Raw genomic sequence first — 72089 nt, 5'->3', positions numbered from 1 at the left:
CCATAGTTCATATGGAGTCTTATCCATAGATTTTGACGGTATACGGTTCAGTATGTGAGTCACGGTCTCTAGGGCATAACCTTAGAATGATGCAGGTAGATCACTAAAACTCATCATAGACATGACCATATCAAATAAGGCCACATTCCTCCTTTCTGACACACTATTGTGTTAGGGCGTATAAGGAGGAGTTAGTTGTGATACTATCCCACACTCCTTCAAGTATTCATAAAACCCAGAGCTCAAGTATTCACCTCCTGAATCCGACCAAAAAGCTTTAATACTCTTGCCCAACATATTATGTACTTCATTCTTGAATTCTTCGAATTTATCAAAGGCTTCAGATTTATGTCTCATAAGATAAACATAACCATATCTACTAAAGTCATCAGTAAATGTGATGAAGTACGAATATCCACCTCTGGCTTCAATTATTAGTGGGCCATATACATCACTATGGATGATGCCTAACAATTCAATAGCCCTTTCACTTTGTCCTATGAAAGGCAACTTGGTCATCTTGCTTAAAGGCATGACTCACTTACCTCAAATGACTAGAAGTCAAAAGGGTCCAAAACTACATCTTTGTGAAGTTTTACAACGCAGGTCTGATTGATATGACCTAGTCTACAATGGCAAACGTATGTTTGGGTTTGTTCACTATGCTTAGCTTTCTTTGTTTTAACATTGAGAATATCCTTATTGTTTAAATCAAGAACATATAATATGTTATATAACATTGCAGTTCCAAATAGAATACCATTCAAACTAAAGAACAACTATCGATTAGAAATTTATAAATGATATCCCGCATCATCCAAAGCGGATACTTAAATAATATTTCTAGAAATTAAAGGTACAAAATAACAATTATTTATTTCCAATAATAAGCACATAGGCAAAGTCAAACAATAAGACTTTACAGCTAATGCAACCACATGTGCTCCATTTCCAACTCATAGGTCCACCTCTCTCTTAGCAAGCAATCTACTCTACCTTAGCCCCTACACATCAATACAAATGTGAGTACCACATCCTGTTTCAATGACCCAAGATGTTGAAGGAAATAAGTTAATCTCAATCATGTACATACCTGAAGCTGAAGTGTTTGACTTCTTCTTGCTTGCGAGGAAAACCTTACAGTGTTTCCTCTAGTAGCCAGGCTGCCATAATAGAAGCATACTATCTTCCCAACTTTTTCAATGCCACCCTCAGGCTTAAATCAAAAAAATGTCAACCTCACGCAAGGAACAAACATAGTGGCAATCTATTATAACAAACTCAAATCTCTTTGGGATGAATTGGATTCTTTGGTGAGCTTACCTATTCCAGATAACATCTCTGCAAAGGCATTTCTAGAACACCTTAATAAACAGAAGTTATTATAATTCTTGATAGGTTTAAATGACTCATATTCTATAGTTAGGAGTCAATTTTTGCTCATGAATCCTTTACCGAGTGTCAAACAAGCATATTTAGTAGTAAATCATGATGAAAGTTAGAAAATTTTGGTTGGTATGAACACTAATTCAAAGCTCACAACTACGCCTTATGCTCAGAACAATGGCAAGAGTTAGAATCAAGGACAAAGGTATAACGGTAAGAAGCCCTATATTGAGTGTGATTACTGCCATTTGCCTGGCCATAAACGAGAAAGTTGCTATAAATTGAATGGTTATCTTGCAGATTACCAGTTCACAAAAGGTAAGACAAGCTCAAAAGCAAAAGTTTATGTTACTCAAGTGCAAACACAAAATTCAGCTCTAGAGTTTTCGGATGCTAGAAATGTTAGTGCCTCAGTTGGTCCTATTCTGACATCCGACCAATATAGTCAAATTCTTCAGTTGTTGGGAAAAGAAAACATTACTCCACTAGTTGCTAATCTAGTAGGTACTCTTAATGGTATTGTTAATGCTTTCTTTTCTTACTTAGATAATGATGCTTGGATCATAGAAACATGAGCTACTAACCATTTGACTTGTAATTATTCTATTCTGCAATCTCCCATTATCATAGAGCCTTCTTTACAATCCCTTGTAAGGTTACCCAATGGCACCAAAACACACATTAAACATGTAGATTCTGTTGATTTGGATAGTGGTTTTCATCTCTCCAAAGTCTTACATATCCCTGATTTCAAACACAATTTACTCTCAATTTCAAAGTTCACTGTATCCAATAATTGTGCTATCACCTTTCATCCTTATTTTTGTCTCATTCAAGATCTTTGCAGTGGCAAGTTGAAGGGGATTGGTAAGCATAGCCAAGGCCTATACCTTCTTGATCCAATTTCAAAACATTCATCAATGTTAAATAAAGCTAAAGTTGTTTGCAATGTTTCAAATAATTTGTGTTCAAAATATGTTGTACCTTCTGATTTACAATTGAATAAAAATGTTGTTTCTCCTAGTTCTCTAGTGTCCACAACTTTACCTAATAATCTTGAATTGTGGCAACAAAGAATAGGTCATGTTCCTTATACAATTCGCAACATATGCATCATAAATTGAATGTGTCTCATCCTCCTCATTGTCTATTTGTCCATTAGCTAAGCAAACTAGAATTCCTTTTCATCATATTAGTTCACCATCTAACTACATTTTTGACCTATTACACATGGATGTTTGGGGTCCATATCGGACACCAACTCATGGTAATGCCAAGTACTTTCTTACCATAGTTGATTATTGTTCTAGAGTTATTTGGATATTCCTTATGCGGTATAAATCTGATTCCTTTGTCACCATCAAACATTTTCTTCAAATGGTGCAAACTCAATACCATTTCACCCCAAAAAGTATCAAGGCAGATAATGGTCTTGAATTTTTTTTTAAAAGATTGTCATGAGCTATTTAGTAGCAAAGGTATTGTAAATCAGAGTTCTTGTGCCTATTCCCCTCAACAAAATGGTATTGTTGAGAGGAAGCATAGGCACATTCTTGAGGTAGCTAGGGCTTTGAAATTTCAAGCTAACTTACCAAATAATCTTTGGGGTTATTATGTACCAACGACTGTATATCTGATTAATAGATTTCTTTCCTTTATTCTTAAAGGATTATCTTCTTTTGAAAAAAAAAAAAATGGTAAATCTCCCTTATTTGATCATATAAAGGTATTTGGGTGTTTGGCTTATGCTACTATTCTTACCTCCAAGGAAAAGTTGTCACCAAGGTCTACTCCTTGTGTATTCTTAGGTTATTCCTTGACTCAAAAAGGCTATTTGCTTTATAACCTTTACTCTGACTATGTTTCAGTCACTAGGGATGTTATTTTTTATGAACATGTATTCCTCTTTACTTGGACCAAAGCTTCACAGCATCTTTTTCCCTTTGACCATGACTTTCTTGATCTTAGTTTGATCCTTCCTCTGTAATTCCCCTCTCTGACGATGCATTACCTCATGTCCACTCTATAGAACCTATAGCATCTCCTTCTCCTTCATTGGTTGACCAGCCTATTGTAGCCCCCACTATACCTTCACATCAACAACATGTTTCTCCTCCTAGTAGAAAATCCAACAGGACTACACGACCTCCCATTTGGACCTCTGTAACACCCACATGAAGGTACATAACTCTATTTATGCCCTAATACCCTTAGTTGTAACACCCACTCCAAGGTGAATGTTCGAAAGTTGGCATGAAGCAAATTTTCCATATTTCACCGCGGCAATGAACACACAGCCAAATTCGTGTTTTTTAAATTTCAGACTTCGCCACGACAATGAACTCTCTGTGATTACTGAGAAAATTCTTTAAAATTTTATTAGGGGTCATTTCACTCATAATTAGATGAAAGAGTGGGGAATGAATTGAAGTAGAATAACATGGAGAAGATAATAGAAATGAGGGCATTTATGTAATTGATTAAAGGACATAGATGGAATTTCCTAGAAAGTGCAAGGCTAAAATGGGAATATATTCTCCATATATATATATATATATATATATATATATATTAAGGGTTAAAGAGATGAAACCCTAGTCATTCTACTCCTTGTACACGCCACCCTTACCCAAGTGCTCTACAATTTTCTTCAACAAATTTCAAAGGAAGTTCATAGGATTTGGCTCAATTTTGGTAGATTTTCAATCCTAAGCATCCATAGGTAAGATTCTAGCACCAAGATGTGAGATTAAATTTTAAAGTTTTGAATTCTTATGGTTTTATATGCTTAGGGTTTAAGAGAAAGAGAGTTCTAACAAAGAGAGATTATAGTATTAGTGTTGCTCAAATCTAAGGTAAGTAAATCCAACTCTAGTTTTGAGTTGATCAATAATTATGCAGAGAAATTTTTATATGTTTGTATGTATTTGTATGGTGAGAATTATTGATTGAATCGATGTTGAATGATGTTTAAAATCCAACCATGAGAAGTGATTTATTAGTATGTGATGAATTGGTGGAATTTTGGATGAAGTATGGAAGGATTGATGTTGAATTGTGGAGTGTGGAGTTTTGGCCAAGTTTGATGTTGGCTTTAGGGAGTTTTTGCTCCAATTTTGGTGGCTTGGGAGAGATGTGAAGTGTAGCCAACTTAGTGTTTGCATGTGCATGTAAATTGTTTGATGAAATTTCAAAGTGAAGTGCATGCATGAGTATGTTAGCTTGTTACCTTGTTATGGCCTTGTTGATGATAGATTTATATGCCATAATGCATTTTTGAACTTGAGCATTTGAATTTAGAAAGAATAGCCAAGAATAAGCTTGGATATATATATATGAGAACATTTAAGAAAACATTAGCAAAAAGTAAGAGAAAGAAAGAAAAGAAATTACTTATAGAATCAATTATTAAAGAACACATTTGAAGAATTTATATAATCTGAATTTTTCTTTAAAAGAAATATAAAATGTTATATTAGAAGGTTGTTGCAATGGGGAACTCGTGAGTGATAGAGAAGCAGAATAGTCCCACATGCACGCCGCCATCAGTGAGCAGCCTCGGAATAGAAAAGCAAAGTTTGTACAGTCTGTTAAAAGTGCATGTGGATGAGGACTGTACCTAGAAAGAATTTCAGAATACACTCACATGGCCAGGGTTCCAAATCTATGCCTCAATCAAGTCCGATCGGCAGATCAGAATAGAATAAAGAAAAAGAAACATAGACAAAAACAAAAACAAAAAAGAAAGAGAAAACAGAATAAGAAAAGAAAAACAAAACAAGAAAAGAAAAACAAAACAAGAAATAGAAAACAGAAAAGAAGAATTTATTTCTTAGAAGAAGTTTAAAGAATTTGTGCATATGCATTATGTTACTTCCACAAACCAGAATTTCTTGTGTGTTCAATGATATTCCAGTTTGTATTAATTGTGCTTGCATGTCAACAAGTATCAATTTAGAATATTACAAAAGAATAAAGAATAATAGAAAAGTTTAAGTGAGAAAGAAGAGTCAGAATACGAGTAACGAAGGAGGAACAGTAGTGTAGTTGGTTTACTTACTGGGCAATTAGTGATCACTGCGTTAACTTTGCTGTTTTACAGGTACTAGATGAGATATGGTCGGGTGAGACGTCAATTAGTGGAGGAGTTTGGCACCACTGTTTGAGAATATTTTGCACTTATTTTTGTAAATTAGTTGTTTAATGTAAAATTATGTATATAAATTAAAGTTGGTATTTTGGACCCTATATTACATACTTATATACATATATGTTTTCTATGAGATATTTAGTGAGTTTTACCTAATTTCTCCCAAAGTATTACTAGTTAGAGGATATATTACAACCTCTGACTTTGTTTGTCCATCTATCTCCAATTCAGTCTCAGCTAATACTACTTCATATCCTATTTCCAATTTTGTTACCTATGATCACATTTCCCCTTCTTACAAAGCTTACTGGTCACATCTCAACCTGGTGGAACCTACTTCTTTTTCTTTCACTTCTAAAGATCCAAATTGGGTAGCTACAATACAAAAAGAGACCTAGGCCTTAGAGCAAAATCAAACCTGGTCCTTAGTTCCTTTACCCCCTAGTAAGACTCCAATAGGTTGTAAATAGGTGTATAAGCTGAAGTATAATGCTGATGGTTCCTTAAAGAGGTATGAGGCTCGATTAGCGGCTAAAGGATACACTCAACAAGCTGGGATACATTATGTAGAAACCTTTTCCCCTATCATCAAAATGGTCACTTTCCGAACCATTTTATCCATAGCCTCTATGCATGCTTGGCCCTTTTATCAAATGGATGTTGATAATACTTTTCTACAAGGGGATTTACAAAAGAAGATTTACATGTCTTTGCCTCAGGGCTTTGTCAAGCAAAGGGGTAGAATATGGTTTGTAAGCTTTACAAATCCTTTTATGGGTTAAAGCGGGCTTCTACAGTCTGGAATTAAAAACTTACACAAGCCCTTCTTGTTAGAGGTTTTTGCCAATCTAAGTCAGACTACTCTTTGTTCATTAAGAAGGTTGATTCTCATATTGTGATGCTATTAGTGTCTGTAGATGACATAGTCATCACAGGGAACAATATTGATTTGATTCACCAAACTAAGCAAATTCTTCATTCTAACTTTAAACTGAAGGATCTGGGGCTACTAAGGTATTTTTTGGGTTTTGAAGTTGCTAGATCTTCTAAAGGGATCAGTTTATGTTAAAGAAAATATGCGCTTGAGTTGATATCAGAATCTGGTATGTCTAGTTCTAAACCATCTATAGTGCCTATGGATTCCACTTTAAAGCTTACATCTATTGCCTATGATGACCTCTTTCCTACTGAAAATGACCAACCTCTCCCTGATCCAAGTGTTTATCAAAGATTAGTGGGAAAACTGCTGTATTTATGCATGACTCAACCAGATTTAAGTTTCTTTGTCAATCTGTTAAGCCAATTCAGTGTAAATCCAAGCAGTCACACATGAATGCAACTAGCTCTTAAAGTAGTCAAGTACATAAAATCAGCTCCAAGATTGGGTTTATTCTTCCCAATAGATAATCATATGGACTTATTAGCTCATTGTGATTTTGATTAGGCATCTTGTCTGATGACAATGAAATCAGTTATTGGATATTGTGTTTTCCTCGGTAAGTCCTTAACATCCTAGAAATCTAAAAGGCAAGCAACCATTTCTAAATCATCTTCAGAGGCAGAGTACAGGGCAACGACTTCCACCGTATGTAAACTTTTGTGGCTGGTGCAACTCCTCGCTGAACTCAGCCTCACTAAGCTACTTCCTATTCCTCTCCACTATGACAACCAAGCTACAAATCACATTGCATCTAATCCCATGTTTCATGAGAGGACAAAACACATTGATATAGACAGTCACATTGTGAGGGAACAGCTCAAACTTGGCCTTATCAAGACTGCTTATATTTCTTCTTCAGAGCAGCTAGGCGATTTATTGACTAAAGCTCTTGGCAGCAATCTACACTCCAAATTATTACACAAGTTGGGTGCTCTAGACCTTTATCACCCTCCAACTTCAGGGGGGTGTTAACAGTAGTTAGTTTACTATTAATTTGTATATATTGTAATTATGTAACATTTATAAATGAGTTAGTTTACTGTTTTAGTTAGAGCTTGAGTTAGTTGTTAACTTGAGTTAGTTGATGGCTAGTTACTGTAATATAAAACAAAGAGACTAGTTAGTTAGAGCTTGAGTTAGTTGTTAACTTGAGTTAGTTGATGGTTAGTTACTGTAATATAAAATAGAGAGATTAGTTGCTTAATAACAGAATGAATTTTTTTCCAAATTTCTCTCTTTACATCATTCTTCAATTCTCTTCAACACAAAGAACAAAATGAAAAAAGTTTGTATATCTTTTCATATATTTTATAAAATAAATATCATTTCTAAAATTTGTTTGTCAAATTAAATTACTGTCAATTGTTTTGTGTTTCAATACTTATGTGTTAAAAAAAAGTCATATCAATATATATAGGCTAACTTATAATTCACCGACATGGCCATCCACTTAAATTGTGGATGCTCAGATGGAAAATCGAACCTGAGACCATGTGTCTATCCACACCATCCTCAATTCATTCTAACCATCTAGACTACCCACAGATAGGTCATATCAAAATATTGAAGTTAGGAAAAAAAGATATATATCAAAAATATGTATTTTGATGCATTATTTTAAGGGTCGAAACATAAAAGTGAAATTATAACAAAAGTTATAATATTTTACTATAAAAACTAGATAAATCTTTGAATATATTATTAGTAGAAATTTTATTATAGTTTAATTTGGAGATGCTGTTATTTGTGTTGGCTTAGTAACGTGTTCATTAGTAAATTTTCTTGGTTTTGTTTTACATTCGTTAAAGTGTTATAAATTTATTCCATATCGTCAAATAGAATCATAAATATATTAATTATAAATAGCATTATAAATAAATACTCATATTTTTGTATAACTTATACCCAATATATTATTTATTATAAGTTTATTTATGATTGTATTACTAAGTTTAATTAACGTCTTAACCCTCCTAGAATGAGTTTCTAGCTATGCCCCTACAAAGATCTCGGTTATCATTTTCTCTAAAGGGTACAGGTCTTCGAGATGGTATCTCATAGAACTTGAAAGGATTACTGATTGCAAGAAAAAGTATAGTCAGATTGTAATTCTGGTCTTTTATCACGTAGATCCATCAAATAAAGAAAATAAAGGAAATCATTCTAACATGAGAAAACCTATAAAAGTAGAATATAATTTATTAGGTTATAAATAACTTTTCCTATATTAAAACCTTAATTTATTTAGTTTGTATCATATGTGTTTTATTTATTTATAATCTACAATTTCGTTTAGTTCATTTTTTGCTTAATTATTGGTTTGGATTATTAAATTTGTATATGATGTGTCTTGTTCATAATCTAAAATCTCATTTAGCTTGTTTTTAGGCTTAACTACTGAATTGGGTAAATTTTTTAATTTATCATGTTATTGTATATAATTATTTGAGGGGGTAATTTGAATTGTATAAAGTATTGAAGGGCTAAAAGATCTTGCAACTTTTTTTTTTTTTTTAATTTAAGGGATGGCATTCCAATAGAAAAAAAAAATGTTTCCTCCTAACAATTGCATTCCTTTTATAGAAGAAAAAAAAAAGGTAAAATAGGGAAAACCTAAGAAATCCCTCTAACAATGTACATAAATAATACAAAATCCATTAATAAATGTATAACAAATGAAAAAAAAATTACAACATTATTCCTAAGAAAATACCAAAAAAAAATGCAAAACTCTTTAAAAAAAAAAACAGTGGATGAATGTCATCGAACAACTCGTCGTCGTGACGGCAAAACAAAAAGAAAATTAACATCCTACAAATGCTACAGGAAGCCATTCAAAAGAATCACTTAATAGAAAAGATTAATTTAAAAGAAAAAAGAATTGCAGAAACTACTCACTAAATACTAGAAATCTTGAAAATTTGAGAGGGTGCTGCAAAGGAAAAAAAAGCTACCAAAAAAGGGAAAAAGACATATAAAAACAAAAGAGACCGAGTTTTAAATTAGATACGATGTCGTTTGATAGCAAATTACTGATAATTCTTTTTTCCATAAACTGTATTTTCAATTCTTTTTATCAGTTGATCATTGATCTTCATCGGTTGACAAATCTCGTTGAGTATCATAAATTTTGTAAGTGATTATCAATTATATTTGAATCCAAAATTTGGTGCCATTGAACATTAAATTTTTATTTTTTAATAAGAAAATATTCTAGTTCATGTCATGATAGTTCTTTATTATAATCCAACCTTATAATTTAAAATTTAGGGCAATAGAGTAGTTTAATACTCTATTCCATAATTTTTTTCATATCCTAGGATGGAAAACAAGCAGTTACTTGATCACTTATTAATAAGTATGTTATCTTTGTTTCTTTTTCATTGGAGTTTATCTCTAGGAATTAAAGTTATGTTATCTTTGTTTTATTTATTTACTTTTTCCTTTTTAGGTGCGAATCATCACTTGCAAATGATACTGTCGAACTTTTAATTTGTATTTTCAATAACTATTTTAAGTATTCTTATCTTTATTACTTAGTACTGTTTTAATTTTTTTTTTCTTTTTTTTTTTTTTTTTTTGGAACAATGCTGGTTTGTTTATTCTGGGCATTTACTGAGGTTTTTGGCCTTTTGCCAGCTTTTACCTAAAGCTGGCAGTGGGCCATGCCCATGCATAGCACGACAAGGCCTGCGATAATGCGGGTCATGTCTTGGCTTTAAAAAAGGCTTGTGGGGTATAATCCACTAAAAAAAGTATTAAAAAAAAAAAAAGATAGTCGTTAATAATTTAGAATTTAGTAAAGATAAAGATGCATGATATTTTTTTTATCAATCATTTACTTTAAATATTTGTAAATTATAATCAAAATTAAGATAATTGTATTATGTTTTTATATTTATATTTTTAATAAAGATGTAATTGTTAATGTTAATTCTTAATCCTAATTTCTAAGTTTGTATTTATAACTTATAATTATAAGTACTAAAAAATATTGAAATTCAATTAATATTTCAACATCTTATTATTTTATTATATTTTCTAATGATTATATTTTCTTTTAATTAAAACAAATACAAAATATCACTAAATAATATAATCTATATGTTTTATAATAATTATTAATAATAAATATATTAAAAAAAATCTGTAGGCACTCAGGTTGACCACGTGCTAGGCCTGCGGCACGACACGCTATAAACAGGCCGTGCCGTGGGCCTTCAGATTTGATGGGCCAACACGACACGTTAAGGCATAAATTTCTATGAACCTTGGCACGACACAGCCTACAATACGATAGACCTTGAATTTTTAGGCACGACATGATCCATTGCCAGTTCTACTTTTACCTATTAGAACTCATCCTAATCTATAAATACATACTGATACATCGATCTTCTGAGAAAATAGATGAAAACGAAAACAATAAAGAATAAGGCAATGCATCTTCCGAGAAAAAAAAGATGAAAGTAGAAATAAAGTACAACCATTGTCACATAGTCACCGAAAGAGAGAACAAATTGAACTTCAATTTCAACATTGAAAAAGCTAAGCACCAACTGGATGCCATAGTTATTCCCCCATGATAAGAAATTCTTATGAGTTTTGTCTTTACATGTTCTTATAGGAATAATGTGGTGATGAATGCTTGTGAAGCAAATTAATTAGTCATATGATTTAGAACAACAAACAGTCTTAAAATTTCAAAATTCTTTATTAAAATTTTTGAACACACAAGATTTGTTTGTCAATGTTTACACATAATTTATGAGCCAAAATCCTTCAAATTCCAAGATTCATTAGTTTTGTATATAATACATTAATCCAAAAATCACCACTTATTTCAAAATTTAATTAAAGTGACATCAGGGATTAAGAAAGTCGTGAACATGATGTGATTGCAATACCTACTACACTAAATTAAGTTATCAAGAACATGATCAGCCAACTAGTCAATATTATAAAATAACACTCCGTACAAAGTGTGTATAAAAATAAACAATAAAAAAAAATTCATACAAAATGACATGGCATAATTTTTTGAGTTATGCTACATATACAAAATATTTATACAAACTAATCTCTAGAAAGTGATTTAACAATCTTGTATATTCGACGTGTAATCTCCTTTAGTGATTTAATTTGTTCTTAATTTAAAATAATTCAATCATCTTAAAACACATCAGTATGTACGAGAGAAATTATATAAAAACTTCCTACATGAAGTATTATTCAATTTTTTTATTGTCAATTCAGTCAACCTTATTTTATTAGCAATTTGTTAAGTTGATTTCTTATATTAATTTATCCATTCATTTGGTGACACTTCACTTTGTATGAAGTCTTTATATATACACTTTATATTTGTAGAATTATTCAATAAAATAAGAACATTATGACAAATTGAAATTTTAAAGAATGATCAATTGAATGGGTGGTAAGTATCAATTGGATGGATTTGTGTCAATTGTTTTAAAGTAAGAGATTAAAGCCGACTGACACGTGATTTAGAGTTTTTAAAATTTTAGGTAGGGCATGCATCTTCCGAGAAAAGAGTTGAAAACAATAAAATAGAAGAAGGGAAGGTACCTTCCTGGAAAAAAAATATGAAAGTAGAAATCCACAAGAAGCAATGCAAAGACTTGGAAATTACGGAAGAGTGAACCCTAATTTGGTCCCCGAGGTATGTTCTAAGTAAATAAAGTTCGGTAGAATGTGATAGTAACATTTAGGTCCTTATCGTTATTGAGTATTAGCTTTTTGAAACCCTTTTATAAATATCTAAAATACCCTTAATCTGTTAATTTTTATTTTCCTATAATTAATGGAATTGTTCCAAATTTTTACCAGAATATTCTCAGTTAGCAGCTGTTTATTTATTTATTTTTTATATAATTCTATTAATTTTTTATTTCATTTACATAAGAAAAGATTAGGGGTATTTTAGACTTTAAAAAAAAATAAAAAGTTGTTACCTTAAAAGGACCTATATGCTAATGTCAGATTCTACTGGACCTTGAAGATTTAACTCGATAGTGGAATATAAATTCATTTACTCAATTATGTGATGTGTGTTTTTAGCCCTTTTATGTTTTATTAATGTGAAATACCTCTAGTCACTAGAAGTTAATGGCTTCCTCTTCTTTTTCTTCTTCCACTAAAGTACAAAATATTAGACCGGCCTCCCTTTCGTTCCCATCGTGCCACGTGTAAATGGTGAATGGACACGGACCAATGGAGGTGTGCATGGGTCCTACAATGATTGCTGAGCGACCATGTGATTGTTTATAGAGTGGTGACGTGGACCATCAGTGGTTAGGTGCGCTGGCTTCATTATCATGCACTAATCGAATTATTAAATAAGACTTGATTGGAATTTTAGTCTTCATTTAGTGGGTGATCAAAAATAGTAGATGGAATCACAAATCGGATGATGATGTGGCAAATTTAGCGGTCTGATTCGGAGGAGGGCCCATGAAGTGGACAAAAAGTCACTGCGACTTGATGACCTCTGTCTCAGCATGATGCTAGTCCACCTAATCAACATGCATAAATTTACAATTCATCATATAATTGTATTTTTTTATTTCTATCCCACTATGTTTTTCCCTAGTAAAATCAATCAAATGCGCAAAATTGCGGAAATTCAAAAAAACAAAACAAAAGATGTTGCATGACCTACATATTCAATTAAGTTGTCACTTTCATTGTCAACGTAGGTTGCTCAAAATCTGTAAATTGAGCCAACATTCATTTGTAATATACACAGTTAAGGGTGTGTTTATTTTATTATTTTGAATTATATTTTTAAAAAAATCAAGTTGTGTTATTGTTACGAGTATAAGATTTGAAAATATGTTTGGTAAGATTTTTTTAATCCCTACATTTGTTAATTTAATTAAACACCCTCTACAATAAAAGTTTTAAAATTAACAAAAACACTCTCACGTACCCATTAAATGTCCGCCGTGGTGGTTGGCTGTCGGAAATATGTGAGTGGATGCGGATGTTTTTGTTAATTTATAAAATTTTATTGTTGGGGATATTTTGTTAAATTGACAAACTTAGGAGGTTAAAAAAATCTAAATATTTTTTAGTTGAATAGAATATAATTAGATTTTGAGAATGGTGAAACAAACATCTATTTTGAATAGGATAGGATAGGAATAGAAAAACAAACACAGCCTTTCTTGAAAAGACTTGGGGAGGTCACTGTTACATTTTGAAAACTTTTGGGTGTAAAGGGAAGAGGGTAAGTTATTATTTGATCATTATTTATTACCTCAAAATTATGTGTTACAAATGTGAACTCTCATTGCGGAATTTCTTGCGTGTGAATTAATGAATCTGTGTAACACAGTCACACCAAATGTAACTGGCTCATTAGTTGCTTGTTAGGGATGTAATTATAAGTCTGGTCAAAAAAAGAAAAAAAAAAAAAAAAAAAAAAGGGCAAGGCACCTTCTAGGAAAGAAGATAAAGTTAAAATGCAACTTGATGCAAAGACTCAATTATATAACGTCTTAGTCAATGGCTTCTTTTTATTTTTTTAATGAGGCACCTTCCAGGAAAGAAGATAAAAGTTAAAATACAGAGAACTTGATGCAAGTACTCAATTATTTGATGTCTTATCAATGTCTTTTTGCTCTTGTTCCACTATTGCTAGTTTGGTTTTTGCAGGGTGCCAATTTAGAATTTTTTTTTTTTTTTTTTTTTAATCAGAGCCGAATATGAATTAAAAGCCAATTTACTTGTTAGAACTCATCCTAATCTACAAATACATATTGTTTCACTGTACGTACCATGCATTCAACCTAGTGTCAATTGTTACTTGCATCTTCCGAGAAAGTAGATGAATACAATAAAATAGAAAATGGAAAGAAGATGAATGTAGAAATCCACGACAATTGATTCAAAGACTTAGAGATCGTGGAAGAGTGAAATCCATTTGGTCCCCGAGGTATGGTCTAAATATTTAAGGTCCAAAAAAACAAGATAGTAACATTTAGATCCTATCAAGTGTCAATATTTTGAAATTTTTTTATAAATGTCTAAATACCCTTAATCTGTTTTTTTTTTTTTTTTTTTTTCTTGTAATTAATGGAATTGTTATAAATTTTTACCAGAATTCTCAGTTAGCAGCTGTTTATTTATTTATTTATTTTTTATAATTCTATTAATTTTTAATTTCATTTACATAAGAAAAGATTAGAGGTATTTTAGACTTTTAAAAAAATAATAAAAAGTTGTTACCTTACACTTACAAGGACCTGTGTGTTACTGTCAGATTCTATTGGACGTTACATATATAAGCTAAACCTCAAGGACCAAAAGTTAACTCCATAGCGGAATATGAAGTCTTCACTCTACTATGGGCTGTGTGTGTTTAGCCCTTTTATGATTTGTTAATGTGAAATACCTCTAATCACTAGAAGTTAATGGCTTCTTCTTCTTCTTCTTCTTCTTCTTCCACTACTCCTAAACTAAAGTACAAAGTTTTTCTTAGTTTCCGAGGTGAGGACACCCGGGAAAACTTTACCAGCCATCTGTATGCAGCATTGCGTCAGCAAAATATTCCTACTTTTATTGACGATGAACTTATCAGAGGATATCCAATTTCTCACTCTCTTTCGAATACAATCGAACAATCGAAGATCTCGGTTGTCATATTCTCAGAAAAATATGCTTCTTCGAGATGGTGTCTCAAAGAACTTGAAGATATTCTTGAGTGCAATTGTCAGATTGTAATTCCAGTGTTTTATCATGTAGCTCCATCTGACGTCAGGAATCAAACTGGCATTTTTGGGAGAGCATTTTCTCAGCTTGAAGAACGTTTTAAGGATGATTCAGAGAAGTTGCAGAGATGGAGGACTGCTTTAAGGAATGCTGCCAACCTATCTGGTTTTGATTCAAAAAACTATAGGTAATTGTTAATTTAACTTTCAGCTGTTTTTTTTTTTTTTTTTTTTTTCGAATTCACTACAGATAGGTATTTCAGAGAATGATCATTTGGAACAACGCAAATATTTACAACAAGGAGTAATAAAAAAAGTTAAATCAAATTGTTTCTTTTCTATGACCGTTACTTTATTTCCCCTCATCTCACTCCAACAACGAACATCGGTATATTTCTTATTGTTTTCTAAATTTTAATATTTGTGTTTTATATTCACTAAATGTTTGTATGAAATTAATTTAGATTTCTACAATAAGACATATATATACACACACTATGATTTTTATTCTGTTTCTCACTCCAACTTCTGCTTCATACTGTACTTTTTTGCCAATTGATAATTCTTCCAAGTCTCAAATAGATTTTTTCTTTGCTTTTACCTTTACTCTATATTAACACCATTTTATTTTTATTTTTTGTGTGTGTGGTTTTATGCACAAGAACTTTGTTTGCAATTAATTTTATTAATATGCTTTTTGAAAACATGCAGACTGTGATTTTGTTTTAAATAAAAAGATGATTTTTGACGAAGTACTGGAAAAAAAAAACTATCAACGTAGCTCTCTTAAAAAATAAGATATCAAGTTTATTAATAAAATGAAAGAAAACAACTGAATAACAACCAGAAATTCAAAGGAGGGGGTAGGGCGAGCAAGATTAAAAAAATAATATGTTTTAATTTTTTTATGATAATAAATATTGAAACTTTGATATCTATTGTTTTTATTTTTTATCAATATAATTATAACTTCCAGAATAAATGATAAAGCAAATAAATGAAATCATACTAACAAGGGAAAACCTATAAAAGTAGGATATGATTTATTAGGTAATAAATAATTTCTCCTATATCAAAACATTAATTTATTAAGTTTGTATAAATGTGTTTTAATTTATTTATAATCTAAAATTTCATTTGGGCTTACTTGTTGGACTGGATTATTAAATTTGTACATGATATGCGTAATTTATTATCTAAAATTTCATTTAGCTTGTTTTTAGGCTTAACTATTAAATTGCATATATGCTTGTTTATGTCATGTATGCATCTTTTTAAAACACAATTTATGTTGAAATTCAAAGATTTGAAAACATGTACACTGCGATTTGATAACTTCTTTGGCATCAAGGGTTTCCAATTTTTTTAACCTTAATTTTATCTTTCTTTCCTTTTAATTTATCTAATTTCAGTATTGTTTTATTTATTTACTTTTTACTTTTTAGGCAGGAATCATCACTTGTAAAGGATATTGTCGAAGATATTTTGGAGAAATTGAATGATGAGTGCTCAGAAATTGACCATAAGGACCTAGTTGGATTGGATTCAACAATTAATCAAATTGAAAATTTATTATGTACGTCTGGTGTTTGCAAGTTGGGAATTTGGGGCATTGGTGGCATAGGTAAAACAACTCTTGCTTGTGCGGTATTTAGAAAAATTTGTAAAAAGTTTGAAGCTTATTTCTTCGCAAGGAATATTAGAGAAGAATCAGAAAAAAGTGGGGGATTAAATGACTTGCGCCAATGGCTTAGCTCTGCAGTTTTAGGGAATAAACATCCCAATACTGGAATCACCTTGAAAAGAAAAAAGCTTGGCCGTGTTCTTATTGTGTTTGATGATGTGACGAAATTAGAACAAGTGGAATATTTAATGGAAGATTTTGACTACTTGGACTCAGATAGTCGAATAATCATAACAGCAAGGGATGAACACGTACTAGAACAATGTGGGGTGGATCGCATGCACATACTCGAGATGGAGGGATTATTTGGTGTTGACGCTTTTCAACTTTTTAGCCAATATGCCTTTGGAGAAAACAGTCCACCAGAAGATTATATTGAGCTATCATTTAAAGTGGTAGAATATGCTGAAGGTATTCCACTTGCTCTTAAAGTTTTAGGTTCCTTTCTATTTGGGAGGACAATACAAGATTGGGAAAGTGCTCTAAAACAGTTGAAAAGAATTCCTCATCCGGATATCCAAAATGCATTAAAAGTAAGCTATGATGGGCTAAATGATGAACAACAGCAAATATTTTTAGATATTGCATGTTTCTTTAAAGGGATTGAAAGAGATCTTATAGAAGAAATCTTGGATGCTTGTGGCTTCACCTCAGGTTTTAATATAAATGTTCTCATTGAAAGGTCTCTCATAACTACATCATTCAACACCATCACAATGCATGATTTACTTCAAGATATGGGACGAGAAATTGTTCGTCAAGAATCAGCTAATAATTATGGAGAGCGTAGCCGGTTGTGGGGTCACGAGGAAATCTATTCAGTATTGAAATATAAAACGGTGAGAGCCAAAGAGACTAATTTTTTTTTTCTATTTTATATATGAGATATAATAAAATACGAGCTTGCAGAATATTCCTTTTATTATCCTTGGGAATTAGTTCAACTGGTAAAGTGATTGAGTGGGAATCTGAGATGTCTTATATTTACGTATTTTGAAAAGAAGGTTAAAAAATAAATGTTTTATATGAGAATTAATTACTTGACAGTTTTTTTTTTTTTTTTTTTTAATTGAAACTATAGATAAAGGAATTGCTTGACAAATTATGTAATTAAGAAATTTCAAACTAATTTATCATCGATCTGTTCTTGATTTTATAGGGGACAAGAGCTATTCGAAGCATAAGCTTGGATAAGTCTAAAGCAAGAGAGATACATTTACATCCTAAAGCTTTCAAGAACATGTATAACCTAAGGTTCTTGGAAGCCTACGGCTTCACGAGTGGTAACAAGGTATATGGTTTTGAAGACCTTAAATCTGATTTCTCTGAGCTAAGGTACCTTAGTTGGTTTAAATATTCTGCCGAATCATTGCCACGAAATTTTAATCCAGAGAACCTTGTTGCACTCTACATGACTGATGGCAAAGTTAAACGACTTTGGACTGGTGTCAAGGTATTTGTTAATTTTTATATTACCATTTTGTGCTTTAGATTGTAAATATTTAAATATTATTTCTATTTTTTTAATTTATTCAATTTGTTCTTTTGTTACAGAATCTTAATTATTTGAAACATATTGACCTCAGTTACTCCGAGCATCTACTCGAAATGCCAAATCTCTCATTATGTCCAAATCTTGAGAGCTTGATTCTACGTGGTTGTACAAAATTGTATGTTGATTTCTCATCTATCCGTAATCTCAATAAGCTTGTCGTCTTGGATCTACAAGAATGTAAAATCTGTGAAAGTCTTCCAATCAACTCTGGTTGGAGATCTCTTCGAAAACTTATTCTCTCCAAGTGTTCGAATCTCAAAACAGTTCCATATATCCCCGATACGGTACAACAGTTATATTTAAATGGAACTGCAATAAAAGAATTGTCGTCATTACAGCATCTTTGCAGCTTAAAAATATTGAATCTTGAAAATTGTTCAAAGCTAGAGAGTTTCCCAGAGAGCATTGGTGAGTCAAAGAATCTTCGAAGAGTTATTCTCTCCAATTGTTCAAAGATCGAAGCAGTTCCATGCATCCCTAATAGTGTAGAAGAATTATACTTAGATGGAACTGCAATTGAAGAATTGCCGCCATTAAAGCATCTGTCTAGGCTAGTAATATTGAGTCTTAAAAATTGTTTAAGACTAGAGAATCTCCCAGAGAGCATTCGTGAGGTTAAATCTCTTCAATGTCTTTATCTTTCGGGTTCTGCAAAAATCAACAGGTTGCCTAAAGGCCTGGAAAATTTAAAAGCACTGCAGGAACTTGAAGTGGAGGGAATTGGTATAACAGATATACCGTCGTTGCCTATAACATGTTTGAAAAACCTTAAGGCATTATCTTTCGCAAGATGTAGTATTCAGAAGCCACCGAATTCCCTACTGTCAGAGTTACCGGCCTGCCACAAACTGAAGCGGCTAAATCTGGAAGACTGTTTTATCGAAATACTACCCAGCAATCTTAGCGACTTACGCTCACTGAGATTTTTGTATCTTGGGCGAAACCATTTTGAGAGTCTACCAGAGAGTATCAAAGACCTCTCTAAGTTGTATAAGCTTGACGTAAGCTATTGCCAGAGGCTGAAATCCTTACCGGAACTTCCAGATAAGTTACTACATATAGAAGCAAAGGGTTGCACATCACTGGAAGCATTATCAGGTTTACCAACTCAATGCCTAAGTATGGGGACAGACGAAGAGGAAATTAGCTTCATCAATTGTTGCAATCTGAAACTAGATTTGACTGATGCTTTGCGGAATATTGAGAGAAATGCAGATGTATGGTTTAGCTCTGAAGTAAGTCTCTCTGTCTCTCTCTCTCTCTCTCTCTCTCTCTCTCTCTCTCATATTATATATATACGAATTTCATTTACTTAGTTTAATAAATAAATTGCTATAGAATATTTAAACTTAAGGTTAGAAGTTGATAATTTTCTTGGCACAGGAAAACACAACATGGCTGTCAAGGGGTAACCTGCCAAAGGCTTTTATATGTTACCCTGGAAGCGAAATTCCAGATTGGTTTGACTTTCCAAGTCAGAGTGGTTATATAGAGCTTCCATCAGATTGGCTCACTGATGACTTAATTGGTTTTTCTTTTTGCGCTGTTGCATCATTCCGAGACTATGAAGAGGCTGAAGCTTTGCAAGTTCGTTGTTTTCTGGTTGTTAACGAGGAGATCGTTTCCACTGGCTGTTTGTTTAATAATTATGGGCATGAGGTTATTGATACAGATGATGTTATTGAAGCAGATCATGTATTTTTAGGATATAATTATGATATCATGGCCTTGGAATTGCTTACTCACAGTTCGAATAGCAAGGGCTACATGGAGTTCTTTGTTGTGCATGGAAGTAAGAATAGCAGAAGGAAAACTAAGTTGAAAAAGTGTGGAGTCAGATTGTTGTACGCTAAAGATAATTATACGAGAACAGATGGAAGAGTGGAAAGAGAGCAGAGATTTCCAAATATATATGGGTGCTTGAGGTGCCATCTCCATTGCTGCGTGAAACATGAAGATATGGACGAAAATATACCATTTGAAACTTTAGAAAGCTGGTCCCCACATTCAGGAATATACGAGCCACCAATAAGAAGGGAATAGTAAGTTTGGATTGAATTCACGAAAATATTTCGGTTTGGTTTCTAACTTTTTATTTAAAAAAAAAAAAAGATTATACAATGATCATAAGTCATAATGCACGGATGTTGCATTATTTATTCACATGTAGAAATAACATATGGCTATGTTATTTTTTTATTTTCTTTTTTATTGATGTAAATATTCATTGTATTTTACAGTTTAAACTATATCCAATGCAAATGGGTTGCACAAGCGGAACGGAAGCGCATGGACTGGGCTAAATGTAAATGAAACTTGGAGGTTGAAATCTTCTTACAGAAAAGGTGATGTAACTCCAAACCCATGAGCTTATTATACAAGGTTATTGGAGCAATTTGATTGATTCCCTTTTACTTTCCCATGTCCCTCCGGTGGTAAAATGATGGCTGATGCATGTGCAAACTCAGAACAGCAGGTTTCTTCTTGCTTTGGAAGGAAACCCTCCACTGGAAAAATCAAGGTTTTTTACTCGATTTCTGGGCATAAACGGAGGGAATTTTTTTTAAAACATATATGAAACTCATGAATTTATCAGCCAGCCTTCAGCAATTTATATTCATGCCCTATGCTCTGCATTCTCCATTCTGTTCAAGAATCACGAAGTAGCTTTTTTTGGTATGTTAGTCGTTGTGTTTTCAGACTGGCTTGATCTCGTGCGAACATGCGTGGACACATGCTGTTTTAATGTTTCTGGTGTTTGGTTTTCTGGACTGAACTGTGAAATGATGCTGATTGCACTTTAATAGTGTTTTAAGCCGCCATTATTCGAATGTTTTGTTTTGTTTGAAACACTAGTTTATTGCATTGTCAGATTTGTCTCCAGATAGTTGGACTTGTTATCAAAATTGCATTCAATAATATCAAAAATATTTCCAGATTTCTACATAATCTTTTACTGCCGGATGGTTCTTCTGTTGCGTTACTATCTACTTCTGCTGAAGTTTGGTTTTCTGGCAGTGAAATGATATTGATTACTCTTTTCACTGTTGTAAGCTGCCATTACTGGTTTTCTTATGATGTTGTGTTTGGTTAATTGGCTTGTTTCTTTTGTATGGCTATGGGGACTTTCAATCAAGATTGCATTCAAGAATATTACAACCATTCTCTGAAAGATGTATATAGATATTGCCAATATTTTATGATGACGAACATGCGTATCGAAATTCAAAAGTCAACAATTAGTGGTTGATCCGCATTTTAAAAACTACAAAATATACACACATAAGAATTTCTATATGAATATTTGGCATGATCAAAATCCATGGTAAGCCTGGATGATATATAAACATTCCTATTTTGCAGGGAGGGGTTAACTTTCAAAGAAAGAAAGATAATATATTATGATTAACCCAACTAGAAATATTGTGAAATAATATACATTTCATCATTTAACAGTGAGCTGAAATTTGTGGAAACATGCTTGATATTATTGAAAAATAAGCTTTCTGAAGAGATTGATATTCAAAGGTGTTGAAGAGTTACATGATTTTCCCAGGCTCTTAAAAGACTAATACTCTTATAACTTTGACATTGCATAGTCCAAAGCATCAACAAGAAAATCTGCATTTCCACAACAGAACAGTGTGATTAAACATTATGACAAAACAAATTTACAATAACAGATTCAACGGCTACTGGTAAGATCTATTTGATGAAAGGAAGCTACAGAAAAGTTACCAGCATCATCTTTGGATAAACGCATTGGTGGTTTGATTCTGAAAACATTTCCATGTAGTCCACCTTTCCCAACAAGAACACCTAGCTCTGCAATTGCAACGAGTCAATGTAAATTGAGAATCAAGAGCTTTTCTCTGAAGAAGATAGTTGGTTAATTGTACCTCTAAGTTTCTCAAACAAGACTGCAGTTTAGGCCTTTGCAGGCGTCTTCTCCTTCTTTTCAGTTACTAATTCCACTCCCACCATGAGTCCTCTCCCTCTCCAATGACTGAAAAAACATTACATCAATGTGAGAAAAGCTGCATAATAAAATTGCAATTCCAAAGCATAAAGCATTTAATCTGAGAAACTCTGTGCAGGACATTTGTTTACAAGATATAAAAAATGTGGTTAAATAGCCCAGCTCTCACCAAATTTGTAGTTCAATTTAATGTAAAGTCAAACACAGTCAATTGAAGGGAAAAAAAAAAAAAACACTCAGAATTCATTAGTTCAAGAGTAATTACTATCATGTCTCTCTTGTAGAGCTCTCAGGCGTCCAATCAGGTGAGAACCAACGACAGCATAATGTGCTTGACGCTTCTGTTTATCGATAACCCTGAGCACCACAAGCCCACCAACAGAACATACCAGGTTTCCACCAAAAGTGTTCAACTGAATCTTCAGAGCCATTACACTAGCTATCTCTGGGGTTGTCACAACAGCTCCTAATGGCAAACCATTGCCAATTCCCTGGAAAATCATATTATCGTAATGTAAATGAATTATCTAAATGAGTACCATAAGAAGGGAAAAAAAAAAAAAAAACACTAATTAGATTGGTGATAATATTGAAAAAGGCTAATTGTTTATGTACAGGGCAACATTAAGAACTCAAGGGATTATCATCAAAAACCTTTGCCATGGTTACTATGTCGGGAATGACCCCTTGTGTCTGAAAGCACCAGTAGTGGCCTCCAGTTCGACCAAATCCAGTTTGCACTTCATCAGCAATGCAGACACCACCAGCCTTGCCCACAAGGTCATAAACATGTTTTAAGTATCAAGGGGCCAATTCCACTGCTCCACCAACTCCCTCAATTTAGTCAAAACTTAGAAAAAGGGAAGTGCAATTTTTAAAGACCAATTCAGGGCTGTTGAAAGCACCAAATTTATACATATCTTTAGGGACAACTATCAATCAAAACCTGAATGGCAGCTATAAAACCAGCAACTTTTCCTGAACTTCCAAAATCAATGTGATCTTGTACGTCTTTGGCATAAAGGGCCGTGTTCGAGCCAAAGATTCCGCTGTATGGATCTGGATTTACAACATGAGGGATTTCACCCTGCAAAGTGCCAGGTCAGATTATGAACACAGGTTGAATTTCACTCTTAAACATATTATTTATTTTTTCTTTTCATTAAATAAACAAATAAAGAAAATAAACTAAGTATATATGATACAAATCAATTTACTCTTCACTAAAACTTTTCAGAAACTTGCTACAGTTATGGGTGTGTGTCAGAAGACAAGACTGAAGAAATAAGCATGCCACAGCCAATATTTGTAAAGTAAGCTGTAATTCACATCCCATGTTAACATTGTTGGATATTTACTAAACCAGCTTACCCTTGCGAAAAGTGTATGAGATAAGAAAGAAATGCTATTAATCCCTAATGTTCCTGAGATGATGAGTTTCACACTATGGTGTCGTTGCAAACATCTCCAAATATCAAAAGTTTATCAAACAAAAAACCATGTTAAATACATATCCTCTGAACATATAGAACGCCGACAAACCGGTGGTATGGGGTACTTCAATGTGTTTAGGGCAGTCAGTCCAATTGTATTGGACCTTCCAACATGATAAGCATTTCTTAGGGCAATCATGCCAAGATTACCACTGTAAAGTCTGGCCATCAACATTGCTAGTTCATTTGCTTCTGTCCCAGAATTGACGAAATACACAACCTGCATTTCAAATCTCAAAGTAATTAAAGACGTTTATTGTCATCATAATGTTGTTATTAAGTGGCCAAATTAATGTGTAATGCTATAAAATGAAAATCTCATCCAAAAAATATCACCATATAACAGAAAGAATGGATCAAATGCTAGATTCGAGAACAAACATTTAGATTTCCAGGCATTTTTTATGCTAATGCCTCAGCAAAGCCAGCTATAGCATGGTGTAAGTACACAGTCGTTGCATGCTGGAAAAGATTGTTTTGCTCTGTAATAGCATTCACGATATCAGGATGGCAATGCCCACAAGACACAGTAACTATTCCAGCAAAAGCATCTAGGCACCGCCTCCCGCTCTCATTAAACAAGTATTGCATTTTCCCTTCAACAATATTGAGCTGTACACCAAAACAAGGAAAAAATATCGGCTAATCACAACAAGGAACAGCAAAAGTAAAGAATAACCAATCATGCAATAAACTTGGCTTAGTGTTTGCGTACAACTTTGCTTTACAAACCAAACATTACAAAAATTTAAACAAGTTCATAAAAATTCATCACACTCTTGTCACATAGATATTCCATTTCTCTTCAACAATATTAGCAATAACTCAAAAACAATAACAACTAATTGGATTCTTTGATAAAAAGTGATAATCAAAGCAGAAATTAAGCAATTATGCAACTCTCTTAACTTCATATCGAGTATGCTTATAAAATCAACTAAAATTTTATGCATCAAGTTCATAAAATTTTATGACTCAAGTTCATACAAAGGCCCAAAACAAAAGAATATATAATTCATAAACAACATAACCAGCCATGAACTAAAAAAATCCATTTGACAAAAGTAAACCACTCTTTGTCCTTCAAATGCACCAAAAAAGAAAAAATAAAACCTCTCAAATAGAAGCACTTAAGCTCCATAACAACTAGTAATCACAAACAACATAACTTAGAAAGAGTTCAACTTTAAGATAAAGATCATATTTTTAGTACAAAAACACTAAAAAATGACTATGTTAAAACAAACGCATTTCCCAAAAACACAAAAACTTGCAGGCTTTTGATAGTAATAAAACATAGAAGGACCAAAAAGTGCTTTCTTTTCTCAAGAACTTGTCAGCAGAAGGACCCAAGTAATGCTTAGGCTGATAATCAAAGGGCGGCAACTGGGCGGCAAGGAAGAAGAAGAATAATCATCACTAGGAACCGCAGAGAGCGAACTGCAGAGACTCCTCCTACAGTTCCCATAAAGCACCGGCTTCCTGTTCAAGATTAGCCTCTGCAAAAACGCCATTGAAACCCCACTCTCCTTCCAAACTTTCCCTTCTTTTCTAGAAACGAAAAGACAAAAGCACCAAGTGAAAATGCAAAGCAAAAGGGTCCAAAGAATATAAACAAATTTGGTGAATTGGCGCTTGTCAAGTCATGAAGTTCCCTGAACACTAACAACTTGGGGAGTTGATTTGTTGTGGATTCATTTAACTTAATTAATGAGCGTTTGATTGTGCTTATGGATACGTATGATATATAATATAAAAATTAATATTAGGGGAAACTAAATAGTACTAAATTAAAGAGAAGAAAAATTACGGTTCCTCTTCTGATGTCCAGCCAGATAGATTAGCTGCCTCTGTCAAAGCATTCCTCCATCTCTGCACCTTATCTTTCCATTGTTCTTCTATGATTTGAAGCTTCTTTAGCTTCTCCTTGTTAAAGCTTTCTACAAGCTTAGCAAATCCCTCCCCAAAAGTTCCCGTTTGATTCCTCACGTGATGGATCTATGTGATAAAACGGGTATTACCACCTCAATTTGCGTTTTCTTGAACTCCAATATCTTCACAAGTTCTTCGAGAGACGACAAAATGTTCTCTTAAGTTCATCATCAGTGAAAACATTTATACCAAAACTGTTCAAAACTCCATGTAAAATGCCGGAATATGTGTTGCGGGTAGCGAAGGGGTGTTTGAATAAGCTCTAAAATCAAATCAAGCTGATTTATTTGTTTTAATTTTATTAGCTAACTTGGGATTAGAGCATCTCTAATTATTTTCTTATTTTGAAGGCATCTTTTATATAAATAAATAAACAATAGCTTTTAAATATAAAAAATATAATTTTTATTCAACTTCTATAGACTTTTTAAATTTAATAATAATACTCTTTATTTTTAAGAAAAAAACTTAATAGGAGAGAGAATTAATAAATAAAATACATAGGAATTTATAGTTTATTAATTAAAATTAGGATAGAGAGTGAAATTTGACTTTCTAAATATGGAGAGTCAAACTCACTCTCTAATTTATATTTTAAAGATAAAGAATATGTTGAACTCTTATTTTATAGATAGACATTCTTTTGGAGATGCTCTTATAAGTCAATAAAATAAGTTGATTTTTTTTTTCTTTATAAACTCTATTTTATAAAGTATTTTCACCAAGTATATTATTATATTACCTCTATTTAATTTTAAAATTTTATCATATAACTTTATTTATTATTTGATAAAATAATGTAGTAACATTTTTAGTTATTTTAATAATAAAATATACTTATAACTTACCTTTTATCAAACCGCTTCAACTACTTATCAATGACTTATAAGTATTTTAACCGAACACATAACTATTTAAATTTTAAATGCTTATAAGTTCAAATTATCTTATAAATACTAGCTGTTTAGAAGCTAATTTATATAAACTCGACTAAACAAGCTCTAAGAAATACATTATACTTCTTTTCTTCAACAGTGATGGATGAAGAAGAAGAAGAACCATCCTGCTTCATATAAATTGTTTTAATTTCTTATTATAAATATAAAAGATAATAAATCAATTTACAAAAATATATTAATTTCAGCAATTAGTAATATAAATTATTAACAACAAAATTAGAACATTGCTACATCGTTATGCTAATAATTAATTTCATCTTCATAGTAGCAAAAAATTAATGAACTTGTAGTTGCTCAATTTGTTTATTAAGTCAATTTTCAACTGCCTCCGACTTGAATTATGGTTTCAATTTCTCTATGAAGAATGCCCTAGGATATGGAAGATTTAGGGTCTGTTTGGGAGTTTTATGGTAGCGGTTATTAGGGTAAACCATCGTAGCGGTTTTAAGGGTAAACCACAATAACGGTTTTGAGGAGTTTTTAGTAGCAGTTTTTAAAACGCCCAATCTATGCTTGGGAGTTTATTTTTTTGCGGTTCTGACAGTTTTTTAAAATAATAAATTTATATATATGCCCATAAAAATACCGAAACTTCAACCAGTACTTATGAGTTTTTTTTTTTCAATTACCAATACTTAGTATCAAAGTTCCTTCCAAGTTTAATTTATTTGTAAGTTCTTTCATTGTATATTATTTAATTCGTCATACAATCATTCGAAATCTTTCATTTTAAGAGAATAAATATGCTGCCACAATGTTGGACTTCGCAAATTATCAATATAACAGCCGCAAGAGCATTTCTAAAAAACAGTTTTTGTTCTTTTCTTCAATCAGTGAAGCAAAGTCATCAAAAACAATATTTATTTAACAAACTAACAAGGATTCAATCAATCACCTAAACGCAAATAGAAAGAATCAAATAGAGGAAAAACCACCTAATTTTGTAAAACAATTGGTAAAGAAATGCAATTAGATTGTATACAGCCTGCAGAGGAGTTTACCAGATTAAAAGAACAAAAAGTTGAAGGGGAAAATGAAGAAGAAAGAAAGAAAAACCTTCATATCTCTAATGAAGGATTAAAAAGCCTAAGATAAAATATTCAAAAGCATTGTATAAGTCATCTAAAAATTGAAGATTAAATGGAGTTTGAAGAAATTTTTAAACCAACAAAGAGATTATTGTATATGAATAATAGTGGAAAGGGGTTTTTTAGGGATAAAATTTTTAAACCAGCCAAAACACCCGATTTAGGGTGTTTTATAAACCCCTCAAAAATACACTACACTGGTTTTGGGGGGTTTTTAAACCAATTAAAACTAATCCATAAAAAATCTGGCAAGAAATGGTTTTTAAACATCTCAAAACCAGGCTAATTAAAAAATCCCTAAAACCAGTGAAAAAAAACACTCCCAAGCAAACCCTTATAATAGCCTAACAAAGAACAAGTAAGCACAGAAAAATAAAGGTCTATTACCAAACGAATTTGTATCACAAAATTACATCCAAAATTATATAGGTTTTTGACGGGAGCATTATGTGGATGTTTAAATAATGTTCTAAACTGAAGTAATTAATGAATTTAATTTCATCTTCAATTAATTTTTAATATTTCACTTCACAAAAGATTATTTGCCACTGTAATGCCCTCTTTCTTAGCTAATATACTTAAATTATACAATAATAAAATATATAAGTATAAAATGAAAAATAAATGGGCCCTAAAATTTTTCTTTACCTAATATATAATTCTTTATATATCACAAAATAGTATATACAATAACTTTAATAACGATAGACAGTAATGTTATTTCTCTCCGCTTCTCGACGTCCATCATACCGCTTCTCACCTATTTCCTGTAAAACATGGAGAAACAATGGGGTGAGCACTAATTGTGCAGTAAGTAAATTCGCTACTCTATACTTCTCTCTCTCCGTTGCTCACTCTTTGCATTCTTTCCTTACTTTACTCTTCTTCTTCATTCTCTTTTTATTCTCTCTCTTTCTTTTTCTACTTCTTAGTGACTCTTACTATTCTTTTGCTCTAACTTTCTTTGTTCTTTCTTTCTAATTCTCTCTCTGTTCTTTCTTTCTTCTAATTTCTCACTAACCATGATAGAAATCATGGTATCATGCATGGATGAGATGCAAATACATAAATGCATAGAGATGCATTTTCTTTTCTTCTTTTCTATTTCTTATTCTGTTTCTTTCTCTTTTCTATGTTTCTTTCTTGTTGTTTCTTTTCTTTCTTCTTTTCTTTTCTTTCTTGTTTGCTCATTCTTTCTTATTCTTTGCCGATCAGACTCGGCTGATGCATGGATTCGGAACCCTGGCTGTGTGAGTGAGTATAGTCTTCATCTACATGCACTCTTACGAACTGTACAAATTCTTTTCTTCTTAGGTCACTCAATTGTGGCGTGCGTGTAGGTATTTCTTCTTGGTACAGCCCTCATCCACATACACTCTTATGGTCCGTACAAATTCTTCTTCTTCTTCTTAGGCCGCTCACTTAAGGTGGCGTGTATATGGGAATCTTCTTCTTCTTGTCACTCACGGGTTCCCCATCGCAACAACCTGTTCCTTTCTTCTTTTAAAGCATTCTAGCTTTTTCTTTCTTTCTCTTTAATCCTTCTTTCTTTATTCTTTAGGTTCTCATACATATGCATATGTATGCATGTGGACGGCTCATACTTTTAATTCTTTCTAAGTACAAACATGTAATGCAAAAATACCATGTAGAACAAAAATAAGTTTTCTCTACGCATGCATACACTTCTCTTAGACATTTCATCAAACAACATGCATGCATACTCAAATTCTATTTTGGGTATATTTCTACTTCTGTCTTAAACTACCAATAGTTGGAGTAAAACTCCCTTAAATCAGTACTAATCTTGGCCAGGGAAAAACACTTCATCAATCTTCTTAAACTCTTTCTAAATTCAACTCAACTTCTATCAAATTCTATCAACACAACCATCCATTCTCATGGTGGAAATCCAATCATGGATCATCATCAACTCAATAACAATTCCATCCACAAATCTCAAGCATATAAATTCATATAAGATTCATATAAAACAATCTCTACAGTTTTATTGCTCAAACAAGGGCTAGGGTTGGATTTACTTACCTCGTGCTTGAATAATTCCATTAAGATGTCTCTTCTTTGGTAGACTTATTCTTTCTCTAAAACCCTAAGTAGAAACTCTACAAGAATTCAACACTTTTACAAATTAATCTCATATCTATAGCAGGAATCCTTACCTTTTGATGCTTAGGATCAAATCTCTAACAAACTCTATCCAAAAGCCCTTGAATCTTCCTTGGAAATTTGATAAAAAGATGAGAGAATTAGAGAGTAGAAGTGGCGTGTGGGGTGTAGAGAATGGGAGGGTTTGTGTGACTAAACCCTTAATATCACATACTAATATGCATTCTTTCCCATTTTGCCCTGACACTTTTTTAAAAATTCCATCTTTGCCCTTTAGTTCATTACAAATACACCCCCATCTCCAATGCATTCTCCATGAAATTTTCTTACTTTTCACTCCCCACTTTTACTACTAATAAGGGGTAGAATGGTCACTTTGCCCCTGAGGAAAAATTCTCTAGAAACTTCTCAAGAATTTTAGCCAGCTCTTAGCCTTGGCGAAGATTTTTCTTTGCCTCGGTGAAAAATTTCAGAGCATACGTCGTCGCGACGAGATTTATTCTTCGCCTCGGTGAAGTCTGAAATTTTCCAACTTCGCCAATCCTTCATCAAAACTCAAGGCAACCAAACAACATTATAAACATACAAGCTTAACTAAGGGCAAACAAACAAAAGTAAAGGCAAATAAACATATTTAAGCCACGTACCTCAAAGTGGACGTTACAACCACATGGAATCTAAGTCCATTTCTACCTTTCCTTTTGCTTTTAATTGATGGTATTGTCGATTTTATAACACGTAATGGGTAATATTACACTTTCAATCCAATCTCACAAACTTTCTTTCATAACCCCAACGTATTAACTCGCGATTGGTCAACTCGTAAATGAGTTTCATCTACTCGCTATAGGTCCCACCTATCAATTTGCAAGCTAACACATTGTGACTGTGAGAGAAAGTTTATAGGATTACTTACTACCCCTTATCTTTTGTCAGTAAAAAGTAAAAACAGTCTTTACCACTAGTTTGTAAATAAATAACTTTTTTTCACTTTTCTTTATAAATAATAAATAATAAAATACAGTAAAAGCCCTAAACATTTCTACTCTCTAACAGAAACATAATAATCCCTCATTTAGTTTATGGCAGTTTATATACCTTTCTTTGCTCAAACTGATTTTGAATAATGTATATATTTGATAACCTTGAATTCTAGCCATTTTATTGGCCATCTTAGATAGATCCTACCATTTTTCTTTTGATAAGAATAGTAATAGATATTACAAATTTACATGACACGAAATGGATCAATGAGTAGATATAATAATCAATTCAATAAATGTGAATAACTGTATAACATAAAATAGTAATATTTTATATTTATTTGTATTCGTAATATTATTGTTTTTGTGCAAAATTTGGGCCTCCCATGGCCCCATGATAGTTCTTATGACCTATTACTGGTCTGGGCTTCTGGATGCCCATTGATCCATATCTGCATGACATGGCCCTTCTTGTGTACCACAACCAGACATTCTAAATTCACCCATTTAAATATTTTTGGGCTGATATGAGGAATATGGTTACCCTTTTATTTTACGTCCCTAACATCTTTGAGCCCTGGTAGTGCTTTACACAATTTGGGCATTCAACTATGTAGTGCACCATTTGCGCTTAAGTTAATATCTAAGATAAATTACCACAAATATTCTTTAATTTTCATAAGTATATATGTTTGCAAGTAATTAAGGAGATCCACAGAATTAATTTAAATAAGTTAAATATGATTCACTCACCAGATACAAGTACTTATTGAATGTGAATCCTGCTATTCTACTGGTTCTCATTATGTAATTCTTGTTATATAGTTCCTTCAAATATGCTGGTAAGCTCTGGTTTCACTACATTATATAATAACATAAATTAACTGTCTTCTTGGTTTTCATTTTGTATTTCACTCTAATGTCTTTCAAAAACATTATTAGTACCAATATCACAGGAACCACCAATTTTTCATAAACATTTTCGCTTCAGCAAACATGTTAAATATTGGAGGGATACAGCTCTTGTTCCGGAATTTACACTTGTAGCTAGAATATGACTTACAGATGAACAGGGTTTAATTAACTAGATCTGTTGATACTTTTTCTGAATGTTTTTATGTCTAAATATAAAAGTTATTCCTCGTATATAAACTGATGCTTGAATCAAATTTACAAGTCAATAAGAATTGTTTTCTAAATGCACATATACATCTCAAGCGCAGCAAGAATAGTGCATGAAAATCTGTCAACAAAAGTTCAAGTTCATTCATTAAAGGAAAATGCTTGCTACGTGAATTAACGGAATATGAAACCCACTTAATTCATTAACAGGCCAAAATCTGAAAAAAATAAACCATTATCATATCAAACATCAGCTTGGTTTGTATACCAAATGAAGCAAGTTCAATCCAACTCTTATCAACTGAATTCGAGTAGTTCAATCCAATAAAAGCTAAAGATTTGATTAATAGTTAGACTTTGATTAATGAATTCGGCTCTTGAGAGAGTTTTCTTGCATCCTTTATCTAATCTTTGCTAAGGGTTGGTGGTGGAATTCTTTGGCTGGTGGTGCGTCTTTTAGGCCTTGGAGAGTATTAGCATTTGTTACTTATTTTGTTGAATTGAAGTGTTTAAGTACTTGTTTGGCCGAATTTCCGTAAGGGAGGTTAAAGCTTAGCCGAATGTTCTTGGAGAGTTCTTGTGTAGTTTGCTGTTTGAAGGCTCATATCTCACTCTAATTTGTTACAATCGGTTCACAAGGAAGCAATCTCGTTAACTCTAATTTTATTACCTCCTCACTTGCATGAATCTTAGAAATCTTATTTTCAGTTCTTTTGCATTGTTACATAAAGGGATCAACGGTTAAAGAAGCAGAATTTTATACATTGTATAAGCTAGCCCGGGAGTTTATCAGATAAGTTACAATTTATATTCATGCCCTATGCTCTGCAGTTCTCTATTGCAGAACTGTTGAAGCGCCTTTTTTTTTTTTTTTTTTTTTTTTTTTTTTTTTTTTTTTTGTTTTTTTTTTTTTGATGCGTGCTAATGATTGGCTGGTAACTTAGTGCATGGACACATACATTCAGATGACTATTATGGCCTTTAATCAATTAATTCTTTATTTAGTTTGCTGTTTTGATATATCTTTGCTTTTGTTAATCTTGATTCCTTACTGTAAAATTCTAATTTTACTGAAACCGCCCAATATGAATTAGGAATATTTAAGGAATATTAATGGATGGTTTGGATGGATTGTAGGAAACAGTTTAAGTAAAAGATTGAAGGTACTCTCAGTCTTACCTAGCCCTTGTGATTAAGAGTTTTTTTTTTTTTAATTTTAGGCATTTTAGAGTTAGAGATGAACACAATAAAATAGGCATCTAGTTAGAGATGAACATATAATATAAAAAAGCAAAGGCAAACATCCGAAAAAAGATGAAAGTAGAAATAAAAAATATTTTTAGCAAAAGTGATCACATGTGCCTTGATCACCCGCACTAAAAGTGAAACAACTAAAAAGCAAACAAGCAACTGGATGCCATAATTCTTCCTCCACTTCAAAGATTTTTCATTAGTTTGAAAAGAATAATGGTGGATGATGATTATGAAGCAAATTAATTAGTCTAGTTATTGAGAATAACCAACAGTTTTAAATTTTCAAAATCCCAAATTAAAATGTTCAAACTCACATATCCAGATTTATTTATCAATGTTTTAAACGTAATATATGAACCAAAACCCAAATTCCAAGATTCTTTAACTTTGAACAACATTTATTAAAAAATCCCCCCTTATTTTAAAATTTAAAGTGATAGGAGGATTAAGAAAACAATGAACATGTGAATAAAATATCTAACTTCACTACATGAGTCACGCCCCCTCCCACTTATCCCGTAGGATCCAAATACTCTTAGGGACTCAGGATTCCATGAGGAGGGTGATTGGTATGAAAACATTTCACAAGTCCATTTATAAAACATAATTTAACAATATTCGCAATACAAGTTTCGAAAACCAAAAGTCTCTCTAGACTTTTACAAAGATCATGCAGATGAACATGCGTCAGCAGGCTAACCTAGCTAGAGCGTAAAGTAAGCTCCTCACAATCCCTATGTGTAATCCCGGGGGGAGGGGGAGGGGGAGGGACGGTGGAGAAAAAATTAATACTGTGAGCTGGGGAGCCCAATGAGTATATAATACTTTTTCTATATAAAAGTAATCTTTAATCTTGAAAACATTTATGCAATTCCTAGATGCTATGGCAATTCATAAAATACTCAATGCAAATATTGAAATAATATCACGCTAGTACCTTGTGTAACAAATCCCACATTAGAAGCGTATTGGGGAGGTCTTGAGCTTATAAATGGGGGGAGTCCCTCCACCTAATAGGTTAGCCTTTTGGGTGTGAAACTCTCAGCCCGTGATAAATGGTATAAGAGTAGACCTAATCCGTCTTTCGACGTCCCGCCAAACGCCCATGCAGGGGCGTCCACGTGTGATTATGGGTCCACACGAGAGTGAGGTGGATGGGTAGGCAGGGGACCCTACCTGTGACGAGGGCGTCACAGGATTGGGTGAGAGAGAATGTAACAAATCTCACATTGGAAGCGTATTGGGGAGGTCTTGAGCTCATAAATGGGGAGAATCTCTCCACCTAATAGGTTAGCCTTTTGGGTGTGGAACTCCCCGCCCATGACACTTAGGACCTATGTCACATATCAGCCCCTAATATAAACGAACAACTAGGAAATCAACTAGGCCAATATCCGCCTGATTATCCAAACCAGGTCAATACTCGCCTGATAATCCCACTTAAGCCAATACCCACCTAGTATAATCCCACCCCCTTTACCCGTTGGATTACTCTATCTTCCCATATACCCGCATGTGGGGTAAAGTTGGAGGGGGACTAGTACTCAAGAAGGGTGATCTCGAATTTGGAAACATAATTACATTCATACACATAGCATCATAATATTTAACACGCATTATAAAGTAAAATGTGCCTTCGTGTATGGATAAATATGATATTCATGAGATCATAAAATCCTCCCTTAAAATCTGCATATGCCACATAGTAACAATACTTACAAATTTACAATCATATAAAAATTCCATTGACACCTCATAATTAACATCCATTCTGTCAGTCTCAAACATTTCAAATCCTTTCACTTAGACCCCCATAATTACTTCTCAAAACTGACAATTCCCTTTTTTACCCGAGAGCCCAATGTCGTGGCATAAAAAATCAATGTCGCGGCATAAAGGCTTCTGGACTGCTGCCTTCATGCTCACTTGAAGCAATGCTGCGACATCAAAAATGAATGTCGTGGCATTGCCCTTCTGCCCCAAAAATTCATCTTTCTCTCTTTTTCAACCCTTAACACCATTTACAAGCAAAATAGTATATCAATCTCCTCCAATCAATTCGGAAAACATGCCAACCCTACCAAATTAACTACCCACAACATCAACATTTTCAACATGCCAACTCAATTAAATAACCTTACTCAACACCAATTATATGTATAAGCATAAGATGTATACATGCATGTAAATTTCATTCCAATACAATACCCCAAAATTCATCATACTTAGATTCAATCACATGCATGTCAAATGCACTCCGAAAATATAAAGATTTCTATTTCAAAGGCTGCAATAAAACCATGATAATGTAATTATGCATATAAAAAATAAACTATTCAATGGAAACATGATTTTAATGCATTTTATACTATTCCACTCACAATTTTTTCTTCCTTCCTAGCTCAAGTGCTCGGTCCTTGCCTCCTCTTCTCTTATTTGTTTCAAATGTTTCCAAAAGGATTAGAATCTCTAAAGGAAAAGAATGAGAAATTGAAATAAAACAAATAGGCTATAACGCATGCATAAATGGAACTTACTCTTCTTCTCCTTTTTCTTTTTCTTTCTCTCTCTTTTCCTTTCTTCTTTCCTTCTTTCCTTTTCTTTCTTCTTTCTTTTCTTCTTCCTCTCTTCTTCTTTTCTAACGAAATCTGCTCCTTTCAAAGAGTTCACTGGTAAATATCACTTTAGTCTACCTTTTCTATGGAACATTTTACATGTCCCACTAGGATTCGGCTATCGCAGTTAACCCCCTAAAACTAAAATATAGAACAAATGTTTTGACATGTCATAAATCACCCCTGGAAAATTCTGTATGCACCCCTATTTGGCAAAATTTCACAAAAAAACCCTCATCTTTTGATAAGTTAATTGGCCCCCTTAATTTCTACATCTTCTATTTGCACTCATTACTCAAGTCCTTTTGCCAAACCACTCATTGATCCTACCAGTTCTTATTTCCTTACTACAACACCCCGGACAGTTTTAGTGTCTTTCAATTTATCACCCATAAAGTCAATTATTAAACTTCAATAATAAAAAGAAGAGCAGCACTATACTTATAACTTTTTCATACAACTCTGATGTGGCAGTTCGTGATTAGTCAACTCGCAACGGGTCTTGTTTACCTAAATACAAGCTAACCAATCACAAGCTGTCACATCAGAATTGTATAAAAAAATTGTATGAAAAAGTTACAAGTGTAGTTTTATTGTAAAAAAAAAATGTCGGGGTATTTCATCATGCACTAAATTAAACTAATAAGAACATGATTAGTATCGTATAATAAAATTAAAATTAAAATAATAATAATAATAATAATAATAATACGCACTATGACAAATTGAATTTTTCAAGAAAGATCAATTAACTTTGATAGATGATAAACACAATATGAATTGTGATGGGCTGCTAGTGGGTGGAAGATGATTTTTTTAAAAAGGAAAATGGAGGTAAGGATCATTTGTATGGATTAGTGTCAATAGTTTAATTAAAAGATTTAAGTTACTCTCACCTATCCCTTGAAAATTTTAGGCAGGGCTTGTGTCTTCCTGGAAATCGAAATACACAGCAATCAGTGCAAAAACAAAAGATAATGGAATATAAACTCATTTACACTGATATGTAATGTTTTAGTTGATCCTTCTATGTAATGTTTTGCTAATGTGAGAGGTGCCTTTATTCACTGAAACTTAATGGCTTCTTCTTCTTCTTCCACTACTTGTAAACTAGAGCACGAGGTTTTCCTTAGTTTCCGAGGTGAGGACACCCGTAACAGCTTTACCAGCCATTTGTCTTATACCTTGTGTCCGAAAAATATTAAAACTTTCTTAGATGATGAACTTAACAGAGGAGATCAAATTTCTTCGTCTCTTTTGCAGGCAATTGAAGAGTCGAAGCTCTCAGTTATATTTTCTCTAAAGAGTATGCTTCTTCTAAATGGTGTCTCTTAGAACTTGAAAAGATTCTTGAATGCAATTACAAGTATGATCAGATTGTATTGCCAGTCTTCTATCACGTAAATCCATTAGATGTAAGAAAACAAACCGGCGATTTTGGGACAGTATGATCAGACTGAAGAGCGTTTTAAGGATGATTCAGAAATGCTGCAGAGATGGAGGACTGCTTTAAATGAAGCAGGCAACATATCAGGCTTTGAATTAAATAACACTAGGTAACTGTTAATTTATTATCAATGTCTTTTAAGTGTGTTTGTTTTTATATACATTTGGATCAACGAATAGATTTACAACAAGGCCTAATAAAAAATAGTTACAAATCAAAGTATTTCTTCTATCAACGTTACTTTTTTTTTTTTAATTCACTACACGTTTGTATGAAATTAATTCATATTTCCACAATAAAAATATTAAGTAATATGCAGTTGAACGATGATTTTTATTCTTTTTCTCACTCCAGCTGCAGCTTCATACTGTTCTCTTTTGCAATTAATAAAATTTTTCAAGTCTCAAAATATATCTTTGTTTGAATATCAAGTGTAGTGACAATCTTGCAATTTGTTAACTGTTACGTGGTACATTTTAACCTTAAAACAAGTGATAAGTTCTTTGACATTGAGGGTTTGGAGAGAAATGTTAAAGAAAGAGTGGATACATGAAAGATTTCTGTGTTAATGTTTAAATATTATGTCATTTGATAGCAAACAACTAGTTCAGGTTTTTATTAAGGAGCGTAACTTTTATTGATGTTTTTATGACACAATATATATATAAATTTGAATTTGGGCTAGAAATTTATCAGTTGAGAGATATCATTGAGTAGCATAACTTTATTAGTGTTGTTTGCATTGAGATATGACATATGTCAAATTAATTATTATATTGTTAAGGATGTGCAAAGGTTCAAACTCTATTTGATATCCAATTTTTTTTTTCCATTGGTCACATATACAAGGATGGAAAATGTACCTCTTTTTCTTTTTGATTTATCTAATTTGAGTATTTTTTTTCTTTTTTTCATATTTGGCAGGTCCTAGTCTACACTTGTACATAAAGTTGTCGAAGATATTTTGCAGAGATTGAATGAGGACTCTCCTTTGATTGAAAACAAGAACCTAGTTGAAGTAGATTCCAGAATTGAGTTTATTGAATGACTATTATGCATTGGGTTTGCCGGTGTTCGCAAGATAGGAATTTGGGGTATTGGCAGAATAGGTAAGACCACTCTTGCTAATGCTGGTTCCATAAAATCTCTAGACATTTTGAAAGCTCTTACTTTGTTAAAAATATTAGAGAATCAGAGAAAAGCAAGGGACTAGTTGACTTGCACCAAGAACCTGTTTGTGCAATTTTAGAGGATAAACATGCTAATATAGGATCCACCTTCACCAAAAGAAGGCTTGCCCATAAGAAAGTTCTCATTGTTTTTGATGATGTGACAAATTTAAAGCAAATAAAATCTTTGATTGGACATTTTGAGCATTTTGGTTTAGGAAGTCGATTCATGATAATGACAAGGGATAAACAAGTATTAAAAAATTGTGAAAATNAGCCAGTCTTCTATCAAGTAAATCCATTAGATGTAAGAAAACAAACCGGCGATTTTGGGACAGTATGATCAGATTGAAGAGCGTTTTAAGGATGATTCAGAAATGCTGCAGAGATGGAGGACTGCTTTAAATGAAGCAGGCAACATATCAGGCTTTGAATTAAATAACACTAGGTAACTGTTAATTTATTATCAATGTCTTTTAAGTGTGTTTGTTTTTATATACATTTGGATCAACGCATAGATTTACAACAAGGCCTAATAAAAAATAGTTACAAATCAAAGTATTTCTTCTATCAACGTTACTTTTTTTTTTTTAATTCACTACACGTTTGTATGAAATTAATTCATATTTCCACAATAAAAATATTAAGTAATATGCAGTTGAACGATGATTTTTATTCTTTTTCTCACTCCAGCTGCAGCTTCATACTGTTCTCTTTTGCAATTAATAAAATTTTTCAAGTCTCAAAATATATCTTTGTTTGAATATCAAGTGTAGTGACAATCTTGCAATTTGTTAACTGTTACGTGGTACATTTTAACCTTAAAACAAGTGATAAGTTCTTTGACATTGAGGGTTTGGAGAGAAATGTTAAAGAAAGAGTGGATACATGAAAGATTTCTGTGTTAATGTTTAAATATTATGTCATTTGATAGCAAACAACTAGTTCAGGTTTTTATTAAGGAGCGTAACTTTTATTGATGTTTTTATGACACAATATATATATAAATTTGAATTTGGGCTAGAAATTTATCAGTTGAGAGATATCATTGAGTAGCATAACTTTATTAGTGTTGTTTGCATTGAGATATGACATATGTCAAATTAATTATTATATTGTTAAGGATGTGCAAAGGTTCAAACTCTATTTGATATCCAATTTTTTTTTTCCATTGGTCACATATACAAGGATGGAAAATGTACCTCTTTTTCTTTTTGATTTATCTAATTTGAGTATTTTTTTTCTTTTTTTCATATTTGGCAGGTCCTAGTCTACACTTGTACATAAAGTTGTCGAAGATATTTTGCAGAGATTGAATGAGGACTCTCCTTTGATTGAAAACAAGAACCTAGTTGAAGTAGATTCCAGAATTGAGTTTATTGAATGACTATTATGCATTGGGTTTGCCGGTGTTCGCAAGATAGGAATTTGGGGTATTGGCAGAATAGGTAAGACCACTCTTGCTAATGCTGGTTCCATAAAATCTCTAGACATTTTGAAAGCTCTTACTTTGTTAAAAATATTAGAGAATCAGAGAAAAGCAAGGGACTAGTTGACTTGCACCAAGAACCTGTTTGTGCAATTTTAGAGGATAAACATGCTAATATAGGATCCACCTTCACCAAAAGAAGGCTTGCCCATAAGAAAGTTCTCATTGTTTTTGATGATGTGACAAATTTAAAGCAAATAAAATCTTTGATTGGACATTTTGAGCATTTTGGTTTAGGAAGTCGATTCATGATAATGACAAGGGATAAACAAGTATTAAAAAATTGTGAAGTGGATTACATATATGAGACGAAAATATTATCGGATGATGTAGCTTTCCAATTGTTTAGTCAACACACCTTTAGACGAAACCTTCTCACAAAAGATTTTATGCAACTATCTAAAAGGGTGTTGTCATATGCTAAAGGTGTTCCACTTGCTCTTAAAGTTTTAGGTTCCTCTCTATTTGAGAGGACAAAGAAAGAATGGGAAAGCTATATAAACAGATTAACCAGAATTCCTGATATGAAAATCCAAGAGGCATTAAAAGTAAATTATGATGGGCCAAATATTGAAGAGCAGCATGTACTTCTGGATATTGCTTGTTTCTTTAAAGGGTATAATAGAGATCTTATAGAAGCAATCTTGGATGGCTATGGGCACGTATTGATATAAATGTTTTGATTGAAAGGTCTCTCATAACTACATCATCCAACACCATAACCATGCATGATTTACCTCAAGGAATGGGTAGAGATATTATTCGTCAGCAATCAACTAATGATCCTGGCAAATGTAGTTGGCTTTGGGACCGTAAGGATGTCATTCAGTATTAACAAATAATGCGGTGAGAGCCAAAGACATTAATTTTTTATTTCTTTGTTTTATATGAGATATGTGAAGATTTAAAGGAAGCAAAAACGAAATTGACAACTGATTTGTATTGATTGTGTTAAGAATGAGTACAATTAACATCTCTCTTATATATAAAAGAGAGAATCAGTAAAGTAGCTTAGAATTAGTAAAGTAGCTCGTGTAAGCTCAAAACAATGTTCAACTAATATCTGTAAACAATCTACTTAAAACGACAGCTTGTTGACAAATTACTGTGTGATCCTTTATGTTTTGCAGAATTACAGTCTTCACCCTTTGTATGGTCAAAATTTCCCCTCAAACTGAACTACTCCTCATATGGTTGAAGGTCAACACTTCCCCTCAAACCAAACTGCATTTTCCTGGCTATGTTTTTGACAGCTAAAGGTCAAAACTCTGTTTCTTCTTGACAGCGGTTGACTTTTAAAACAACACCACAACACATACTACTAATGATGAAATTGACACACACAATTCTGAACATAAAAAACAACACCTTAGCATAAACTACTCATGGTGAAATTGACACACACAATACGGACCATCAACTGCATTTTTCTTAGCTGAACTACTGCTTCAATTACTAGCTTCTAAACTGCATTTATCTTAGCTGAACTACTGCTTCAATTAATAGCTTCTAAACTGCATTTTTCTTAGCTGAACTGCTGCTTCAATTAATGGCTTCTGAACTGCACTTTTCTTAGCTAAACTTCTACTTCAATCAAGAGCTTCTAAACTGCATTTTTTTCTTACCTGAACCGTTGCTTCAATTAACTAAACTCTATTCTAGCTTTAGCTATATCTGTTGCTTCAGTTAAAACTTTCTAAACTACATTTTATTTTTCAACTTTGGAATTGCAGTCGATTAGCTGAATTGTTGCTAACAATTTTTCTGCATTAGCTTGATATTTTAGCTTCTGCATCAGCTTATGATAAGCACACAGAGTCTTTAGTACAACACTTTACTTCTTCTCTTTTTCCATAATCAGGCATGCTATAACAGTCAATTTTTGCTTCAATTCAAGGAATTGAGCTGCTAATAAAGGTTTGGTAAGAACATCAGCAATTTGTAGTTGAGATGGAACATATTGAACCATGATCTTTTTAACTAAAACCCGATCCCTGATGTAATGAATATCAATCTCAATATGCTTGGTCCTGGAATGAAAAACAGGATTTGCAGCAAGGGCACTAGCACTGACATTATCATACCAAATTAATGGAGGAGTGTTCAGAATCAAACCTAACTCAAAAAACATGCTTAATTTGTAACCAAGCTATTTCAGTGGCTATGTGTGTTAAGGCTCTATATTCAGCCTCTGTTGAAGAAAGCGCAACAACCCTCTGTTTTCATGAACTCCATTAGATAAGATTAGGTCCTAGATAAACATAATACGCACTTGTGGATCGTCAATCATCTAAACTACTACCCCAGTCTGCATCAGGATAGCATTCAGCATTCAGAGATGTAGCTGGTTTGAATTGTAACCCATGATACTGTGTGCCTTTAATATACTTTAAAACTCTCTTACAAGCTTGCTATTGGAGCTCTGTTGGTACTTGTAGAAACTGACTCGGCTTATTAACAGTAAAGTTGATGTCGGATCTGGTTAAAGTTAAGTATTGAAGGGCTCCGATGGTGCTTCTGTATAGGCTGGGATCTTTGAACAACTCATTGTTAGTGGAAGAAAATTTTATGCCAATAGCCATGAGCGTGGAACATGCATGAGCATTTATCATCCTAGTTTTAGATAGCAAATAAATGATGTATTTTGTTTGCTTCAAGTGAATGCTAGTAGAGGTCCTTGTGGCTTCCAAACCAAGAAAATACTTAATAGACCTAAGAGTTTTTAAGGCAAACTGATCATTGAGATCTTGAACAAGCTGATGTATGGATGAGACATTGGATCTAGTAATCAATATATCATTAAAGTATACAAGGACATAGAATATGTAGGAACCATTTTTGAGAATGAATAGGTTGGAGTCAGATATAGAGTTTTTAAAACCTCTGTCCGTAAGAGCAAACTTCAGTTTGTCAAACCAGGCTCTTGGAGCCTATTTAAGGCCATAAGGGCTTTGTTCAACTTGCAAACATGAGTAAGACATTGAGGATTTTCAAATCCTTCAGGCTACCTCATATACACTGTTTCATTAAGAGTGCCATTTAGGAAAGCATTATTGACATCCACTTGTTAGATGTCCTAGCATTGGTCACAGTAAGAGTTAGTATAATTCTGATGGTTGAAGGCTTAATAATAAGGCTGAAAGTTTCAAAAAAATTTAAGCCAAGGGTTTGCTGAAACCCCTTGGCAACCAACCTTGCTTTGTACTTTTGTAGGGACCCATCTAAAGACCTATTTGTTACCAACAATCTGCATATCTTTCATCTTAGGAACAAGGGATCAAGTGTTGTTATTTACAAATGCATCATACTGAAGTTGCATGGCTTCTCTCCATTCACTACTGACCAAGGCTTCGACAGCTGAATCAGGTTCTGGTAAGACGGGTTCTTGACTAGATATGATGAGGGTTGTTTTGTGTTGAAGACTAGTTTTTGCTCTAGTTAACATATGATGTGTGTGTATAGGTAGAGGAAAGGTTACTGATGTTGAATGATCTGTTTCAAGAAGGTTTAATGCAGTAGGCAAACTAGTTCACAAAGTAAGAAATTGTGACGGAGTTAAATCAATCACAAGAGGACAGTGAGAAGGCTCTTGATTTTGTAATTGGTGAGATTGAGATGTAGTAGGTTGATTTTGAATGGTGAGAGGGTGTGATGTAGTATGTTTATCAGTGGATGAAATGACCAATTGAGATGTTGTTAAGTCTACTACGACAGGACAGGAATGAGGTCTTTGGTAGTGTAAAGACTTATGATTTTGTAATTTGTGAGGTTGTGATGTCATAGGTTGATTTTGAATGGTGAGAAAGTGTAATGTGGTAGGTGTTGGATGAGATGCAATAACTGGTACATGTGATTGGTGAGGTAAAATTGATGATGGTAAGGAACAACTTTCTAAAGGTGGAATGGTGTTTGAGACAGGGTTGGATTGATGGGAAGGTGATGTTGAGGAGGAATTTTGTGCACTAATTGTTGAAGTAGGAATGGATGCAGAACATTATACTACTTGAGATACTTTATTGTTAGGAGCTATTAATGATTGAGGAACTAAATTAATAATGGTACTGACAAAAAGGGAAAGCTAAGACTAGAAGAGATGTTAGTTGACAGTGAAAAAGGTGGAACTTGAGAGTGAAGAAAATTGCACATAAAAGGAAAGTCATCTTCATTAAAAGTGACATTGGGTGTAATAAGAATTTAGCCTTCAGGACTTAAACACCTATAGCCCTTATGAACTAGACTATATCCTACAAATACACACTTAGAAGAATGAAAACTAAGATTGTGCCTATTGTAACTCTCAGGTGAGGAAAACATGCACATCCTAAAACCTTTAAAGATGAATAAAGAGGTAATATATAAAACAGCAATTGATAAGGACATTGAAAATCAAGAATAGAAAATTGCATCCTATTGATTAAAAACACCGCTGTATCAAATGCAAGCCACCAAAAAATCATAGGCATGGAGGCATGTGCAAGTAGGGTGAGACCAGTTTCAACTATATGCCTATGTTTTCTCTCACTTCGTCAATTTTGTTGATAGACATAAGCACGAGTGCTTAAACTGAATTCCATATTTGGTTAGGTAAGGAATTAAACCCTTATATTCACTCTCTTAATCAGATTGTAGACATTTAAGTTTATGAGTAAATTGTCTCTCAGCTAAATGATGAAATTTAACAAAAACATAATGCACTTCAACTTTGGTTCTTAAACGAAAAAGCTATGTAAACCTGCTAAAATCGTTAAGAAAATGCACATAGTATTTAAAGCCTTCAATGGATGCCACTAGAGGAGGACCCCAAATGTCATTGTGAACTAATTCAAGAGGAGCAGTGGCTCTGGAATGAGAGATAGGAAAACTGTTTTTGTGCATTTTGCCAAGTTGGCATGCATCACCAAAAGAAATGGAAGGAATATGCTTTGAAGAGTTGTGATTAATTTGCAGCATGATTTTCTGAAAAACTTCTAAATGTGGATGCCCTAATCTTTTATGCCATAGTGATGAAATGCCTTGTTTGTGACAAGTAGCTTGAAGGGCTAAAGGTGAACTACTGGGCAGATACATATGACATTGAGGAGCCAAATTTTTATTAGTATTACTACTAGTACTAGAATCAATTTCAGCAACATTGCAAGCATTATTATTAGTAGAGTAATTATGAACAACATCAACAACATGGTGATCAGCAACAAAATTAATACTAGTAGCATTAAAATCAACAAAAACATCATGACTAATAGTTCTATTATGAGTATCATCAACAGCATGACTATTATCATTAGGATTAATGCCATCAGTAACAAAATTAATACCAACATCAAATTAATAGAAACTTCATGACTAGTAGTTCTATTATGAGTATCATGAATAGCATGACTATTATCATCAGGATAAATACCATCAATATCACTAACATGATCAACAATAGGAGTCTTATTGATATGATCAATCATATTGCTCATATTAGAAACATTATTATTAGAGAAAGAGTAATCAGGAACAAAGATGTTTTTATTTATTGAAGGAACATTACAACTATCCAGAACTGACTCTGTGGACTTATTATCAATACTAACAACTTTTGTGCAATTTGATGGACTAACACTAGTTTGCAGCTCACTAAGACTCTTATATGGGATCTTATTTCTTAAAGTAGATACAGACTTATGGGAATCAATGTCAGTAACGCTAGGAAAACAATTTTGATTTTGAGGTTTGGAGGTTGCGACAGAAACAAAACTTTGTGCATTAAGAGGAACAAAAGACTAAGCTAAAGTGTCCTGAGAACTAACAGATGGAAGTCTTAATTGATATAGCCCAACATTAAGTTCTCCCTATAGTAAAACTGCTTTGGAAACCTTGTCCTTAATAATGCAACAATCAGAGTTAAATTCAACCACGACATTATTGTCTTTAGTAAATTTGGATATACTAAGAAAGTTTTTTGTAAATCTTGGTACACACAAAGCATTTTTTAGATGTAGACATTTATTTTGTAGAAAACTAGGTAAAGAAGAAAGCCAACATGGGATATATCAAGAAACTCACCACTGCCTACTTGTAATTGTTCAATTCCACCATAATTTCTACTCACATTCAACTGACTAAGATCTACAGTGACACGGTCGGTAGCACCAGAATCCATATACCAGGCAAGATTTGATGAGATAGAGGCACCACCAGGAATGAAGGTTGATAAATTGGAGATGACAAGTATGTTCTAACGAGAGGCTAGGTAGGCTTGGTTAGGTGTTTATTGTTGTTTGCTGGGTACTTGGAATCCTTGTTGTGAATTTGTTAAGGGCTGTGGTTGATGAGAAATTTTAGTAAAATGTCCTTGGTATTGTGATCCTTCATGCGAATAGAAAGACTGAACAGATTGTTATGACAAATGCTACTATTGGGACTGTTGAGATAACTGTGTCCAAAAATGATAGGAGCTTGAGAACCAGAGGTGAGATACGATCTAGCACCTATTTGTTGTGGGGAAGGATTATACTAAGGTGAGGTCCCATTATAATTGGAGTTATACCTGTGGTAACATTGCACCGCAGTGTTAACAATCTTGCTACAGACCCGGCATATTGGCCTTCCTATGCCATTACTCCTACCACGACCTCTTCTAGTATTGTGAAACACAACAAGTCTATAGGTAGGTACTGAAGGATTATAGTAGGTCTGCAAAGGTTGAACATAATGTGGATCAGTTTGTTCAGTGGGAATGGTAGCCGCTAGAGGATAATGGTGTGTGTAAGAGGGATTAGATAAAGTGTTTAGGGAAGGTGTAAACTGTGTGAGAGGAGTTGGATTTCTAGTAGAGCTAAGTGAACTATTAACAATTCTTGAATGAGTAGGTTTAAAGGGAGGATTACTGGAATTACTCATTGCAGCTATATGTATTGAACTTGTTGGAAAATCAATAGAATTGAATTTCTCCAGTCTTAACTCATATTTCTGTAGAAGATACTATACTTCTTGAATGCTTACAGAATCAAACCTAGACTCAAGTCTGGAGGTTAAATTGACTACAGCAGTATCAAATTCAGGACCTAACCCATCCAGAACATATTGAAGAGCATCTTCATCAGAAACAACTTGTCCACTAGATGCCAAACTTTCAGCTATCCCTTCATTTTCTTGATGTAGCCACTCACACTAAAGTTGCCTTTTTGTGTATTTTGAAGTAAGTTTTTTAGGAGTAGTGCCCTAGCTTTAGAATCTGACAAGAATTCCTTTTCAAGTGTGAACCAAACATTGGTAAAGAGTTGACACTTAGATACACAGCTAAACATACACTCGGATATTGATGCAAGTAACCAGGTAACAAGAAATTTATCAATGCGTTTCGAGGCAACATATTTAGGATTGATTTTTTCTTTAGCTAGGGTTTCTTTAGAACTAATTATTCCCGATTCAATTGAAATATCAATTGGTGAAGTAAGTAAAGGCTTAGGACAGGGGATCAAACCTGTCAAATGTTCTTCCAATCCATGAGCTCTGACTATGAACAGACCTTGAGAAAGCCATAACCGATAGTTATCATGGTACTTGTCCCTCGTTAGCTTCAGATTTATTACTTGAAGACTTGAAGGAACAATGGACGAATGAAGCTCAGACAGAGTGTGAAGTTTATCCACATTCTTTGCAGAACTATCAAGACCAGAATGCTCAGCCATCGATGCGAGTCAGTGGCTCTGATACCATGTGAAGATTTAAAGGAAGCAAAAACGAAATTGACAACTGATTTGTATTAACTGTGTTAAGAATGAGTACAATCAGGATCTATCTTATACATGGAAGAGGGAATCAGTAAAGTAGCTTAGAATTAGTAAAGCAGCTTATGTGAGCTCAAAACAATGTTCAACTGATATCTGTAAACAATCTACTTAACGACGGCGTGTTGACAAATTGCGGTGTGATCCTTTATGTTTTTCAGAATTGCAGTCTTCACCCTTTGTATGGTCAATAAGATGTTATGAAATATTAGCTTGTAGAATATTCAGTTCCATTTATCATTGGGAATATTTAACTCAACTCATTGGAGCATGAGATGTCTTATATATTACATTTTTTAAAAGAAGGTTGAAAAATAAAATATTATATGAGTGTTAATTACTTGATAGTTAATGTAATTAAGCTATGTAATAATAACTCATCATCAATCTACTATTGATTATTAGGGGACCAGAGCTATTCGAGGCATGCGCTTGGATATGTCTGAAGTATGACAACTACATTTAAATCCTAAAGCTTTCAAGAAGATGCATAAACTAAGATTCTTGGAAGTATATGGCTGCGGGCATGATAAAAAGGTACATGGTTTCGAAGTCCTTAAATCTGATTTCTCTGAGCTATGGTACCTTTGCTGGCATGGATATTCTGCCAATTCATTGCCACCAAATTTTAATCCAAAGAACCTTGTTGTACTCTACATGCGTTCCAGCAAAGTTGAAATAACTTTGGAATGGTGACCAGGTATATGTTAACTTTTATTTTTCATTTTGTCTTTAAATTATAAATATTTGTATGTTATTTATGTTCTTTTAATTTTATTTTTTGTTACAGAAGCAGAATCTTGTTAATTTGAAACATATTGACCTCAGTTACTTCAAACATCTACGCAAAATGTCAGATCTCTCACTTATCCAAAATCTTGAGAGCTTGATTCTGGAAGGTTGTACAAATTTGCATCAGAGCTTCTCCTAAATCTATGAGAATGAAAAATCTTGAACAGGCTATCAATCACCAGTCATTGGAAATCTCTTCGGAAACTTATTCTGTCTAATTGCTCAAATCTGAAAGCAGTTTCATATATCCCTTGTACAGTAGAAGAGTTATATGTAGATGGAATTGTAATAAATGAATTGCCGCCATTAAAGGATTTTTCCAGATTAGAAATATTGAATCTTAAGGATTGTTCAAGGCTACTGAGTCTACCAGAGAGTACTTGCGAGTTGAAATCTCTTCGAGAAGTTATTCTCTCCAATTGTTCAAATCTCAAAACAGTTCCCTATATCCCAGTGCAGTAGAACTGTTTTATATAGATGGAACTGCAATAAGAGAATTGCCATCATTAAAGCATCTTTATAGACTAAAACAACTGGATCTTGAAAGTTGTTCAAAGTTAGAGCGTCTCCCAAACAGTATTTGTCAGTTGAAATCTCAAAAGTTGTTCTTTCCAATTGTTCAAATCTCAGAACGGTTCCATATATCCCTCGTACAGGTACAAAAAAATGGTTGTATTTAGATGGAACTGCAATCAAAGAATTGACATCATTAGGGCACCTATTTAGACTAGAAACATTGACTTTTAAAAACTGTTCAAGGCTTGAAAGTCAACCGGATAATATTTGTGAGTTGAAATCACTTCAATCTCTCTCTCGTTCGGATTGTTCAAAACTTGACAGATTGCCTAAAAGCTTGGGAAATTTAAAAGCATTGGAGATACTTGAAGTCGAGGGAATTCCTATAAGAGAATTACCATCATCTATAACATGTGCGAAAAAACTTGCAATTTTATCTTTCTCTAGATGTAGGAATCTGGAGGTGCTGAATTTCCTAGTGTATCTTTTCACGAGCTGCTGCTTGTGGAAACTAGATCTGACTGACTGTTGTATCGAAGTGTTACCTAACGATCTTGGCCGAATACGCCCACTACATATTTTATATCTGGGCCGAAACAATTTTGAGAGCCTACCAGTGAGCATCAAAGACGTCTCTTGCTTGTTTAGGCTTGATTTAAGCAATTGCGAGAAGCTTAAATCCTTACCGGAGCTTCCACAGCAGTTGCTAACAATAGAGGCATAGGGTTGCACCTCACTTGAAGCATTATCAGGTTTACCAAGTCGATGCCTAAGTATGTGGGCTCTGTTCGAGAGCATTAGCTTCATCGTTTCAAACTGAAATTACATGGACTCCCAGATTTGACAGATGCTCTACTCAATATTCAGAGAAATGCAAATTTTTGGATTCTACCTGAAGAAGCATTAAGTTTATCTCTCTCTTTCTTTCCTTTCATATGATACTCAATATTCACATTTCATAATAATAACTAATTTAAAAAAAAAAAATTAATTATATATAAGCTCTTATGTTTTGATATTACTATTATTAACTAATAATATATTTTAATTTTAATTATAACTAATAAATAAATAAATTATATCATTCAAATCAGATTTAATGTTATTCAATAATTTAGCTATTTACATTAAATAAACTGGATGTTATATTTTTATGATAACTTTTAATAATGATAAGTTATATTCATAAATTATTAAGAATATTTTATTCATCTATCACCTCTCTTTTAAGCAACAAAAATAAGAACATGTTGTTGCCCTGACCGCAGTGAATGGACCTGTAGTAAGGGCATGTCAACTTAGTACGGTTCATGCTATATATATACACACACCATTGATAGTCGCGGGAAGCGTCACTGAGAACTCAGATTTGGGCCAACCACAGCTGCAAGCACATGGAAGCCATTTTCTGCCCACCACCGCAAGATCATATAGCATTGGATTCATTATTATTAAACTGAAATGATGTTTTGCAAATGAATCTAGTGGTATTTAAGCTTAATTCTCATAAAATTTATATAAGAACACACACACACACACACACACACACACACACACACACACACACACACACATATATGTTAGTGTTTTTGTCATCTTATGATCCATTGTGCACACACTTCTAAAGGTAATCACCTTTACAAGTGTGAGTACCTTTGCCTATGAGTGTTCATATCGTTTCTGGTAGATATTTTTCTTCAAATCACACTTCACGTATTTGTTTGTCTTCTGGACAAAATTATTCCTTGATTGATTCTCTGACTTATTCTTTACACTTGTCTCTTGTTTATTTGCTGAATAAGAAAAGGAATATTTCTCTTGTTTATGGTCCTAAAATGTCTTGTGAAAAAAGAAAGACATAAAAGTTAAAGTTTAACCTTTTTGTCCCCCATCCTTTAACATGTTGATCCTTTATATTCTCCCGTTTTATATTGTTTGATAAGAAACCATATTACATTGTTCTGCCTCTTTGAATATTCTCCGAGGTTCTTGTTTTTGTTAAGATTTCTTCTATGCTTTGGTAGACTTTAAATTACCCTCATCACTTATCTTTATGTTAGATCTTAGGTTGTTGTTTTTCCTTTGTGAGAAGAGCTTGAGTGTAAGCTACTGTCCTATCTTCATTGTTGAACCTTGAGAAGAACTCTTCTTCAACATAACGATGATTATGCATGTGAAGCTTATTGTGATGGCTTGACGTTCAACCAAAGAAGATTGAATCACTGTTTAGAAAACAGGGAGTGTTTTACTACTATGGTTATCTTGCTTTGTATTTGAACTCATAAGTATTTCATAGTGAATTGCTTCTTCTGAAAGTGGTCACATGGATATAGGCTTGATGCCAAACCATGTAAAAGTGAGTGTGTTCTTTACTTATTTTTACGTATGTTTTAATTCAATTATTCTCAACTCATTTGCATTAAATTGAATAAGTAACCCATTCAACGTAAGTTTTAATCACTTGGTAACCTCTTTAAAACTTACAATTGATATCAAAGCGGGTTCTGAAAAATTATTTCAGTTAGTCCTTGCTTGTTTGTAAATTCTTTTCTTGTGTCTGGTTGAACATATCAGTTCGTTTTTGTTATGTGTGATCACCTCTTTTTGTGTGACCATATTTTTTGTTATTATTATTTATTAAACAAAAGTATCACTTCTTAGAACCTTAGGACCTATTAAATTTTCCCCAAAACTGGGAGACTAAGGGTGCGTTTGGTTTAGTATTTTGGATAGGATTTTAGGGATAGTATTGGGTTATTAGATATGGGAGTATTACGAGGTAAATTTTAAAAATTTGTAAAAAAGCCCTTAGGTTTACTAATTTAACTAAAGACCCTAACATATAAAATGATAAAAACACCCCCACTACTTGCAGCATCAGATTCCGGCCACCACCATCGGAATCTGGCCGGAAAATTTTGTTACGGCACAGACTTGTCGGATCTATGCCGTAACACGTCGTTATGGCCTTTTCCGGCCAGATCCATCATGGATCTGGCCGGAAAAGGCCAGATCTACGGTCCGTTATGGCTGTCAACGGTCGAAAAAGGCCAAACGAGGGCCATCTTTGGCCGTCAACGATGGCCAAAGATGTGGCCGTCGTTTTCGATCAACGACAGCCATTTCTTTGGCCATTGCTGACGGCCAGATCTGTGGTGGATCTGGCCGGAAAAGGCCACAGCGGTGAACTTCCAGCCATTTCTGGTCGGAAGTTAGGCCGTTGTATAGATTCCGGCTATCACCGACGGTGGTTGCTGGAATCTGACAAGTTGGGTTGATGGGGGTGTTTTTGTTAATTTTTAAACTTTTTTTTAGGGGGTATTTAGTGAAATTAATAACCTTATGGGGTTAAAAATAATTAAAAAAATAAGATAATATTTTTATAATATTGTACCAAACGCTATTTGGAGAATAGGATCCAAAATAGGGATAAAAATATTAAACCAAACATGCACTAAAATGTTATTTAACACATCATTATACGTGATGCACACGTGACATGGTCAGGTGAAACTCCTGCTGCTTAAAGCTCCTCTTCGTTCGAATCAGTGAGGTGGAATCTCAAGTTTTACTCTAATTGAACTGCTCTCGTGTGTCGTTTAGGAGCTAGAGAGAAGGCATTGAAGAGCGCGGGACATGGGGTTTAGGCACTGTTGTTTCGCGGTAAATTTTTGTTGTTGTTGATTGCATTATCAAATCCTAATTCTTCACATGCGCAATCTGTGAGAAAGAGCCAGAGTGAAGGAGAAGACTTGGTATGTAAAACCCCATTATTTACTGTTATTGCCTTTGATCGATTAATTCTTTATTTAATTTGTTTTTTTTATTGATTTTTTGTTGTTAATGTTGAATCCGCACTGTCTAATTCTTAGTTTTTAGTAAATAATTTCACTGAATCCGACCCTTTTTTTGAATCCACATAGATAAATCAGTGAATGAATATTGTAGTTACATGAATAGGCGTCGTAAAATCAATTGCTAGCGAGGAACTGTACTAGGGATCAATACTTTTAAGTAAAAATCACACTTGAAGTCAAGCAGATGATAGGATCGTAATATTTTTAGAGTTTTTCAAATCCTGACTGGCCGGTCAATTATTAGCAGATGTTAAATAAACTCTGTTTTGTCTTAAAAATGATGATTCAATAGATTTTCGGATTTATTTCATATTGTGATGAGATTTGAATATTTCAGTCAACTAGTAATGTTTTTGCTGTGTGAATTCTCTGTATGAATCTGTCCAATATTCATAAGAATATGATTAGCGAACTAATCATATTATAAAATAAAATAATAGGATTATGGCAAATTGAATTTTCGAAGAAAGATCAAGTAACCTCCAGATGGTAGAGACAATATGAATTGTGATGGGTTGGAACATGGGTGCAAGGTGGGTAGAGGAGGGAGTGGCAAATTGAATTTTTAAAGAAGATCAATGGATGATAAGGATCAATTGTATGAATAGTTTAAGTAAAATATTTAAGTTACTCTCACCGAACCCTTACGAATTATGATTGAGAGTATTTTAAGTTTCAGGCCAGCCATGTTTTGCTGATGCGAACAAATGAAAACATTAAAACAGAAGAAGGTAAGGCAACTTGTAGGAAAAAAAAATGAAAGTAGCAATCAAATAGTGGAATATAAAGTCAATTACCCAATTTGAATAGTGATTACAGTATCATGTCCTTTTAATTGCTTACACTCAGTTTGAATATTGAAGGGTCCATTCAGATTTTTGTTGTGCATCCAAGGAGGAAAGACATACAATTCTGCAAGGTGAAAAAGTATGGAGTCAAGTTGTTGTACGCCAAAGATAATGATTTGAGAAGAGATGTAGGAGTGGACAGAGAGCAGAGATTGAATGCTATAAATTGCTCTGATGATGACTGTTTGAGCTGCTGTCTAGGTTTCTGACCGCGACATAGAAAAATAGATGATTACAAGAGATTAGGTGAAACTTTAGATAGATATTCCCCACATTCAGAATTATACAAGCAACAAGTGACAATTCCCTAGTAAGTTGCATTAAATTAAATGTCCAAAAAAAGAAAAAAAAAATTATTACATATATATATTTTTTCAAGCCTTGTTTGTATGGACTTTTTGTGCCTTAACGTGTATGCTGATAACTAGTAAGAATCATTCTCATAGCTATGCGTTCTTTCTTCTACAATTAGGTAAGTGGACTCAAACATTGAATTTAATTTATTTATTTTATGAAATCATTACATGTTAAATCTTCTATTCAACTCTTTTTAGCAGTGTTGGATAATTCTCTTACTCTATTAAGCCTCGTTATCTGCAGCTATGTATTACTCTTTGCCATGCATTTTCAGTTTTAATTCATGTTTGGTAGATATAATTAGGAGTAAGACTCATTACGTTCCCTTGACTAGGTGTCATCTTGTTATTTAATCTATAAATTTTCCTCATACTTCAACGACCAAAAAAAAAATCTTTTTTAATTTTTGACATGTTAAACCTTTTAAAAATTATCCTTTAATAGTTGCTTATGTTTATTCCTAAATTATTTCCATGTGGGTTCTAATATGATTTATAGGTGAAGCATTAAACATGTCCTATATTTTTAGGTTGGTTTATAACCCACGTAAATCGTCCAATTGTTATTAATAATTAAGAACAGAATTGGGAGGCATAATTAATAAATCTCACATGATTATGACTTTTTATTTTTTTAAAATGATTATACAATGAACTCAAGTCATAATGCATGGAAAATGATCTTGCATTATTTATTCACATGTAAAAATAACATAGGACCGTGTTTTTATTTCTATTATTGATGTAAATTTTTATTGTATTTTACAGTACATTTCATAGGAGTTGCACTGAGTGAAACTTGGAGGTTGAAATCTTCTTACGGAAAAGGTGATGTAAGTAAAAACCCATGAGCTTATTATAGTACGTTGGAACAAGTTGATAGGATTCCCTGTTATGTCCTTATGTCCCTTCAATGGTAGAATGATGGCTGATGCTTGTGCAAATTCAGCACAGAGGAAATGTACTCCATCATTTCTAGGGTTTCTTGTTTCAGGATATGCCAAATCTTTGAACTTATAGTTGTGGTAGTGTCCTGCATTATAGTTTTTAATGGTTTCTGGAGAAGGCTTACTTTTTGTTGCCCTCTGAAGCTACTAAGCGCGCTGGCTTTCAGCAATTTATATTCATGCACTATGCTCTGCAGTTCTTTATTCCAGACTTATTGAGGTGGCCCTTTTTCATGCTATTCAGTTTGCTTTCAGGCTTGGCTTGACTCTGGCACGTGCGCAAATGATTTGGCTGGTAACTTGGGGCGTGGACACATACATTCGGATGGCTGTCATTTTGTAATTATTTTCTGGATTTTCTTCCTTGGAATCTGGTTATTATGGCAGAATACAATTTAATTAGATATGTTAGATGAGCGCTATAGCTACGTGATCGTTACTGCCAGATGCTTTATCTGTTGTACTTCAACGTGGTGAAACTGATATTATTTGGTTGTTCTCTTCTATTTGAAACACTGCAGATTTATTCTGGGATTTTCCTGATGCTTTTGCCTTCTGATGCTGCTTTTGTTTCTTGTGGTGTGTTTGCTTAATTGATTATCACAAACAGTTGATCCTACTCGGAATGAAGTTAAGAAAAATTGAGAGATTAAGAGTTCTTCTCTTAAGAGGAGAGTCAATTATACCTCAGAGTTTCTCAAACAAGACTGCAGCTTCGTTCCTATCAGTTACTAATTTTACCCCCATCATGAGGCCTCTTCCTCTCACATCTCCAATGACTGAAACAAGATTTCATCAATGTGAGAAAAACTGTTTAATAAAATCGCCACTCTGAAGCATAAGCCAAAGCTGTGCAATTAAGAAACAAGAAAGATGATGAAATGACGAGGGTTTTTCTCTGAACATATTATGTGATTATACTAAACTCGATAGTTTAATATTTAATAATCTAATTATAATATACTAGATCGGGGTAGATGGTGATAAACTCACTAGTCTAGTGCATCCAACTGTATATATTTAATGAGAGCGGTGAGTGACTTTTAATCCAGAATTTTTAGAATAGCGAAATTTACCTCCATGAAATTAAAATTTGTTACTAAAATGTGTTGAAATCATGCAAAAGACAAAAACACCCTTAAATATCTTTTTTTTTACCCCTATTATCATTACAATGAAACAACAATAAATTAAAAGATTAATTGCCCACTTTTACCTTCACTGGGGTATTAGATTAAAAAATTATTAGTTCATTTCTCTTTCCATATTTTATTTGTTACTAAACCAGAAATTTTCTAATCAAATTAAGATTTTTAACACAATATTGTAAACAAAAATTAATAATTACATATTTAAAACAAGCTCTTTAAGACAACACAAAATAAATGGTAATTTAAAAAGGTTTTATCAGTTTTAGAAGTAATAAATTTCGTATTTTTTATTTCATTCTTTGTATTTTCAGACAAATATACCGAACGTATTTTCATCTTTGCATTTTCAAATAGATTCTTTAAGTTTGAAAACTTTAGCATGGTCCATGGATACACCTTCACTCTAAATCTATCATGTTGCCATTTGTGGAAAATGAGTAAAAATGTAACTTAGGTCTTATAAGAAAGTGTTAGGATTAAATGGTAACTTTGTTTTTATATAAAATAAAATAAAAATATCTTTGTAAACCTGACAACAATATAGCAGAATTAAGACAAATGGGTACCTATCATAAAAAATTTTTAACTTCGATGATCCATTAGATAACGCAATAGAGTATCATTGATACATTTTTTAAACATTGAGTGTTCATTTGATTAAAAATATTATTTTCAAACTGAAATTAGTAGAAAATTGTGAGAACGACTTTGAATTATTTTATTATTTTATATTCATTTTAAGGATTATATCCTAAAACCTTTTTCGAAAATATCTTAATTTATTTTTACCACACATTTTCATAAGATTTTGGTATTTCTTGTTTAAAAAAAAAGTGCATAAATTCTATATCAAATAACCATAAAAAAATATAGCGCGCACGGTCGGCTCCTTTTTCAGAACGGGAAGCTGTGGGCCTGCGGCATTCCAGCGCTCGGTTTTAGAAAGACAAAAAGCAAAAGCAGCAAAATAAATAAATATATATTATTGGTGAGCGTGAAGGAAAGAGTAAATGAAAGCCAACGAGACTCCATTGAAGATTCCATGCTGACGTTGAACATGTTTTGTCATTAGTAAAGCAAAATAAATGAGCATATAGATGCTTATGAAAAGGGAAGAAGGGAAGCTTTATTTCATTAGTTCAGTGAACATTCCAAGTCTCTTCTTTGTTTTATTTTGTTCTCTTTGATCTCCTTAATCTTCAAGAGAGAAGACAAATAGACATGGAAAATTGTCTGGGTAAACAATCATCAAGATCTAGGAAACATATAACCATTCATGATAGTGCTCAGTCGGGGGAAATTAATGGGTTTCAGAAGCTACTTCAAAAGGATCCATCTCTTATCAACGAAAGAAATGCAATTGTAAGATTATTTTTTTTCTTTTAGTATTATTTTTTTTTAATTAATGAACATATATCCACTTGAAAGAATTAGATTTTGTCACTTGATTGTTTACAGGGTTTTGGACAAATTAAAAAGGGAACAAAAATTATTTCTTTGCAAAAGCTGAGTGTGTTTATCTTCTAATTTGTGTATTCACTTTGGTTTAAGTGCAGATGTTGGAGACACCCCTTCATCTTTCTGCTGGTAACAACAACACAGAAATAGTGAAATTTCTGCTTGAATGGAGAGGAGATGATAAAGTTGACTTGGAGGCGAAAAATATGGTAAGTGAAATTTAGTTTTATTAATTTTCCGGAGAGAAATCTAAGCACTGTAAAGCCAAAAAATATGCTAGTAAAAATATGACTGCTTAGAAAAAAGAGAAAAAGAAAAACCAGGTTACTTGAGAAACCATGTATTATATGTTGATCTGTTGATTTTTGCAGTGTGGAGAAACTCCATTGCATTTAGCTGCCAAGAATGGGTGCAATGGAACTGCACGATTACTTCTTGCTCATGGTGCTCTTGTTGATGCTCAAACTGAGGTGTTTTTTAATTGTGAAACTTTTTCCTGAAAAATGTGATAGTGATGTATTTTTATTCAATTTATTTCCCATTTTCACATGCAGTATGGAGTGACACCACTAAAACTTTCGATTTTCCACTCAGTTCGAACTAAAGACTGTTCAATTGTCAAGACATTGCTCGAGAATAATGCAGATTATAATGCTACAGATGATGTACGGATTTTAATATGTATTCTAAAATAACAAATAAATATATATTTATTGCTAAATATCAGTAATTTAAGTAACTTTGATCGCAGGAGGGCATGACTGTTCTAGATCATCTTTCAAAAATCCAAGAAAGTGGGAAGTTGCATGATGTATTTCTCTCTCATCAAGAAGAGCAACGAAAGAAAAAGGTACTTGAAGCATGTAGCAAGCAAAAAGAAAAGATGGATGCTCTTGATAAAGAACTATCAAATATTGTGGGTCTGGATGAACTCAAGATGCAACTTCGGAAATGGGCAAAGAGCTTTGTTGTGGATGAGAGGCGCAAGGCCCTTGGACTGCTAGTCGGCACTGAAAGACCTCCTCGCATATCATTTCAAGGAAATCCTCGAACAGGTAAAAATTATTGCTGCATAATCTTTAGATCTTTCCTTGAGGGCACCGGTGCATCTAGAGTTTTTTATCTGAGAGACTGTTGTTTATAAAAACTTATAGAGTCCATCATTCAAATTAAAACCAGTGTTTTGAAACCTGGACCAGATTGGCCAGTTTCATCAGTCCCTTCTTCGGTCCGAGGACACCCTAAATTAGGTTTCAGCCATTAGACCAGGTTGACACGCGGCTGAACCAACGAAACAGTGTTGAACCATAGGTTCAACCGGCCTAGTGGCTAAACCGGGTTACCAAAATCCCTACCATCATTGACTTGATTCTGACACTGTTGCACCCACCTGACACCCCAACCATCTTCGGCCAAGCGCACCCGCCGATGGTCAACCATCGTCCGCAACACAATCAAACCTAGGGTTTTTTTCTTTCTTCTTTATTTCACACAAATCTTCAATCAAACCAAACCCTTATTAACTCTGCTCACTCTAACTCACAACAAATTATCAGCCATGCCTTGCCGAAGAGACGAAGATGAAGACGATATGATGGATGAGGATGATTTTGACGATGAGTTTGACGACGATTTTGACGATGAAGAAGAGGACGGTATGTGTTCTTGAATTTGAGTGCACTGAATTGGGGGGGTTATTAATTGGAAATATGTAGGAGTGTGTTTACAAGATTTTAAACCTATAGGGACTAATGAATTTCTCAGGGGTATGTCTGTTAAATTTTATACTAGGGTTTTAGGTTGAAGTCATCAGTATGACTCGTCGGTTGGACCGATTGGACCTCTTAACCCGAGATCCCTTAACCAAGTCAAGTCTCGGGTCGGGTTTAAAAACATTGATTAAAAAAAATATATCCATAGACTTTATAATCCATATTAAATGGGAAAGGGGGATTGGGTATATAAATTTCTAGATGATGGGTTTAATCATAGTCTAACATTTTATTCAAATTTTTTTTTTAGGCTTAAAAATTGGATTTAGTAAAATTTTCATTTAGCATGTTTTTGGGTTTAATTATTTTAAGGGTAATTAATAATTTTATAAAGTATTGAGGGTCTAATATAACGATCTCTCTCTCTCTCTCTCTCTCTCTCTCTCTCTCTATATATATATATATTGGTTTTAAATCCCAGGAATGGTGCTACCCTATCCTAGGCCTCCATTGGCTTCGCCAATGATGAATTTTGGCACTGGTAAACTTCCTCACATGGCATTTCCAGGAAATCCTATAACAGGTAATATTGTTGATTACTTTCATCTTTCCTTGAGGGTGGCGGTGCATCTAGAGTTTTAGATTTGAGGGACTATTGTTTATAAAAACTCTTCATTAAAATAAAAAAAATAAAAAATATATCTATAGACTCTATAATCCAAATAAAATGGGCAAAGGGCATTCTTGTGAATGAGCGGCACAGGACCCTTAGACTGAAATTCAGTGGTAGAACTAGGATTTTAAGTAAGAGGACAAAATTCAAAAATAATATATTTTAAATTTTTTGATAATGATAAATAATTTGTTTGGTTCAATACAATTATAGTTTTTCTAATACATGGTGAAGCAAATAAAAGAAATGATACTAACATAAGAAAACTTATAAAAAAAAAATATATTATTTTCTAAAGGTAAATTAAATTAACGAAACTAAGCAGAATAGGATTCATAACGTAATGAAGAATTTGTCCTATATCAAAGCCTTAATTTATGAAGCTTGTATAATTTTTATTTATAATCTAAAATTTTATTTAGTTTATTTTTTGGATTAATTATTATATTGGGCAACTAAATTTGTATATTGTGGACTTAAATATAATCTAACATTTCATTTAATTTTTTTTATAGGTTTAAATATTAGATTAGGTAAATTTTCTTTTAACTTGTTTTTGGGATTAACTAGTTTGGGGGTAATTAGTAATTTTATAAAGTATTAAGGGCCTAAGGAATAGTTTGTATTGTTCCTTATTCATTTTAAATACCAGGGAGGGCACTGCCTCATCCTGGGCTTGTACTGCCACCGCCATTGCTTGAAGTTGGCACCAGAAGACTTCCTCACATGGCATTTCTAGGAAATCCTGGAACAGGTAAAATTGCTGCTTACTTTAGCTTTCCTTGAGTTAAATCTAACATTCTTTAAATGGATTTGTCCTTTCTGTTTGTTTTAAATAGAACTTGTGTACTTTCTCAATTATTTTCTAAAAAAAAGCGTATGCAAATTAATATTACTCCTAACATAATATTTTGTTTTCTCAAATACCAAATTATTTATTTAGTTTTTTTTTAATGCTGGATATTAGGTAAGACCATGGTGGCTCGAATCCTTGGAAGACTACTCCATAGTGTGGGAATTTTACGTACCCCTAATGTAAAAGAAGTTCAAAGGGCAGATTTAGTTGGTGAATATATTGGTCAGACTGGGCCAAAGACTAGGGAAAAGGTACAATACTTTGCTTTTCATATCCTATGTTTGCATAATTCCGGTTAAATATACAAACTAAATATACAAATTCTTATATACAAACTGATGTGACTAAACTCTTTTATAGCCATTAGATGTATCGTTACCTTTTATGTTTCAAAATGCATAATATCTTAGAAACATATTTTATATTTTATGGTTTATTTTAACAAGAAAAAATAATAATTTCATGCATAGATCAAAGAAGCTGAGGGAGGTATTCTTTTTGTGGATGAAGCATATCGACTGATCCCGTGGGAGAGATGTGTTGGCGACTTTGGGTTAGAAGCCTTTGAAGAGATCATGTCTTGTATGGACAGTGGAAAAGTTTTAGTCATATTTGCTGGCTACAATGAACCAATGCAACGTGTAATATCTTCTAATGAAGGTTTCAGCAGAAGGATTACTAACATTTTTAAGTTTAAAGATTTGAGTTGTGAAGAACTAGCTAATCTTCTCCATATCAAGATGAGTAATCAAACGGAGGATAACTTGTTATATGGGTTCAAATTACATTCTTCTTGTAGTAAAAATGCCATTGCAGAGCTGATCCAGAAAGAGACAACAAAAGTGCAGCGTATGAAAATGAATGGGGTTTTAGTGGATATAATGCTAAACAATGGTAAGGGGAATTTGGATTTTAGGATTACTAATGATTGTGTGGAGAGTGATGAATTGCTTACCATCAAATTAGAGGATTTTGAAGCAGCTTTGAGATTTTTACCCATATAGCAGCACTCTTAGCGTTTGAGTATAAACATATAAGTCTTCTTGCTTTGTGCGCATTTAAATGTTTAGTCAGCCAGTTTATCAGTTGAACTTTTAATTTGTATTTACAATAACTATTTTAAGTATTTGGGATGATAAAATTTCTACTCTTTCTTTGTCTAGTACTGTTTTGCTTTAATTATTTTTGTTATGATTCTAGGGTTAGTGAAAAACTGATTAAGTGATGAATCAACAATATAAAACTTATGACAATCAAAATAAAGACAAGTAAAGAACAAGACACAGCAAGATTATAGTGGTTCGGCTTTACAGCCTACATCCACTCTCCAAGGCTCACACTAGGGATTTTATTATCAACCAAGAATGTACAATGATCAGAACATAAGCTAAACCATTACACAAGGAAAGACACACCGATTAGAGAAAACCCTAACTCGCTCTGCCCCCAAAACTCTCTGTCGTTTCTCTGGAAAAACATGGGTTAAATAAGCAGGCTTTTTCCTCCTGGATCATCACCATCTGTACTTGATTCTCCATAACAGAAAGTTTGCTGGATCGATTCTGGAAGTTTCGCTAAGATGAGAGCTGTCCTCCAAACAGGCTGTCGGCCCAAAACAGATAAAAAGAATAGAGAGCTCGTTGATAATCCAAACCTAATAGATAAGTCTTTAGGTTGGCCAAAACGTCGCATAATGAATTTTGACTTGGTTACTTCTGACTTCCACCGTGGGCAAATCAGGAGCCCGTCACCACAATCTCCACCTTGGCTTCTTGATTTGTCATCCCTCCAATGTGGCCTTGGAAATTTATCAGTTCACTCTTGAACTTGAAGTAGACTATACAGAGTCTGTGTTTTTCAAATGGGACAGGTTTGGTGAACATGTCGGCTGGTTGTTTGAGATCCATCAATTTTCTCAATTTCAATTTCCCCTTTTTCATCATTTCCCTATGAAATGAGGCGAACATCAATGGTTTGGTCCTCCATGGTAAACTTGATTTTTACAAAGGTGGATCGCACTTGGACTATCATTGTTAATCTTCACAGCTTGCTGCTCAACACCCAACTCACTGTCAAACCTTTCAGCTAGGTGGCCTCTTTTGCTGCCTCAGTCAGTGCAACCATACTCTGATTCAGTTGAGACAGAGTTACCATGTGCTGCAACTTGACTTCCAACTGACTGTGTTTCCCCACAAGGTAAAAACAAACCCAGATGTTGACTTTCTTCTGTCTAAATCCCCTGCATAATCTGCATCACAAAATCCCTCAACACACTCATCACAATTATGATTTTTCTTAAAATAATTCCAACTGATTTAGTTCCTTTTAAGTATCTCATATCCATTTAAGAGCCATCCAGTGTGACCTTCCTGGATTGCTCATGAACCTGCTAACCAAGCTTACAGCAAAACCTAAATCTGGTCTTGAACAAACCATCAAGTACATTAGGCTTCCCAGTGCACTAGCATAGAGTATCCCTGCCATTTCCAGTCTACCAGATTCAGTTTGTGGACTTTGCTCATGTGAGAGCTTCAGGTGAGCACGAGAGAGTCTGAATAGTTTAGCATCCAGCATGTTGAATTTCTTCAGAATTTTCTCAGTGTATTCCTTTGGACTAACTTTAACTACCAGCAGCCCTGTTTCTGACAGATAACACCAAGTATTTTGTGAGCTGACCCAGCTCTTTCATTTCAAACTTGGTGTTCAACAGCTTCTTCGTTGACACAGCTCAAATTTATCATGGCATGCCACAGACATATCATCTTATCACTGTTGTAACCTTCAGGCTGCTCCATTAGGATATTTCTTCCAATCTTCATGCAAGAATGCTGTCTTCACATCAAGTTGTTCCAATTCCAAATTGATTGAACTACTAGAGAAATCATGACCCTAATGGATGTATGCTTGCACCCAGGAGAAAAAATTTCATTGTAGCAACCCCCTCAACTTGTGTGAACCCCTTTGCAACTAACCTAGCTTTGTACCTAGTGCATCCTGAGTTTTCAAACCTGGTTTTTTCTTGAAAATCCATTTACATTTTACCACCCTACAGTCTTTTTGTTTATCAACCAGAACCCATGTGTTATTCTTCATAAGAGAATCAAATTCTTCCTCAGGCTCTCTTCCATTCCAATTTTTCAGATCTAGAAACTGCCTCTTGGAATGTCTTAGGTTCATCATTCATCTCTTCCTCCACCTGAGAGCATAAGCCACCAGGTCTGCATATCCTAGTCTACTTGGGGTCTCTGATTTTCTCCTGACCTATCCCTTGATAACTGATGTCAGTCAAATTTGAGTTATCTACACCTGGATATTCTGCCCTACTTCATGATCACCAATTGGTTCTTCCTCATGAGTGTCTAGTTCCTCAACTCCACTTTGATTCAAACTTGGTTAAGACTGGAGTCAGTCACTTCTTTCTAAGTGTCCAGCATCTGAATAGTTCTCAGCTTCATCAAGTCTGTTTCCTAAGCCAGTAGAGTATTTTCTCTGAATATGGCATCCCTACTTACAATACATTTCTAGTTTCTAAATTCCAGAACTTGTAGCCTTTAACCCCATCTGGATACCCTAAGAAGATGCATTTAGAGGCTCTAGGTTTTAATTTCTCATCCTTAGAATGAACATAGGCTAGACATCCAAATTCTAAGGTTTTCAAGGTTTACAGGATGACCAGTCCACTTTTCGAGTGGGACTCTAAAACCTATAGCTGAGAGAGGTGCCTGTTTATCAAGTAGACAGCGTAGGGCTGCTTCTGCCCAGAACTTGACTGAAGTTTGGAGCATGACAGGATACTCTTACCCTTTCTAAGATAGTCCTATTCATCCTTTCACAGAGTCCATTCTGCTGTGTTCTCACTGTCCTATGTCTAACTACCCCATTAATCCTACAGTATTTTTAAACTCCTCATTAATGAATTCCAAACCATTATCAGTTCTAAGCTTTTTCAGTTTCTTTCCACTTTGCTTTTCACCCTGGTTTCCATTCCTTAAATCTAGACTAGGTTTCATCCTTGGTTTTAAGAAAATAAATCCAAACATACCTAGATAGTCATCCACAATACAAAAATACCTACACCCCTCAAGTGAAAAATGCCTAGATGGTCCCCTAAATCAGAGTGCCACTACTCAAGTGTTGAGCTTGAGTAGTGATGTCCAGTCCCAAACTTTACCCTGTACATTTTCCCAATACACAGTGTTCACAAAAATTCGGTTCCCTGTTTTATCCCCACCTAGTAGGTTTTATTTGCTGAGTTCACCTAACCCTTTTCACTAACATGGGCAAGCCTTCTATGCCACAAGGTAGTCTTATCTAGCTCCTCAGTTGCCCCAATATTGACTTCTCCACTATCATCCTACCTTTCAAGACATACACCCATTTCTTTTTTCAGCCTTCATAATGACTAAAGACCCTTTTAAGACACTAAGACTCCCATTAGCACCTTATAATTCAGACCTATAGAGTCTAATGTTCCAGAGAGATAAGGTTTCATTTTAGTTCAGGGATATACCACATTAGTAAGTGTCTAGCTAATCCACTATGAAGATTCAGTTTGACACTCCATTCCCTTAATATGACAGACAGCATTATTTCCCATCATTACTTTCCCACCATCCAAAGGTTGAAATGAGCTAAACCACTCCCTATTAGGTGTCATATGATAGGCAACCAGTGTCTAGGATCCACTCATCCCTATACGGCCCTCTGAATAACTAGGACCTCTGAACTCTCATATCCTTCAGATACTACCCCTCACTGCCTCCATCATCCTCTTTCTTATATTTCACCCCTCACTGCCTCCATCATCCTCTTTCTCATATTTCTTCTTTTTTCTCTCAGGGCAGTCTCTTCTAAGATGACCCTCCTTATGACAGAAGAAACACTTCCATTTCCCAGGTTTGGACTTGACCTATGTCTATTCTAACCTCCCTTTTTCCAATTCTTCTTTTCAGATCTTCCTCTTACTACGACCCTCACCATCACTCACATTCTTATCCCTAATTCTGTTTTCTGTATCCTTAGCAGAGATAGCTTCTAATACTTCTTCTAGTTTCAGAGTCTGCCTACCATATTTCAAAGTCTCTACAAAGTTTGAATAAGTTTTAGGTAATGAATTTAACAAGATTACAGCTTGATCTTCATCACCTATTTCAATAGATTACTTTCTAAGTCTTGTATAATCTAAGGAACTCATTCTTATTATCTTTTATTGACTTTTGTTCATCCATCTTAAACCCAAATAAACTCTGTTTTAGAAATAACTATTAGGTACAGTCTTAGACTGATAGAGTGAGTCTAACCTGCTCCATATCTCCGCAGCAGTCTTCTCTTTCTTGACTTCTCGAAGCACTTTATCGCCCAGCCAGAATCAGGGAACTTTTGGCCTTGTTCAGCATTGCTTGTTTTTCTGTGGTGGTTAATGTATCAGGTAGATCTTCTTCTCCTTTCAGAGCCAACGCAAGCCTTCTTTAACAACACCGCCTCATCTTCATTTTCCACAAGCCGAAATCGTTTTCACCTGTAAACTTTTCCAACTCAAATTTAGTCGACATGTTTTTCTTACAGATCAGAAAACACTCAGTAATAGGAAAGAGATCAATTTTAATGAAATCCCAACAACACGATTGAAGAGCAGAGAAACCTTAACTGGACCTTTAACGAGCCTGATACCAATTGTTATGATTCTAGGGTTAGTGAAAAACTGATTAAGTGATGAATCAACAATATAAAACTTATGACAATCAAAATAAAGACAAGTAAAGAACAAGACACAGCAAGATTATAGTGGTTCGGCTTTACAGCCTCCATCCACTCTCCAAGCTCACACTAGGGATTTTATTATCAACCAAGAATGTACAATGATCAAAACATAAGGTAAACCATTACACAAGGAAAGAACACACCGATTAGAGAAAACCCTACACTCGCTCTGCCCCTAAAACTCTCTATCGTTTCTCTGGAAAAACATGGGTTAAATAAGCAGGCTTTTTCCTCCTGGATCATCAGCCATCTGTCCTTGATTCTCCATACACAAAGTTTTGCTGATCGATTCTGGAAGTTTCGCCAAGATGAGGAGCTGTCCTCCAAACAGGCTGTCGGCCAAAACATAAGAAGAGAATGAGAGCTCATTGATAATCCGAAGCCCTATTAGATAAGTCTTTTAGGTTGGCCAAAACAACGTCGCATAATAGTTTGACTTGGACCTTATGCTGACTTCCCCCGTGGCAAATCAGGAGCCACGTCACCACAATTTTTAATATTTAAGAAATCCTTGACATGGAGGCATTAATGGCATGATAAAGAAAAATATTCTTGTGAACAGACTCTACTTAGGTCTGCAAAAGGATATCAAATACAACTGTAGGTGAATCTAGCAGTTGCTTGTAATTGTCAATAGCAATTTGCAGAATGTGCAAATTCAGTGTAGTAGCTTGTTGCTTCGGTTAAGAAACCCTCCACAGCAAAATCAAGGCATCTTACCCGACAGATCTTTCACATGAAATTTCGAACTTTTAAATTTCGACTTTGATCCTCATTTTTTTCTTATCCACTTGAAATGTGAGGATTTGAACTTGAACACTTTGGTTTTATTATTTTGTTAAGTTGTCACTCTACATAAAAGTTTAAGCTCACAGGCTCATATGGTTTGAGACAGCCCCGAGGCCTGTTTGAGAAGCTAAAAACTGCATTACTAGGTTGGGATTTGTTAACTCTATTGCAGATTCAAGCCTCTTCATCTATCGAAACAGAGCAAGTTACTACATTTGGTGTATGTAGATGATATTCTTCTTACTGGAAGTACTGGTGAAATGGTAATGGATGTAGTTCACAAACTAAACAAACAGTCTGCACTCAAAACTCTTGGCTCTCTAAAATATTTTTTGGTTTTCAGGTGCTCCGAACTGACCTAGGATTGCATATGAGTCAAGAGAAATATGCAAAGGATCTCTTAGTAAAAACATGATGATGAACTCTAAACCTTTCTCCACTCCCATGGCAGTAGGTGCCAAACTTTCATTTGAAGATAGTGAAGCATTTGATAACCAGCCTTGTATAGGTACAATTGGAGCTCTATATGCTTAACACTATCAAGACCTGATATCTCCTATTCAGTCAACAACTAAGCCAGTTTTTGAAAGCTCCCACTCACCTCCATTAGCAGGCATGCAAAAGACTTCTGAGGTACATTAAGGTACTCTAACTCATGGCATATAGTTCACTAAAGCACAAGACTGACTCTAGAGGGCTTTACGGATGCTGATTGGGCCAGCAACATTCAGGACCGAAGATCCACCAGTGATGTTGTCTCTTCCTAGGTCCAAATCTGGTTCATTAGAGCTCCGTAAAACAGAAAGTAATAGCTCTTTCCTCCACTGAAGCAGAGCAGTCTACTGAAATTGCATGGTTTCAATCCTTATTCTCTGAAATGGATTATCTCTTGCAGCCATTCCCATTTCTGGTGTGACAATCAAAGGTAGGCTCTCTTGCCTCCAATCCTTTTTTTCATGCAAGAAACACATTAGCTAATGCTCATTTGTAAGAGACAAATTTCATCCAATAAGTTGAAAGTTCAATATGTGCCTGGTGACACCAAAAAGCTGACATTTTTACTAAAGCCCTCCCACCAGCAAGGTTTGAAACATTAAGGGATCAGCATTCAATCCAGACTTCCAGAGTTAAGCTGATCAATAGGTTCTGATGAGTTTAATCTTCAGTATTGGTGCTGAATTACAGTCATGTCTTGGTACTGCTGTGTTTTAATGCTGAGAATTTTACAGAAGTGGTGCTGGATTATAGTCAGTTTTAGTACTCTTCTTTTTCTTTTTTTCTTCATGCTGAGAGTCTTACAGAAAGTGTACTTCAGTTGGTACTGCTGTGTTCTATGTGAGAAGTTTTACAGAAGAAATTTTCAGTTTTGTGCTGAGATTTTCAGCTTTGGTACTGCTGGGTTCTACTGCTGAGAATTTTTAACAGAAGAAAATTTCATTTTTGATGCTGAGATTTTCAGTCTTGGTACTGCTGTTGTTCTATTGCTGAGAAGTTTTACAGAAGAAATTTTCAGTTTTGGTGCTGAGATTTTCTTGCATCTGAGTTATGTTCAACTGATTTGTTTTTTGATCTCTGCTGATTTGTCTTAACTGAAGTACTTGGTGCTGTTATGCTGGTGTTCTGCTCTCTTATACTCTGCCTTGACTGAAATGCCTGCTTGGTAATGGACTGAAGTGCTGTTTAGTACTGTTGTGCTGGTATTCTGCTCCCTCATAATCTGTCTTGACTGAGAGTAAAATGGTACTTAATCAAGTTAATGAGCAGATTTTTGCAGAGTAGATGGTTTAGTTTAAGAGGGATGTTAAGTAAAATGGAGAAGTTGTCAAGAATTCCAAGCTTGGTTTAGAGGGAGATGTTAGTAAAGTGGTTGTTTGTGGCCGTTTATCTACTGCTATATTCACTGTTACTCTTAACTTAAAACTCTATAAAGAGTTCATCATTGTACACTTACTCAACTTTAAAAATACAAGTATTTTCCAGAATTTTCTTTCGTTTTCCCTCTGTTTTTACTCAAAATATCACATAGTTTAGACCTAATAATTATATTTGAGTTCAATACAAATCTAATCTGAACCTTTGTATATGTATTTTGTAAAGTAGCTCAATGCTTCGTGGATAATGCTTACTTTATGTTGCCTTCAGCAATTTATATCCAGGCCCTGTAATCTGTGGTTCTCTAATCTATTCAAAATTGGACAACTAGTTAATGATATGTGTCAGATGAAGGTTACTGCAATGTTAATTTGGCTGGTGTTTGGTTTTCTGGGCTTTGAAATGATGTTGATTGCTCTTTAAAAATGTCTTTAAGCTGCCATTATTTGACTATTCTGTTTTGTTTGAAACACTATTTTATTGTCAACTTTTTCTGACGTTTTGCCTTCTGCTCCAAGTTCTGAGGCTGCTTTCGTCTAACAGGTTTGCACAATCAGATTATTTTTTATGTGTATATGGCTATTGCTATATCTGATTTCTGTTTAAGTCTTTAACTTTTTTTTCTTAATTTTTCTTTTTACCTCTAGTTTCACTCCTTATCTAATCAGATTGCATAGATAAAAGACTAATTAGTTACTCATCTTGCTTTAGTTTATCCTCAATTAAATTTGGTAAAACCAGAGTTCTACAAGGAAATTTTACTGCCTTTGACATCTTTAGACCCTATAAAAACCTATATTACTTACAAACCCCATATGACTCTCACCTACTCCAATTAATTTATTAGATTGATATTCATAAATACTTCTAACATAGCTCAAAGAATACAAATTTGCTGGACGGATCCAGAAATGCCTGGCATTATATAAACAAATTTATTGAAAACATGAAGGGTAAAGTAATAGGAGTTTTGAAACTTGATAGAATTTTAAAAGAAATTTCTATACTAGTAAAAAAAAAAAAAAAAAAAAAGTATTTTTTTTCTAATTAGTAAATGCCTTTAATATTTTAATATTTCAAAATGTGCTTGATATAATATTGAAAAAGAATTTATCTACTTAAGTTTTCAAATTTATCATTCAGATGAAACTTTCGCTCTTTTTTAAAATAGTTCTTTAAGTTTGAAAACTTTATCATGGATACACCTTTGCGCTGAATCTGTTAGAGAAAAGAAAAGGTAACTTAAGTCTTATAGAAAGTATTAGGGTCAAATGAACTTTGTTTTTATTTAAAAAAGAATGTTCTGTAAACTTAACCACAATATAACAAGTTAAGACAAACGATTACTATGATAATTTTTTTTTTTTTTTTAAAAATTTTGAGGATCCATTAGATAACGCAATACGATATTAGATACTTTTCATCATGACTTTAAAATATGAAAGTTGTCATCCGAATAATAAATTTAGAAACTTTGAGAGCATCTATTACATTCTCCATATGAATATTCAAAATTGTTATTAGATTAAAATTAAAAAATTTGTTAAACGACTTTTAATCATTTAATTATTTTATATTCATTATAAGGATTATAACCTAAAACCTTTTTTGCAAATATTTTAATTTTTTCTACAATTCATTTTGTAGACAGTAAAATCTATGGTTACGGAATGAGGTATGATCTTGTGAGATTGAGTCACTGACAATCCGTTGAACCTAAACATAAAAAACAGTGCAAAGCTTAAGTAAACACCAGTGTGTGTCTGTCATAGGCACTCTGACGCTCAAGTCAGTAGAATGAATGAACCTATTTAGTGAAAGCTAGGGAAGGAAAGGTTACCAAAGCTCATAGGAATAGACTACGTGGAGGTCCAGTTCTCAAGAGCACGAACCTTAATTATAGTAATGATATTAAATAATGGATTCTTAATGGGAGGCAAGACCTCTCTTTATATAGTGGTAATGTACCCCCGCTTTATTATTCAAATGCCCTAAGGTATGAAATTTACCTTTCAAGTAATTTTCTTTTTTTTAATGGAAGGGTAAATGTCAATTTACATGTATTTCGAGATGTGGCCATTGTAAAGTGTAGGGTATGTCATTGAAGAGAATAAGGGTAGAATGGTCATAAAGTTGATTGAATTTAAATGGCATAACGGTAACCAAGGGTATAATGGTCTTTCATACAAAGCCATATGTAATAAGTATCCATAAAAGTGCACCAAGGGTAAGTTAGTCATTTACCTAATGGATTTCTTAATTGTTAAGTGTTTTAAAGAAGTCAATGGAATTAAATGAGTGCTAATCTTTATGTTGTGTAGAAATGACCAAAACGCCCTTTTGAAAAATTTATGCCAAATGACCCTTATATCTAACTTTTATGACCAATCACATTAGAGAAACAATGAATATTTACAAGGTTTAAAGAGAGAGGAGTCGGCCTTGTTCACCCCAAACATATCATCTTCTCTTCATCTCTCAAATCCACCATAAAAGCCCTAATCCAGCATTTTATTCTCAAATTTTCAAGGAGTCACCATCCACACTTAAAGACTTCAATTTCAGAGTTTAAGATGAGTTTTAAACCCTGGTTTTTCTGATCTTTTAGGTAAAAGAG

General features: G+C 33.6%; 3 protein-coding genes across 10 annotated transcripts; 2 read left to right on the top strand and 1 right to left on the bottom strand.

Moving 5' to 3' along the window:
• The first annotated feature begins 14865 nt into the window (after positions 1-14865).
• Positions 14866-55610, top strand: LOC116139078 (disease resistance protein RPP2B-like). 8 transcript variants are annotated; one of them, XR_004129388.1, is made up of 8 exons: positions 14866-15399; positions 16657-17734; positions 18055-18348; positions 18450-19685; positions 19834-20492; positions 20691-20795; positions 20927-20971; positions 21136-21300. XR_004129388.1 is itself a non-coding variant. In XM_031424759.1 (7 exons), exons 1-6 carry the CDS (start codon positions 14915-14917, stop codon positions 20761-20763), a joined length of 3825 nt encoding a protein of 1274 aa, XP_031280619.1. In that variant the 5' UTR covers positions 14866-14914; the 3' UTR covers positions 20764-20795; positions 55457-55610. The 8 variants fall into 8 exon arrangements, 5 of the variants coding, with proteins under 5 accessions (XP_031280619.1, XP_031280618.1, XP_031280617.1 ...); XR_004129387.1 differs by having other exon boundaries at positions 20919-20971; XR_004129386.1 differs by having other exon boundaries at positions 20691-20971.
• On the bottom strand, positions 21803-47786 carry LOC116139126 (alanine--glyoxylate aminotransferase 2 homolog 1, mitochondrial-like). Its single transcript, XM_031424797.1, is given in 14 exon segments — positions 21803-22071; positions 22189-22275; positions 22350-22463; positions 22695-22920; positions 23084-23263; positions 23376-23516; positions 23972-24142; positions 24304-24564; positions 25272-25473; positions 25733-25920; positions 45423-45756; positions 46643-46788; positions 47098-47237; positions 47579-47786. Coding segments are annotated over 14 exon segments (2442 nt in total). The 3' UTR covers positions 21803-22027.
• Positions 55611-57560: 1950 nt separating the features above from the next.
• LOC116139154 lies at positions 57561-62165 on the top strand. The gene is made up of 10 exons (XM_031424824.1): positions 57561-57714; positions 57909-58019; positions 58182-58280; positions 58365-58475; positions 58562-58865; positions 59367-59465; positions 60004-60105; positions 60848-60949; positions 61163-61302; positions 61522-62165. Exons 1-10 carry the CDS (start codon positions 57574-57576, stop codon positions 62053-62055), a joined length of 1743 nt encoding a protein of 580 aa, XP_031280684.1. The 5' UTR covers positions 57561-57573; the 3' UTR covers positions 62056-62165.
• The last annotated feature ends 9924 nt before the right edge of the window (positions 62166-72089 follow it).

Source organism: Pistacia vera, unplaced genomic scaffold (assembly GCF_008641045.1).
Source record: "Pistacia vera cultivar Batoury unplaced genomic scaffold, PisVer_v2 Contig347, whole genome shotgun sequence".
Lineage (NCBI taxonomy): Eukaryota > Viridiplantae > Streptophyta > Magnoliopsida > Sapindales > Anacardiaceae > Pistacia > Pistacia vera.
The sequence above is the reverse complement of the archived record's forward strand: the minus strand, read 5'-3'. Positions and strand labels throughout refer to the sequence as shown.

Coding starts and splice junctions, on each gene's coding strand:
- LOC116139078 (XM_031424759.1), top strand. CDS start 14,915: ATGGCTTCTTCTTCTTCTTCTTCTTCTTCTTCCACTACTCCTAAACTA. Junction 15,400..16,656: donor TTTGATTCAAAAAACTATAG/GTAATTGTTAAT, acceptor TTTACTTTTTAG/GCAGGAATCATCACTTGTAA. Junction 18,349..18,449: donor GACTTTGGACTGGTGTCAAG/GTATTTGTTAAT, acceptor CTTTTGTTACAG/AATCTTAATTATTTGAAACA.
- LOC116139154 (XM_031424824.1), top strand. CDS start 57,574: ATGGAAAATTGTCTGGGTAAACAATCATCAAGATCTAGGAAACATATA. Junction 58,476..58,561: donor ATTATAATGCTACAGATGAT/GTACGGATTTTA, acceptor CTTTGATCGCAG/GAGGGCATGACTGTTCTAGA. Junction 59,466..60,003: donor TGACGATGAAGAAGAGGACG/GTATGTGTTCTT, acceptor TTTAAATCCCAG/GAATGGTGCTACCCTATCCT.